The sequence below is a fragment of the Carcharhinus amblyrhynchos genome, chromosome 16 (assembly GCF_965287045.1).
Source record: "Carcharhinus amblyrhynchos chromosome 16, sCarAmb.v2.hapA, whole genome shotgun sequence".
NCBI classification, from domain to species: domain Eukaryota; kingdom Metazoa; phylum Chordata; class Chondrichthyes; order Carcharhiniformes; family Carcharhinidae; genus Carcharhinus; species Carcharhinus amblyrhynchos.
The window spans coordinates 34647807-34719895 of NC_137339.1; the positions used below are offsets into that span (position 1 = coordinate 34647807).

Consider the following 72089-nt stretch of genomic DNA (forward strand, 5'->3'; position numbering starts at 1 on the left):
CCAATGTGTGAAGAGAGTTTCAAGTCGGGTCATACAATTTTTGAAACCCATGGGACAATGGGTCCTTAGTATCTTTAGAAATCCCTTTTAATTTGGCTTTCTTGACGAGGAATGTGGTTAGAATGAAGAGATGGTGATAAATCTATGAACATATCAGAAAAACGGCTCCTCTGTCCTTAACCTCCCAAATATGAAAGAAAAATATTACTTCACAGGGGTGGCACAGTGATTAGCACAGCACCAGAGTCCCGAGTTCAATTCCAGGTCACTGTCTGTGTGGAGTTTGCACATTCTCCCTGTGCCTGCGTGTGTTTCCTTCTGGTGCTCCAGTTTCCTCCCACAGTGCAAAGACATGTGGGTTAGGTTGATTGGCGATGTTAAATTAACCCTAGTGTCAGGGGGATTAGCAGGATAAGTATGAGGGGTTACGGGAATAGGGCCTGGGTGGGATTGTAGTTGGTGCACACTCAATGGCTGAATGGCCTCCTTCTATAGGGATTCTATAATTCTAATGCATGAAGTTCTGGCTTGAACAGAAAAAAAATACATGGAGTGACAGAGTTGTGTCATATGTTGAAAGCTGACATCCAACCATCTCTCTGACTGTAGATGTAAAGATTATTGTAAACCTTTTTGCCTTGGCGTCCATTCCAGGCAGTCACAGAAGACATGAACTATACAGTCAGTCAATCTGCAGTTCAAACATGTATAAATCAGGTGACTGAAATGATATATCAGAGCAAAAAATGTTGAAAGCAATTTCCCAGTGACTAATCAGAAATGGCAGAAAGGCCTTGATTTTGCCTTGGCAGCCCAGTTTTCATAGTTTGCACACACATGGACCTTCAAGAATAACAAGGACTTCTACTAAGTTAATACTAATAATAATAATCTTCACAGGATATTCAAATGAATGTTCTCTTTTCTGGTACCAGTCTTAGCACCTTTATGAGAATTGACTGTGCCTGCATTGCCTAATCCCAGAAAAAAGTAGCGAGTTGGCTCATTGGAAATCAAGCCACTCATGATAGGCCCAAGGCCACAACAGTTGTGCAAAATTCCAAAATCAGCAAAACACAAATATGGGTAAATTCATGTATTAACAAGAGGTTTTATCAAAAATACCACAGAAATGATGAAATGGAGACTTGGAGGGGGTTGCTACAGGTTAGCCAAGATGTCACGTATGATCCAGTACGTGGCAGATAATGATGACATTTTGTACATTTTAGAAGTCCCACAGTCAAGAAGGCCCTCAGACTGGAGAGTGCATATATTGTTGGTAACTCCATAATTGCCAGCTATCAGAGCTGTTTATTAGGAATTTATATTATTGTACCTTATATCCTTTGCACGAATGGTGACCTCACATCTTCTCTCAACCTTCAACAAGTTTGCCATCATCTACAAATGAAACAACTCACAAAAATACTTCACCTAAAATCCCTTTTTTAAAAAGGGCAACAGTGAAGTAACCCAATGTTTGGCCAGTGGAACAGAATGCAACCATTATGCAAGCAATGATCTAATAGCTCATAGGTTGAATTAGGATGATGTCAAATGGACTACTCTTACGTAACCATACCCCTTTCACAAAGGCCTGTAACCCTGAATGCACTGGTTCCATGTAACCCAAGGTGAAACTATTAATATATGCTTAATTTATATTGAAAGAAGTGAAATCATCATTGCAAATAATTCCAGTGAGATTAATGTGCTCTAGCATTCTTGAAACAAATCTAACTAAAGACCCATTTTAACACTTGGCAATTATATAGCCTTCCTCCAAATCTTTAAATTCTCCTCCAAAGATATGCAGGTTAGGTGGAATGGCCATGTTAAATTCCTCCTAGTGTCCAAAGTGTGTAGGTTAGAAGGATTAGCAGTGGTAAGCGTAGGGGTTACAGAGATAGAGTGGGGGAAAACGGCTAGATAAGATACTCTGTCAGAGTGTCGGCTCACACTTGATGGGCCGAATGGCCTCCTTCTGCATAGTAGGGATTCTATGAAATTTGGCTGCTTTCAGAAATTTATTATTATCCTCCACCTACTCAATTGTACATCATTTGAATTGGAAGGAGTAAACCATTTAGCACCTCAAGCCATTTAATGGTGGCTGATCTAATTGTGGCCTCAATTCTACATTCCTCTTGTTCCCCTATAGCCTTTGAATCATTCATCAAAAAAAAAGAAATGAAAGCTGTGATCCTTAGCACCACAAACCCCATCTCTCTGAAGATTGGGATCGAGCAACGTTGTGCCATTGCACCAACTCTCCTCATTTTCCTTGCTGCAATACTGCATCTCACCTCCAGCAAATTAACCACAGATAACCTACAGAACAGGTGGGAAACTTTTCAATCTAGACCACCATCAATCTAAAACCACTCCAACTGCAGTCGAAGAGCTTCAGCATGCAGATGACACTAGTGTGTGTGTTCACTCAGAAACTGACCTCCATTATTGACTCCTTCCCCAAAGTTTGAGAAAACTGACCTTTCACAAACACCCAAAAAAACTAAGGCTCTCTTCCGACCATCTTCCACATTGATCAAGATCCTACAAAATGTGGGCCATTTTCTATGTCATGGGAGCCTTGGGAAAGTAGATACAAGCGATGAAATTCATCTTCAGCCAACTGAACACCAGCATCTCAAACCCAAGGCTAAGGTTGTGGTTTACAGGGCAGTGATGATCCATACACTTCTATGTGCTTTGGAGACTTATGACAAATTACAACAGGCACTACAAAGCACTGGAGCGGAACATTTGCAAGATCGGGAGATAAGACAGGTGGTCAAACAGCACTATCCTCTCCCAAGCCAACTTGTCTAACATCGAGGCAATAATTACTCAAAACCAGCTCTGTGGGACAGAATGTCATTTTTTTTTATACACCTGACAGCAGACTCCCGTTGCAATTGCTTCACTAAAAGTTTAGTCACAGTAGGGAGATCCCCAAGAGCTCAATGGAAACAATTCAGGGATGCTTTGAGGACATTCTTAAAGAGATCAACCTGCCAACTCGTCAGAGTCCCTGGCTTGTGACCAATCCAAATGGAGGAGGCTCATTTGGGAACACATCAAAACACTATGTCAGAAACATGCATAGGCGAAGTTGAGATGAATTAAATGCAGAAACCTCCAAACAACTCGCCGAGCCAACCTCAAGCTCCACAGGTGGCAGAGTCTGCAGATCATGCATTTTATTTGTCAGCCATTTCAGAACCCATTAAACTGGAGAGGGAATAAGTCATCCTTAATCCCAGAGGACCACCTAAGAGTTGTGTTTTCCATAACTTTACATCCACAGCATATAGAAAAGTTCCCTGAGCAGTCTTCATCTTCTGCAGGCAGGAGCTTATGGTCTTTTGATAACAAAGAACAGTACAGCACAGGAACAGGCCCTTTGGCCCATAAAGTCTGTGGTGACACATGCTCTTTAATCTAATATTTTCTTGCCTCTATGTGGTCCATATCCCTCTATTCCCTACCTTTTCATATATCTATCCAGATGCCTCTTGAATGTTATAGAATCTGCCTCCACTACTCCCTCTACCATTGACCGTATACTTTCCTTCTGCAGGAGACTTTCCAAATCACATTACCTCACGTTTCTCCAGATTAAATTCCATCTGCCATCTTTTAGCCCAGGTCTCTAGCTGATTTATATCCTGTTGTATTCTCTCAACCTGGTCCTCCCCTAATTTTTGTATCATCTGCTAGTTTACCAGACTATCAACATTTTTGTCCAAATCATTTATATATAGCAGAGCCCCTGCAATGATCCTTGTGGGACACTGCCTTGTTACAGTTAGAAAAGCACCCTTTTACTGCTACTCTTTGCTTTCTATGCCCAAACAGGTTTTGTATCCATCTTACCAGTTCACCTCAGATCCCACATGACTTCCACTTCTGTATCAGCCTGCCATTAGTAAAGCCTTCGATAAGGTTCCTCAAGTCCATGTATACAGCATTCACTGCCCTGCCCTGGTCATTTTTCTTGTCATTTCCTCAAAGAACTCAATCAAGTTTGTGACACACAACCTCTCCTTCACAAAACCATGCTGCCTATCATGAAGAAACCTATTGTCTTCTAGATGTAAATATATATCTCTAAGAATGTTTTCCAATAATTTCCCCACTGCTTGTGTACAGCCTGTAATTTCTCAGATTGTTCCTCTGTTTAGGAAGGGCAGAAGAGACAATGTTAGCTACTATCCAATCCTCTGGTACCTAAAGAGGAAATAAAGATTTTGGCCAAGGCCTCAGCAATATCTTTCCTCACTTCTCTCAGTATTCTGGGATAGACCTGATCTGTCCCTTGGGTGGATTTCCCCACCTTAATGTTTTTCAAAACCTCCAATATCTCTTCACTTTTTATCTCAAGACTTCCTAGAATGTCAACATCCTTCTTTCCTAGAATGTCAACATCCTTCTGTCTGCACTCACCACCCATCACATCCTTCTTTATGAATGCTGATGCCAAGTACTTGTTGAGGATCTCACCCACCTCATCTGGCTCCCACACAGAATACCTCCACTGTCCTTGAGTGGACCTACCCCTTCCTTAGCTACCCTCTGCCTCATCATTTCCAATGTTAAGGGTGCTCAAGATGTTGCTAATCTCCAGTACCATCTTCTCTGCTGGGAAAACTGCTATAATCTCCAATGACTCTCCACCAGTCCTAGCTCTTTTATTGGCATTTTGCACACTCTTCTGCAAATAGATCAGAGTCACTATTGAGAAACATGCACATCTAACAAATGCAGCGCATATGGTGAAGGGATAAAATCAGGCTGGTGCATACGTGAGTGTTCACATTATTATCTGAGGGGTAAAATGCCTTTGTGGGTCATGACCTCAATGTCACTTCAGTACTTGTAATGAGAATGGGGTGGGGAGAGTGAATGATGTAGGTAGTATAGTTGCTGAGAGGAAGAAGGAGCTCAGAGTATGAAGAAAGTGAGGATGAGACAAGCTGCATCAAACTCATTAATGCTGATGAAAGCAATATGGAGATGAGGAATAGAGTGAGTGAGATGAACATATTAAGATTGTAGCGGCAATAGACACCTTCTAATCTTTCATAAGAACATAAGAAATAGGAGCAGGAGTAGGCCATCTAGCCCTTCGAGCCTGCCCCGCCATTCAATAAGATCATGGCTGATCTGTCGTGGCTCAGTTCCACTTTCCCGCCCTCTCCCCATAACTCTTAATCCCCTCTCTTATCAAAAACCCATCAACCCGCGTCTTAAAAATATTTAGCGAGGCAGCCTCCACCACTTCAATGGGCAGAGAATTCCAGAGATTCACCACCCTTTGAGTGAAGAAGTTCCTCCTCAACTCCGTTCTAAACCGCCCCCCTCTTTATCTTGAGGCTGTGCCCCCTAGTCCTACTGTCTTTTTTGAGCGGGAAGAGTCTCTCCACCTCTATCCTATCCATCCCATTCATCATCTTATACGTCTCAATGAGATCTCCCCTCATTCTTCTAAACTCTAACGAGTACAAGCCTAGTTTATTCAGCCTCTCCTCATAGCTCAACCCCCTCAACTCCGGCATCAGCCTAGTAAACCTCCTCTGCACTCCCTCCAAGGCCAAAATATCTTTGCGCAGGTGCGGCACCCAAAACTGCACACAGTACTCCAGCTGCGGCCTCCAGACCGGTCAAGTTATTGGATCAATCTGTAGCATCGAATTAACAAACTCATGATCACAATCTTGCAATTGATTTTTTTCCTGGCAGTTAAATCCACCCAGGCATTCTTTGGGTAGTTTTCTTTCTTCCACTACTAACAAAATAGCACACTTCTTTTGTCCCTGGCAGCACAAAACAGAAAATCAAGGGAAACATCTGTAAAACAAGGGCAATCCTCCCCTTTTTGTAGCCATCCCACATCTCTTCCCTTCTGATCATAATTTCCTTTGTGCACTGGCCCTTTAAATAGGTGCAGGCAAATTGCATCATACAGGTTGGCTTTCTGCTGACTAAGGCAGAGTGGAGGTCAATCCTGGAAGCAAAATTTAAAATAATATAATCTATTTGAGATTTAGGCCTCTATGCTCAGAATTAACTAAAACTGGGATGAAAGATATGAAAAGTATTAAAGGCTATTGGAACACTAGCTTTCATATAACTTCCATTGTAGGCTACAGTTGACTTCCAGCATATTGTACGCCATGGTTGAATAGAGTTCTTGTTAGACCATGTATGGAATAATATTTTCAGTTTTGGACATTATATCTCCGGAAGGACATAGTGCAGCATAATCACCAGAATTACTGACGCTCAGAAGAGTTAAATTATGAGCATGGGATGGCTTGTATTGCTTTGAATGATTTAATCGAGGCATTTTAAGATTATTAAATGTGTAGGGTAGGGTACATGGAGAGAAACTATTTTCTGTGCTGAGACAGTTCAGAACAAAGGGGGTATTGCTGTAGCTTCAAGGTTGATGTCTTCACATAACAGATTGTGGAATTTGCTCCCACAGAAAACTGCTGAGGTTAGATCAGTTGAAAATTTCAAAACCAAATGATGGATATTTGTTAAGGGTATTAAAGGATTTGGAACCAAGGCTGATAAATGAAGTGAAGATACAGATGAACTTTATTACAGGCGCAGGTAGCTGAATAGCTTACTCCTGTTCCCAATAACTGCTTTCCAGTTTATCTGAAACACACAACTGTGCGCATCAGTCACCATAAACTGCATAAAATATATGTTGGTGCATAGATTACTCACAACCCATGTATAAAATAATAAATTCCTGCAGAAAGGCACTGCTGCATACAGTTATAATAAATAAACTGCCAATCTCAAAATTTAAAGTATTCCTATTTGCTTCCTGAGTGTCTAATAAATCGTATACAAACATATGAATTAGTAGTAGGCCACTCAGCTCTTCAAACCTGTTCTGTATTCAAGTGTATATTGATTGATTTGACCAACCTCAATCCCACAAACACACCTGCCCGATAACTTTTCACCTCTTCATTACTATATTATGCCATACATAACAGTAGGCTTCAGGGTTTGATCTCAGGTCTGCAAAGAGTTGGTTGATCTCTGGTGAACAACAGGGGTGCTGTGGTCTCAGCAACTTCAGCTGGGTGAGGAGAGGAAATAAAAGTGAGAATAGTCATCCTAACTGTAATGCATTGATTGCAGTTGGAAGTTCACAATGGAAGAAAGGATCTAAACCAGCCAAACTGAAGAGTATCAAAACTCACAACTATGGTCACTTGAGTGAAGGAATAGCATCTGTGCAAGCAGCATGATTTAGTACAAAGAAAAATTACAGCACAGGAACAGGCCCTTCAGCCCTCCAAACCTGCACCAACCATGGTACTGTAAAAAAAATGATGAGAGAGTAGGGAATGTTTTAGAACTGCATCTCATATTTACCTTAATGTTAGGAAACAGATAAGTGATAAAGATAGTTGCTCATAAATTGACATGGACAATCTAGAAGAGAAGTTGCAAAAGTTATAGTTAAAATATTTGTTTGCAGATTGTGCCAGCAAAAAATTGATTACATCAATTTTAAAGGTGTGCACCATAAATTACATTATAGCCTATGGATAAAAGGAGGGACTCAGACCTCAGTTCGGGAGAGTCAAAAATTAAACAAGTGTATTCAGTTTGGTAAACCCTGAATAACTCAGAATGAAGATGGTAGCCAGGGGTTCAGACACAATATAAATTATTGGCTTAAAAAAACAAATCAGAATTTGGCATTGCCAGTAACACAGTTTTATTCATACAAGCAATCATAAAATTATTTAACAGTCTCCAAAAAAATGCATGGATAAGCCAAGGGATGCCAGAATAGGATCAAGGTTCCCATCAGAAAACACATACTTGCCCACCTATTGTAAGTATAAAGTAATTATGAAACACTATCACATTAGAAAATGGCAAGAAAAATTGCACATCAATAACAAGGCTCATGATATAAACATCTGACAGTTTTACATTAAGTATTGCAGGCTGTTGTCTCCCAATCATTTCCAATAACAAAATATTTGTCTGTTTCAGATTCTAAACCATTAGTCACTTTCTGCAACATTACCATGAATTTTTAAATCAAAGCAGCTTTAATGTACATACATCAGCCCTTGAAAAATATAGCAGCAAATTAAATATCTTAAGGTACATATTGTAGTACAAGAGATCACAGTGTGCATTTATATTTCAACAATATTCATTCTACAATCTAACCATTTTCAAAATATTCTCAGCATAGATTTTTCCAGGGCTGATCATGCATTGTTATTCCAGATTGAATAACTCATCTGTACAGGGAATACATTTTGCCAGATTTATAATTGAGCTGGCTGTTTGGGTAAAAATTGTGCATTTTATTCTTGTTGCATAAATCTTGATGATAAACAGCCTTACAATCATCACAGGAGACCTTAGAACAGTTCATACAAGTGAACTTTGCGCCAGGTTTGTCACAAAATCCACAGCGCAATGTGCTGGTGCTCTTGAAACTGGGTAAACGCTCCTGATACTGGGATGTGATCGAAAATGCACATTTCTCTTTTGGAGCAGAACTCACAGAAAGATCATTCTGAACAGATGATGAGCGTGATAAGATACCCACCATCCTTGGATATTCATGTCTACTAGAGACAAGTGAACACTCTCCGATGTCTCGATGGCACTGGTTACAAAGGGCCTTGTCACACTTTTGGCAAGTTATAGTCCCACTGGACATTCCACACATTTGGCACTTCAACACAACTGTGTTAGATACACTTTCTTTGGTAAAATGTGAAGTTTCATGGTGCACACCTCTTAGGTCATTATTTTTTATCAATCTTGTACTATGACTAGTTGAGTCTGTCCATCTTGGTGTTAAAGTGCATTTAGGATCTTCAGCTGTGTAAAGATCCAAATTATCAAATGCCTGGAAGGACATGTTAAAATTATTTTCTGCTCTCCAGTTTTCATTGGGAGAGTGCAAGTATTCATCTGATTCTAAACGAGGGGAACTTGACATAGTAAGAAGAGAAGGTGTAGGACGATAAATCTCATCAGTCATATCCTCAAAAGAAGCGCCATAAGCAGTCTCCTTTTTGTGATGTACAGGCGTCAGACTAACTTTACTTAACTGCTTTGCCACTTGATTTTCATCGTTGTCTATGTGTGATGAAGGCTTATACATGAAATGTTTCATGTAACTGTTTGTTAACCGTTCACTGTCCAATCTTCGTGTTACTGGTGCTTGCAAGTCTTCCAGTCTTCGCTGTCTTTTCATTACATCAATGCATCCTCTCACGTCTTCTGCGCTGTTCTTTCGTTCTTCAACTACATTAAGCTCTGAATAGCCCTTACCTTTCATTTGTGAACAGATTTCAAGTAAATTCTCACATTCAATTCCAGCCAAGAAGAGCTCAAAAGACATCAATTTCACACGGTTAGCGTTAACTTTGTTTTTCAGTTCAAATGCTTCTTTCTCATGCTGGTACCCTATATGATATAGGATATTCCAAATATCATCTTCACACAATGCAGATTTGATATAGTAGACAAAGTGGCCCGTAAAGGTCTAGAACAGAAAGAAAAGTTAAATGAGTCACATTCTTAGCATTTCTTGCAATGCTGACTTTCCCTACATGCAGCTTCTTTTAACAGTTGATAACATGTATACTCTAATATTAAGACAGCCATTAATTCAAACTCGGATTTAGTTGTGAACTTGAGGGCTCAGTAAAAGCGCAGCAATGTTGGTAATTCAATTATTTTATTCCACACAGACAAAAACAGTAAAGATTTTAAAATAAATTGGAGGATATCACCAAGCTCTGATCTCCAAACAGAAAATATCCATACCAAACAGAATCTCAAAACATTTTACTCTGCAAAATCAGTGTGTTTAAACAACAAGTGCCAATGAGAAGAGTCTTTGGAAGTTACAATCCCAGAAATTATTTGGGCAACAGGGTTGAGTCATTCGACTCTTGGAACTTCAAAAACAAAATTGCTCTATTTTAGCTTTTGTATTTCTTTTTTTTTAGAAAAATCCCAACCAGTAAAGTATTTTAAAAGCATCTGTGTTGGTTTAAATCACATTCTGTGAAATAAAGATTGTGGATTACATATAAACCAGAAAGCATTCCATTCAATTTTAACCAGCTTTTCTGATGAAGCTGCTTTGAAGTGGAACTCATTAGAACGTAAGCAGCAACGTTTTGAAGAACAGAAAAAAGTCAGTAGCCCAGAGTACAAGGATGACAGAAACAGAAGGGCCAAGAAACAATAAGGTGCATTTATACACCACTTTTTTAATGTACAGGAAAATTCCAAGGTACTTCACTGACAAAGAAATAGACAAATGGAGACCTCTGTGGGAACGAGAGGGACAGGTGATTTATTTTGAAGAGGGGCAGTTGAGAGGGATTTTAAAAGGTAAAAGAGGTAAAGACACAAAAAATAGCAAAGGAGACTGACAGAAAATTGTACCAAGACAGTCAAAAAGCTCTGACACTATTGGTGAGACAGAGATGCATAGAAGGGGAAATAGAGTTGTAGAAAGCTGCAAAGACACTGTGGTCTCAGGTTACAGAGAAATATCAGAGAATCGTATAATGCAGGAGGCCATTTGGCCCATAGAGCCAGAGCTGACAACAATCCCTCCCTATCCCTATCCCCGTAACCCCATGTATTTACCTGCTAATCCCTGAAGCAAAGGGGCAATTTAGTATTGCCAATCCACTTAACCCACACCTCCTTAGACTGTAGGAGGAAACCACAGTGCCTGGAAGAAACCCACGCAGACACAGGGAGACTGTGCAAATGCTACACAGTCACCCAAGGCCAGAATTGAACCTGGGTCCCTGGTGGTCTGAGGCAGCAGTACTAACCACTGTGCTACCGTGCTGCCCTCATTAATATAAAGGAGTTCAAGGAATTAAAATTAGTTTGATATTAGGAGTTAGAGAGACAATGTAGGTAAAGAAGAATTGGGTGGTCAGGGAGGAGAACAAGTGATAGCGAGAATTTTCAATGATTTGGAATGACAAGGAGAAATTAGAGAAAAGGCAAGTCTAAATATGGTGAAGTAGTGGATAGGAATTTTTGTAATAGTATGAGATTCAGGGATGGAATTGGGCAACAATGCTAACATGCAAATAAGCAGCCTTGGTGATAGATAGTATTTAAAAGATCAGTTCAAGTTGAATCAAGAGCCATTTATGGCAGGAAGTTGCCATTTGGCCCATCAAGTTTGTGTTGGCTCTCCGAGGAACAATCCAATCAGTCCCATTCCCCTGCTAATTCTGCAAGTTCATTTCCTTCCAATTTCCTTTTGAAATTGCCTGTTGGGCACAAACTTCCAGGTCATCATCACTTCACACAGCTGGTCATAATGAACTGGAACACACTGGAGGGTTGTGGAAGCAGAGATGATCAGGATTGCAAATCTGTGCATTACATAAATGATACCAAAAAAGCTTAGTTTATAGAAATGGCCAAAATGATAGCTGTGGTCTTCTTGGTGTTCAACTGCAAGAAATTCTTGATCTCAAACAGATTTTTTTTTTATTATTTGCTGGAAATCTTCTGATCACTTGTGTCTGTGTCAAACCGGGTCCTCTCAAGAATTAATTTTTTCAGTTTTGTAAACTGTGTTCACCTCATCACTAGTGGCAAAGCATTCCTCTTTTGATAAATTACCCCCTTTATATGCCTAGTTCATATATTAAGATTATAGCCTCTTGTTTTCCACATACCTATATGAAATGTACCCATTTGGAATCATGGAATCCCTACAGTGCAGAGGGAGGCCATTCAACCCATCGAGCCTGCACCAACAATCCCACCCAGGCCCTATCCCCGTGATCCCACGTATTTACCCTGCTAATCCCCAAATTCCTTTGATCATTTTTGAACAGCTGCATCAAATCACCCTCAGCACGAGAGCATATAGCCCTCATTGGGCTGCAGTTTTTCCTTATTGCTCATAATTTAGCTCTTTATTCCCTGGTACTATCCAGGTAAACCAGTGATGTTGCAACTTTTCTCCAGGGCATTAGAAGCCCAAAATTATTAAGATATGCAACACCAGGCCTGGCATTTTGTAAGAATCAATTCCTTGATGTATATTTAAAAATACTGTGGATACTGAAAATCCTGAAATAAGCACAGCATGCTTGAAATACTCCGTAGCATTATGGTGAGAGTAGATATTTCAATTTGATTTTCCAGTAAAAGTGAAATGTCACTGGCTAGAAACATCAACTCAATTTCTCTCTCCGCAGATGTTGCTTGATCTTTTTACATAAATCCTGCTTGCCTTAAATGGATTTCCCCTTCAATCCTGATTATCTTTTTTAAATGGATTGATGCATTTACAACCTTAAATCCTCTTTTACTGCATTAATTTATTGTGTATATCCATGTTTTCACTGGTGCCCAGAGCGCAGCTTTCATATTTTATCCACTTCCACAGCCTGGACGTGCTGCATCCGCCTTTATTCTTCTTGACTGTTTGTTATTCCTCTCTACTTTGCGATTTCTCTATGTATTTTTTAATTTTAAATGACTGAAACAATAGTAAGATCAACGCAGTACCTTCTCCAAAAAGGAAATGTGAATGAAATTGGTTTTTACCCCAACATTGGCTGTTTAGAAAGTAAAACTGTCATGGGTTGTTGCAAATAGGTGGAAAATCTGGACCACACAGAACAGTTATATGGCAAGGTACTGTACAGTGGGGTAGGGTTGTAACACGTGCGTGGGGCAGGGGAGGAGGACATCAAATCATTAATCTGCAGAATGCTGGAGTTATATTTTGTACTTTGAAAGAAATTGCAGGTTTCATTATGTTCCAACTATACTAATTCGGACCTCACAACAGCAATAGTATTGGTTCTGGGGGTTGATGGGGGGCGGGGGAGGGGGGGGGCAGAAGAAGAAGAATGGTTGAAAGATAAGATTGGAGGAAGTGACTGTTCTGGTGGTAGGAATTGTAATGATACAAATCCATTCATCTTGGAGAAGCAGATGTGTACATATCCGGTCCTACTGATCATGTTATTTGCATCACTTAACTTTTTGATGGTGGTAATAAATTTAACAGTTCAATGACTGAAGTTAAAAGATATGCTGCCTCAGCCAAATCCATGCAGATTCTCTGTGAGAAAGAAAAACAACTCCACCTTTCAATATCTATTCTATAAAAAAGTATTTTCAAAAGCTTAGTTAACAGTTCTTTTTAAACCTGGTCAATGGTCTTAATTAATAGTAAAACAGAAATAGGAGCAAGAATGTTTCAGGTAGCTTCTCGAAACATTGGCAAATATTATGCCTTAGTTTAAAAAGGGCTGCAGGGAAAAGCCTGGGAACTACAGGCCAGAGAGCTTCACATCTGTGGTGGGTAAAATGTTGGAAGGTATTTTGAGAGACAGGATCTACAGGCATTTAGAGATGCAAGGACTGATTAGGGACAGTCAGCATGCTTTGTGAGTGGAAAATCATGTCTCACAAATTTAATTCAGTTTTTTGAAGGGGTAACCAAGAAGGTAGATGAGGGCAGTGCAGTTGATGTTGTCTACACGGATTTTAGCAAGGCCTTTGACAAGATACCACATGGTAGGTTGTTGCATAAAGTTAAATCTCACAGGATTCAGGGTGAGGTATCCGAATGGATACAAAATAGGCTACTTGACAGAAACCAAAGGGTGGTTGTAGAGAGTTGTTTTTCAAACTGGAGGCCTGTGACCAGCAGTGTGCCTCAGGGATCAGTGCCGGGCCCATTGTTATTTGTCATTTATATGAATGATTTGGATGAGAATATAGGAGGCATGGTTAGTAAGCTTGCAGATGACACCAAGTTTTTTGGCGTAGTGGACAGTGAAGAAAGTTATCTCCAATTCCAGCAGGATCTTGATCAATTGGGCCAGTGGGCTGACGAATGGCAGATGGAGCTTAATTTAGGCAAATGCAAAGTGATGCATTTTGATAGATCGAACCAGGGTAGGACAGTTAATGGTAGGGCGTTGTGGAGAGTTACAGGACAAAAGAGATCTAGGGGTACATGTTCATAGCTCTTTGAAAGTAGAGTCACAGGTGGACAGAGTGGTGAAGAAGACAGCATGCTTGGTTTCATCAGTCAGAACACCGAATACAGGAATTGGGGTGTCTTGTTGAAGCTGTACAAGACATTGGTAAGGCCACACTCGGAATACTGTGTGGAATTCTCACCCTATTATAGAAAGGATATTATTAAACTAGAAAGAGTGCAGAAAAGATTTACTAGAATGCTACCAGGACTTGATGGATTGAGTTATAGGGAGAGGCTGAATAGACTGGGATTTTTTTCTCTGGAGCATAGGAGGCTGAGGGGTGACCTTATAGAGGTCTATAAAATAATGAGGGGCACAGATCATCTAGATAGTCAATATCTTTTCCCAAAGGTCGGAGAGTCTAAAACTAGAGGGCATAGGTTTAAGGTGAGAGGAGAGAGATACAAAAGTGTCTAGAGGGGCAATTTTTTCAAACAGACGGTGGTGAGTGTCTGGAACAAGTTGTCAGAGGTAGCAAGAGAGGCAGGTACAATTTTATCTTTTAAAAAGCATTTAGATAGTTACATGGGTACAATGGGTATAGAGGGATATGGGCCAAATGTGGGCAATTGGGATTAGCTTAGGGGCATTTAAAAAAAAGGGTGGCGTGGACAAGATGGGCCAAAGGGCCTGTTTCCCTACTAGAACCTCTATGACTCTATTGACTTTTGTTTTTCCCCTCCACAGGTCCCCTTACCTTGGAGTATTTTCTGCATTTATGGGGTTTTTTTTTGTCTCTCCCCCTGAAATTCTAGCATCTGCACTATTTTGTTTTCTGTGATAGCCTTCATTAACCCTTCTGGATTGCCACCTTAAAAGCTTTGGTTTGTAATCAATAATACATGCAACACAACTTATTCACATCAGTTATGAAATAGTAAAGTGATACTGGACATAATCAAACATATGAGGTTGCTGTTTTGTAAGCAACAGGCAGTTGAGGTAAAACATTATAACCTTCAAAGACACTGAAGTAAATAATGGAGATAAATACAGTGTGTAATTGCAATGTCATTGCTGACTTCCCTATCAACATATCCTGCAGATCACCATTGATCAGAAACACAACTGGACTAACCATATAAATACTCTGCAGAATTGCCAGTGAGTGAGTATCTCATCTCCCCAGAGTCTGTCCACCATCTAGAAGGCACAAGACATGTTGGTGATGCACTACCCTCCATCTGCCAGGATGAGTGCCACTCCAACAACACTTTAAAGGATACCATCCAGGAAAATGCAGCCCATTTAATTGGCACCCTGTATGGTGCCTTAAAACATTAACTCTTCCATCACAAACAAAGTGGTAGCAGCATGTACCATTTACAAGATGCACTACAGCAACTTACCAAGCCTCCTTTGACAGCACTTCCAAAACCACAATGTCTATCACATAGAAGAACCAGGGCAGCAAGCGATGTGACCACCACCAGCTATAAGTTCCCTCTAAGTCATACACCATCCTAATTTGGGATTATAATCGCTATTCCTTCACGGACACTGGGAAAAATCCTGGAACACCTCTCCTACCAGCACTGTGGTGTATCTCAAGGAGGCAGTTCATCACCACCCTTTACAAAGAAATAAGGAATAGAGAAATAAAAAAAATAGGCAATAAACGCTGGCTTTTCCAATGAACCAACATCCCATGACATCACATGCAAGAAAGTTATATAGATGTTAAATTTTCTGAATTAGCACAGTCATGGAAGGAGGCTACATTAATCTATGTTTCCTATGCAACTGATGCTGCTATTAAAAGGCAAGCTACATGATTGACCATGAAATAGCTAATCATCTAAATAATTTCATACAAGGGAAAAATGTTCAAGTCTGCTGAACGTGGCCCATGTCAAATGCCAGAATATTAGATCAGGTCAAGAACAGAAAATGAGGTTGACAACCCTACTTCAGAGAGAATGCAAGTAAAAGTAACAAGAACGAACACATATTTTAATTAGTCCTATTCTTTTTATAAAAACGTAAATTCATCCAAGATGTGAATATGCAATGATATGTCAATTGTGAGAAAGAGAGCATATTTTCACTTGCTAAAGGTCAGGTGCAGAAGCCATCCTACCTCTTTATAATTAGTGGCTTAAGTCCAAAATCAGAATCCTGTGTGAATTTTTTCTAATTTCCTACTCATTTTTATAACCAAAATGCCAACGTGCACACAACTACAGGCAACATTATTTGCAAACCTGTAACCATTAGATAATTAGGACACTTATCGAGTAGAGATGGGACCAAAAGCCATTCACTCAAAAGCTCATTCCTTTTCAACTCTCCAGGTGTCTGTCAGATTACAAAAATCACCACCTTTTGTGAGAAGTTTTTCATAAAATTTGATTTTTAAAATTTACTTTTCACCAACTTTAATTTATGTCTTCTTGTTCCAAATCATTCTAAATTAACAGTCTGAGGAGATTAACAGCTGACAGAGACTTTCAAATCCAGATTCGGAGGTAGGTCCTGACCAAACTAAAAATAAAAGACTCGGATGCCATTCCATTACATCACATTGGCATATTCCTTACGTAGTTACTTATACATGATAGAACAGTGGTGGATGGCTTCTTCCAAAAAAAACTGTGATATTCTAATAAGAACAAAGAAAATTACAGCACAGGAACAAGCCCTTCGGTCCTCCAAGCCTGCACCGACCACGCTACCTAAATTAACTAAACCCCCCAGGAAATATATCCCTCTATTCCCATCTCATTCATGTACTTGTCAAGACGCCTCTTAAAAGTCACTACCGTATCCCCTTCCACTACCTCTCCCAGCAACGAGTTCCAGGCACCCACCACTCTCTGTGTAAAACATCTGCCTCATACACCTCTTAAAACTTGCCCCTCGCACCTTAAACATACGCCCCCTAGTAACTGACTCTTCCACCCTGGGAAAAAGCTTCAATTATCCACTCTGTCCATGCCTCTCATAATCTTGTAGACTTCTATCAGGTCGTCCCTCAACCTCTGTCGCTCCAGTGAGAACAAAGGGCAAATAATGTTTCACTCATTTGAGTTTTTTAAATAAAGGTAACAAAGGATGAGGAGAATGTAGTCTTTCAAAAAGCATTTGATAAAGTGCCACATAATAGGTTTGTCAGAAAGGTTGAAGCTCAGAATAAAAGCTACGTGGATACAAAGTTGGTAGAGTGACAAGAAACAAAGCAGTGGTGAATAGTTGTTTCTTGGATTGGAGGATGGTATTTAGTGAAGTTCCCTCAGGGGTTGATATTAGGATCACTGTTTCTTGATCTATATTAATGACCTAGACATGGCACAACTTCAAAAATTGCAGCTGACAAAATCTGAATGTATTGTGAATTGAGAAAGATAGTGAGTGAAAAGATTTGGATAGATTTTAGTAGTGTGAAGTGATACATTTTGGTTGAAAGAACAAAGCAAGATTCTATGAAGTAAAAGGAAACAATTTTAAAGGGAGTGCAGGAGCAGAGGGAGCATATGTGCACAAATTATTAAACATGGCAGGATAAGTTCAAAAGCAGTTAATAAGGTATACAGATGGGATCCTGGGCTTTATAAATAGAGGTATGGAACACAAAATCAACAAGATATTGTGAAGCTTTTATAAAACATTGGTGTAGTTAAGTATTGGGTTCAATTTCAGGCACTACACTGAAGAAAAGATATAAAGGCATTGGAGTGCAAAAAACATTTATGAAAATTGTGCCAAGGATGAGGGACTTCAAGTTACAAGAACAGGTTGGACAAACTGGGATGTTTCTGCTCAGGGAAGATTTGATGGAGATGTTTAAAATTATCAGGAATCTGAACAGAACAGATAAACTGTTTCCATTGACAGAAGGGTCAAGAACTGGAGAACACCAATTTCAAAAGGGATTGAAGAACCAACCAGAGGTAACACGAACATTAAAAAAGTGAGTGGTTGGCATCTGGAATACACAAGTACCTTAAAATAAGAGTTGTAGAGGGATAGAATTTCAGAGTATAGGATCTAGCTATCAATGACAAAGCTATTAAAAATAAGAATGCTGAAGAGGTCAGAATTTGATGAGCACAGATACCTCAAGAGGGTTGACTGACTGGAGGAACTTAGAGATAGGCTGGGGAAAGGCCATGGTAGGATTTGAGAACAAGGATGACAATTTTTTTAAAAAAAGCAGAGAACTGTGTGCCTGGGAGTCAACTAGGTCAGCAAAGAGAAGGTGAATGGGACTTGACACATGCAAAAGCAGCAGGGATTTGGTAGACCTCAAGTTTAGAGGTAGAATATGGGTGGTTATAGAAATAAGAAATAGTAAAACCAAAGATTTGCAATTAAGATTAACTTGAACAGTGGACCACGAATAAAAAAGAACTCTTCACATCCCCAGAAAATAGGTTTTGTGGTGTGCAAGTTGTAAATGAATCATAATCTGTGCTGAACCAGCTAATGCTCAGTCTGACCAGCACTCAGGCCACTGTTTGTGCTTGGGAAAACCACTGATGCTTCCACTTCTGATTTTTATCCTGTGCTCCCGACGTGTTACACAGAAACAGGAGCAAGCTTTATTATGATACCTCCATGGTCAAATAGACAGATCACGCAGCCACTTGACTGTGGCACTCCAAAGCCAATGGCAGCAATGAAAATGCATGCCGGTGGTTTAGACTTTGAGGAAATCAGACTACACATGATTTAAACAATTCTCAAATTCATTGATCTCAAATATGGCTCTTCTTTTAATAAACTATTTTACTCTGAAATGTTTACACGCCATTTGAGGGAAGTGCTAACAATGGTGTCCCTCATTGTTAAAACACATGACATGCAGCTCAAATACACTATCATCTGAGCAGATAGATATTGATTAGCATCCATTCTTCAGCTAATCCTGACAACCTATAAGCTTCATTTGTGTTCTTAATCTGTATTGGTGCAATGCTTTATAATAGATGAAGCTGAAATGATACTTGGTGACCATTCTCGTGGGGAAAATGATTCCAATATATGGGGCTGATAATTACAGAATCATTGATTATGAGGTTCCTGACTTTGATTCCTGGAACGAAGAAGGGGTTATCTTGGGAGGTAAATGTTGAACAAATTGGGCCTGTATCATCTGGAGTTTAGAAGAATGAGGATCCTGAGAGGAATCGACAGGGTGCATGCTGACAAGATTCTCCTTGCGAGAGAAACTAGAACTAGGGGACACTGTTTAAAAATAAGAATTGACGGTTGTTAGTCTGTGGAATTCTCTTCTCCAGAGAGCAGTGGAGGCAGGGTCATTGAATATTTTTCAGGCTAAGTTATATAGATTCTTGACTGACAAGAAAGTTAAAGGGTGTAGTGGGTAGAGAGGAAAGCAGAGTTGATGCTACAATCAGATCAGTCACGGTGTTATCAAATGGCTGAGCAGGCTGAAAGGGCCAAATGGCCTTCTTCAAGTTTGTATATTAATTCACAGGATGTGGGTGTGACTGACAAGGCAAACATTTATTAGCCATCCCCAATTATCTTCAAGTGCTGTTAGGTAGGGAGTTCCAGGATTTTAACCCATTTAATTTTAAATGAAGGAATGGCGATATATTTCTAAGTCAGGGTGGTATGTAACTTGGAGGTGGTGCTGTTTGTATGCACCTGCTGTCATTGCCCTTTTAGGCAGTAAAGGTCACAGGTTTGGCAAGCACTGATGAAGAAGTCTTGGCAAGTCACTTGTTAGTATGTGTTGTAGATTGTATTCACTGCAGACACCGAGCAGCTGGTGATGGGGGGGGAATGAATCAATGTTTACTGTGGTGCCAATCAAGCTTTGTTCTGGATGGTCTTGTTTTGTGACGGTTGTTGGGGTTGCACATATCAAGACAATTGCAGAATATTTAATCATACTCCTGGCTTATGCTTTTAGATGATGGAAAGGATTTTTAGAATTAGGTGGTGATTCACACATCTCAAAACACCCAGCCTCCGACCAACTCTTGTACTCACTGATCCAGATGGGCTTCTGGCCAATAATTATCAACAATGGGAAGTGTGTGGTTCAGAATAGAAGTTATTATTGGAGAAAATCTGGTTATCTTTGCTTAGGCGAGACTGAAACCAATGGAGGGCAGTTTAACTCAAAAAGAAAGGAATGTTCCACACTTAATAGGGTGGCATGTGACTAGACTGAAGCCATTTCAGTGATGTGCTCAGGTGAAAACCTGATTGACGAATTTCAAATATAAAAGTTGCAGAAGATAGCAGGAATACAGGAGGTAACAAATGCAAGGAGTGGAATTCGCCCAAAAAAATTCTAAGTGTTGAATTTGTGTGAAAACTGGAGTAATTCATGCTGTTTTTTTCAGTGGGAGTTCAGAGAAGAATCTCCCACACTCTGCACTGCAGAGGTCATCAGTGTGAATATCATTGAATTTCAGGGGGCAGGGCCTATTCCCACTGGAGAGGCTGTAATCAGTACACTGAGCAGGCCATTGCACATGCGCTGATCTATCAGTGCTGAGAGCAGTGCATGCACAGTGCCCCCACACTGATGGCCTCCTGATTGTTGGCTAGTCCCACAACGCCAGCTCTCCACTCTTTCCAACCCCCATGGCCTGCCCATAGCCCCTCCCACCCAGCCCCAATCTCCAGCTCCCCTCCTGATGTAGGTGTCCTCAGGCATTGACACTTTGCTCTTGGGCAGTGCCAGGGGGCATCACCCCCTGCCACTTGATCCTCCAGCACCCCACTCCTCTGATTGCCCCCCTTCACTCCAGTGGGGCCAGGCCACTAGTTCCCTGAAAGTGGGGAGCTACTCTAAACCCTTTTGGAATGAACTACGCTAACAAGAGGGAGATGCTAGCAGGCCTGTTAATAGCATTTTAGGTTAAAATGAGCATTTAAATACCAGTGCAAAGTAGATGCTGCCGGAAATCCGGTGCTGGGAGGCACCATTACGATGGGAATGCATGCATGAATCCTGTGCAGTGCCCACCACAAAATTCTCTTCACCCGTTGCACTAAAAGATCAACCCCATGGATTTGTAAGCACAGATTAACAACAGAGTCTATTCACCATCTGAATCTTAACATGCACAGTTAAACAATGAAAATCAGACAGTTGTCCAATATACTCAATAACTTCCGAAGTCTAATTGTAGTAAGGGCATTAAATGGTCACATTTAGCAATAAAGCTACCAGAAAAATACATTTGGGTTTGTGCATTCAGGTGAGAGTAGACCTTTAGCTACATGATAACGCTAAGCCAAACAATCTCTCCAACACTGAAAATGTAATGCCGGCTGGGGATCTGAAAAAAACCTTTTATCTTCCTCTCAACCCTATCTTTAATTATTTTGTTTTCTGTACATGATCTGACAATGAACTATTTGAATTTATACTTCCTGGCTTAGACTTTGCAATGGTGAAACTGGTCAACAATAGCAATGCAATACAGTTTCCTAGTGAATGGACAGCTGATTGTTCACTGTGTCCGATCATCTTTCTACCAAATTCACAGACTGACAGTTCATACCCTTTGGAGACTTATTTCCTAGTCCCACTACCACTTAAATTTCATTTGAAATTTTGAAACTTGGCAATATTTTCCAGGTCAATGGAAAATTTATTGGTGAAATATATAACATGCTGTTCGCTAAATTATCAGACTGCTTAATATCCAGTACTGGGTGAGCAGAAATTTCCTCCAATTAAATATTGGGAAGACAAAAGACATTGTTTTGAGTCCCCAGCAATCTAGTCAATCTACCTCTCTCCCTCCCTTCCAAGTTTTCAGTCCCCTGCACTCTAGCTGACTCCATCTCTCTCCTTGGCAAATGCCCGATACTAAACAAATTTACTCATAAAATGGCTCAAAGATGAGTTTCCAACCAGATATTTGTGCCATCACCAAGACATCACTGCTACATTGCCTGGCCTCACTTCATCACAACTTATTTGTTGCCAAACCCCTCATGCATGCCTTTATTACCTCGAGACTCAAGTACTTCAATATATCCCTGGCTAGTCTCCCACATTCTAATCTCCCTAAGTTTGAGGTACTCCAAAGCTGTGCTGCTATCACAGCAAATCCTGTTTCCCCAACCGTCCTGTATTCACTGACCTACATTACTCCCAGTCAATAATTTAAAATTCTTATCCTGGTTTTCAATCCTTGCATGCCCTCGTTCCTCCCCATCTTTGGAACCTCCTCCAGCCCCCACAATCCTCTAAACATCTGCAGTCCTCTACTTCTGGCATACGTGATTTTAACTGGTGCACCATCAGTTGACTAAATCCTACGCTCTGGAATTCCTTCCCTAATTCACTTTCCTCCTTTGAAACACTCCTTGCATCTGACCAAATACCTCCTTATATGGTTAGTGTTAAAATGCTTCTGAAAGTATTTTGGGATGTTTTCATAATGCTAAGACACTATATAAATAGAAGTTGCCTTCTCACAAAGCCCAGGATGCCAATGGCAACTGAACTCAATAGGAATCAAAAGAAACACCGATCATAGTCCCACCAGATTCCTATATCCTCACCTCAGTTCGAAGCATCAAAAAGGTTAGTAGCTCAAAAGTTCATTTTAAAGTGGTTGTAATTAATGGATTTTATTCCATTTTGAAGCTGTGTGTTGTATTACAGATTTCACTGCAAACTGAGATTGGAATGACTCAGTTAAGCATTTCAGTTCAATGGGGAAATCATCTCCCCTTGGTGTTCTCTTTCAAAAAGGCAAAAACTGAAGTTAGCAACAGTTCAACGCTGGGATAATTATTTCATATCCTAGCCCGAAGCTGATATTCCCCCTTAGTAGCATAAGAACACCAAGGTCAACTATAGTCCGTGCACCACTTAAAATCAGGTTATACAGCACAAGACAAATACTCCATACTCCACAATGACTCTGTTACATTTACACAACAAACCCCAGGTCTGGTGCTTTTAAATTAATAGTCAGATCTGTTTCTACTGAACGCAGCAATCAGATTGTAAAAAAATTGTATTACATTCAAACCATTAGCAATGCTAATGGATTATGATAGATTTAATTGAAAATGCTGCAATTTATGTATCATCAACACTTCAAATCTAAACGTCACATTGACATCAGTTTCTTCTGTGTAGCCCGATCATCTTAAAAATCAATAGAAAGTTAGAAAATTAAGGAATTTTCTTAAAAACACTAGCTGTTTAAGACTGTCCCTTTGATGCAAACGATAAATGTTTTCTTTCCAGATAATGATAACTGAAAACAAAAAACACCCAATAGCAAAATACCGCAAGTGCTGGAAGTTTACAGTTAATGAAAAATGTTCAAAATATTAAGAAGCCTGACTGCATCTGTAGAAAGAGAAACAAAAGTAATGTTTCAAGTTATAATCAGATTAAATGTTAACTCTGTTTCTCTCCCCACGGATGCTGCAGACCTGCTGATATTTCCAGCATTCTTTGTTTTTATTGTAAAGATCCTACAACATACATACACAAAGCAAGCTGTAATTACCAAATAAAAAAGGTCCATACTGCAACTATTGCTTTTGTTATTAGAAAAGATTCTTGAAGAATCTAGCACCATTTATTTGTAAACAATTTACCAGTAAATCCATTGGTATTTAGTGTTTAATTTGTAACCTACCTTCTAAGCTAGCTCAAACGTATAAAATAGTCTACTCTACCTTTATTGTTTTAAATTCTTTTTTCCAGGGATATAGAAACAGGTTAGTGCAGAAGGTTTCCAGTATTCCAAAGGCAGTGAGAAGCGCGCTTAAACTTGACGTTCTGAGCATCCTCAAGGCATTCTCCACCATATCATAAAATTTAAACATTTTAAATCTTTCACTGGACTCCTGTCGATATAAATCAAGTAAGGATGTAGCCGTCTTCTTAAGGCTTGCATCATCAACTAGGTGATCCTTCTCACTTAATTTTAATTCACAAATCTGTACATACTTTCGAAACAAAGTGTCTCTGATTTTATTTGTATCCATTAGGAGATTGTGCAGGGAACAGTTCACCACAACATGTCCATGGTTTTCCTGTTCTCAGACTGGAAGTAACTTTGAGATTACAATCACTGATGCCAGGAAAAGTGATGCAGATAACTGTAAACAAAAGGAAGACAAAATAAGTTAGAAATTAAACAAAGAATCTATGTCACATGAACACAAATCACTACTTTGACATCAAATTTATTTAAGGAAAAGAAAATAGTAACTAACAGTTAGGCTACATTTTAATCCATCAAATTACTCGATCTTTATCCTAAAGCTATGAAATAAGAATCCAATCTCAAAAGGAAATTGCAAAAATCTAACTCATCAGTCAATATGTAGTTAAAATTTTATAATATAAAACTAACCAAAGCAGATCAAAATGAGTCATTAGCAGCTGCAAAAGATGCCAACATGCAAAACTGGAATGCAAATACTTAAAGCCAATTTTTTTTTTTGCAACACACTACAATAGAGTTTCCAGAATATTAAGAACAGAAAAGTGTTCAATAAATTTTCGAAAGTAAAGTCAGTTAGGTTTAAAGATGACTCAGGTTTAAGGCTGGTATGCATCTGCAAACCTATCGGCCTTTTCCATCTGACTTGATGGAATACCCAATCCTATAGTGCTAGCATGTTTTCTTGGGAGGTGTATGTGTGGTTTTCTCCAAACAAAAAATGTGAAGAACACCTTTAAAATGATGCAGGACACATTTGAGATTTCAGTTCAGTTAAATGGGAGTACAAATATTCCAATATGTTTTAAACCAAAAACCTAACTCCTGATCAAGTTTATTTCTTACTGAAATCATTAAAAAAAACTTGTTACGTAATGGACACAGGTCTTTAAAGGAATGCAAAAAAAAAATGGTAAGTATATCCCACTTAAATGTGTCGCTGGAAAAATTTTAAACAGATTTACTTGAAATTGTAGATGCAATTCAGAAAAGTACAGACCAAAGCTACCTTAGCCCCCATCACAACACCAAATGTTGCCATTTAATATTTGTCATTCAAAACTGGTGCAAAAAGATTTACCCAACAGTCTGAATTTTATCCTTAATTATACATTTCAGTACAAATCAGTGAACTACAAACAATTACTGTTCATATACAAAATATTATTCTTCTTTGCCAAGCTTTGTGACTGTATAGTTTCAAATTTCTATCAATTAGATTAGTGTTTTTATATTTCTGTGAGACAAGACTTGAGCCAGGTTTTTTAAGGAACAAAAAGCATTGTTACTGCATAACAACACTACATCGGTCATAACTAAAATGCTAGCTCGTCCCACACTGGGCGTGAACTGCATGATTAGTGGGAGCTTTATTTTTCAAATTCCACTTCAGCAATCTTTGCTCCTGAGCTTCAATATTTGAATTACCCAACACAACTTGGTGTTAGAAAGAAAACCAAACACTAAAAGAATAAGAAATAAGAACTGACAAGAGATAGCCTCTTTATCTCTTATGCAAGAATTAAATGTATATTACATCTCAGGTGAGCTTTGCACTAATGCAAAAAAAGGGGAATTTTCAGATATCACAATCTATTTATAACGCAAGTGCGTACAATTTCTCTTCCATGTCAATATTGATTTTGGATTTTATTTTTAACCCTGAAAGTAGGTAAGCCCAAAGCACGTTGTGAAATGCATGGAGGCCAATATCTGTTAAGTAAACAGTGTGTGGAGCTTTCAGCTGAACTATCTATGTACAACTGTAGCCAATGCATCCAAGTTGCAACAGGCAAATACATTAGAAAAATGCCAACTAAGGACATTTTGTGAACCCAGAGCAAAACCTGACAGAGACCAAGTGGGATATGTGGTGGTTGATCACTTCACTGACTCTGTACAAGAGAAGGGCTCTTGGAGCATGTAAACAATGCTACAATCTGGGAACCACCATTACAGAAGGACAATCCTGAGCTCTGAGCTTATAGAGAAGAATGACCATAGTAGAAAGAATATCCTGAACTCGGAGTTCAGAGATGACGACCATAGAATCATAGAGTTTTACAGCACAGAAAGAGACCTTCAGTCCATCATGACCACACCGATCATCAAACACACTGAAGCCTGGCTATCTCTGTCACTAGTGTGAGTAATACTTAGATCTCAGTAGCGAGTCTGAGTCATCCCTGTACCATATTCTCAGAAATCACGATTAAGCTAGCTCTTCTGAATGAAGTAGAGTTGCACAAAATTTAGATGTCTTTATTGTGCCTACCTAAGCAGGGTCTCGATCAACATTTTGGCACCCCGGGTGGCTTTGATTAAAGTGGTTGCATTAAAGCCAAAGTTGAGCTGGAACCCCCAAAAGCTTGTAGACACAATGGGAATGAGGTTCTTCGGTAGTATCTACAGGGAAAATGGCTGGACTACACAAAGTTTCCTGAACTCTCTCTAGAGGGCCTGAGATCCACTGGGAATCAGTTATGAGAGGAACTATGAAACAACTAGGCAAGAAGGCCAGTAAGGTTGAAAAGCCTTTGATAATTGTTTGTCGGCCAGATCACTTCATGAGACTGAAAAGGAAAATTATGCCCTCCAGAAAGATGCCCTTGAAGGGGGAGTTCCTGAATTAGAAAAATGATTGAACGAAGACGACAGGTGAGGAATATGTGACACACATGGCTCAGTTCCAAAGTCAGTGTGAAAGAATTTACCAAGAACAAGCAGCAAGAGCAAAAGGTGTGGTGGAATCAGAAGCTTGCCAGATAACCCATGAAAACATGGATCATAAAGGAACAGTAAAAGTCCTACATCAGAATAATCAGGATCGCTGCCCAGTGATAGCCCACCACAATATGCTGCAGAGAAATAGAAAGGGTGAAATTGCATCTATCACAGTCGATGATGATGACCGTTTAGCGGAAGAGGCATCGAATACAGACAATGAGATGCCTAGTCCTAAAGGGAGCCATGATGTGGCAATGCTGGCGTTGGACTGGGGTGGGCACAGTAAGAAGTCTCACAACACCAGGTTAAAGTCCAACAGGTTTATTTGGAAGCACGAGCTTTTGGAACGCTGCTTCATCATCAGGCGAGTAGACCTGCATGCACTTGTTGTGAGACTTCTTACTGATCTAAAGGGGACCACCACCTCCCTTTCCCATAATCTCAGAGCCTACAGCAATCACCTCCCCACCCCCACCCAGACAGAAACCATCCCCATCAAACCAGAGGCGGGTCAATCATCAGGCAATAGATCGGGCAGGATCTTAGTCAAAATGGAACACAAAAACAGTACTGGAGTCTGCACACTTTTTTTAAAGTTAATCAAAATTCCATAATCTTACAGCAATTAGTTAAGATCAAGGGAATGGTACAGATTAAATATTTTCTCTAAAGGGAAAGTGTAATCTCCTTTGCATCTATTGTTACCATCTATGGAATACACTGAATTTCAAAATCCTGTCTTAAGTACAATTTAATTCAGTTCATTGATAAAACACTTTTCCAATACTAAATAGTTAATATCAGTCATTGAAGCTGCTGCCAACAAATTAGAAATGCATGCAAGAAGTCTCACCTAACATTCTCTTATACATCAAAATATATACATATAAACTAACAGTAACCATATGATTTTATGATGTTGGTTTTGCATAACTATCTAGTCCTTGGATTGTATCTATTTTGAGATGGAGATGCCGATGTTGGAACGGAATGGACAAGTTTACTTGGAATCACAAGCTTTCAGAGTGCTGCTCCTTCATCAGATGAGTGACGATGCTCCTTCACCTGATGAAGGAGCAGCGTTCCAAAAGCTCACTACTTCAAATAAACCTGTTGGACTTTAATCTGGTTTTGTGAGGCTTCTTATTGTACCAATTGTGGACCACATTCACACAGGATGTGTTTGACATTTTAACAACTAAACAACACAAATTTCTTCAGACCACCTTGTGAATGGTACAACGAGTTTGGTTACCACATTTTGTGCTACACAAATTACATCTCAAATCTACATACTGTAGCACTATTGGCACTAACCCATCTGGAAACGCTGAACACCGAAACCTGGTTCTGCGACTTCAAATTCAACAGGTTTGGAACTACGTTCTGAGCTATGTTCAGAAGGTAGGAATCGCTTGTCCAACGCATAATAATTGCCCCCATCACCGAGTAACCATCGTAGTTTCGAAATCATCAAGATTTCAATTTGAACTACGCACTGATCCTTCATTACACTTGTGCATCAACTTCCTGACTGCTCAGTTTGGTGCTGCGTTTGACGGATGTTTGCTTTAAAATTAAAACTCTGACAAGAGGTTACAGAGGGCATGGCCTTTTCTCCCGCTCAAGCAATAAAACTACAATCCAGCTACTGGAACACAGAAAAGATCACACGCAGTTCCAACAATAATATGTAGGCCCACGTCCACTTGACTGGCACTCTAATATGACGCCGCCATCTTTAGCCCATCAAGCATCACTTGCAGCTCAATTAGAGACATTTGCCACTCGGTTGTGTCTTCCTCGCCATAGTCCCGAGTCTGGCTGCGTTATAACCGTCCTGATCCAGGATGCAGGACACAATGATGGACAATGAGAGATGCTGAATAAACACACTCACCTTCCTCCACCTCCCACAGCACCAAGCCCGGCACCTACCCACCCACCCGCCCTCTGATTGGCTCGCGCCAGTTTCCGGGTCCGTGAGCTCCATAGACCTTTGAACCCTGGGAGTCGGCACGCCTGCGCGCTGATTACTGGCAGGAGCCAGCGCGCCTGCGCGTTTCTACTTGGCAGGGACCAACGTATTTCCATACCAATAATTGCAAGAACCAGTGCGCCTGCGCGCTTCTACTTGGCAGGCGCTAGCGCGCCTGTACTTCAGGAGCCGTTGCGCTTGCGCGTTGGATTGATTGGGTTGAGGTCGGTGTAGAGTTGACAGCAGCTTCAGGTAAGTTTCTGATTTAACCAACTGATAATGTCTTCAGCGTGTATTTAATTTTAATTCGCCGTAAAATGTATTTATACATCACAAGCAAGTGGCTGTGAGGCAACTTCTTTGAAGATGAGGGAGCAAGGCGGTCCTTTATCGAATGTTCCTGGAAATATAAAGTCACAACATTGAGTCCAACCACTCGGTCCAACTATCTATGAGCGCTTTACACCAGCAAATCATTAATGTCCCTTATATTCCTCTTAAATCAGTTTTTTTTTTACAAGTTTAGAGATGCTTTAGATTTTTCCTGAGTTAGAGCGATGCTGGTGGCTCTGATGAGTGGTTGGTGGTTGGGGAGGTGGGGGTTTGTGTTTAAACCTGTGTGCCTAATATCTAACTAGACATTGCAGCATAACCCGTAAGGGTCTGACTAATTATTTACGTCACAATAGTGAGTACATTTCAAAAGTATTTCATTAGCTGTAAAGCAGTTTGGGACATCCTAGGATCGCGAAAGTATAGAAATGCTAGTCATTTATTTCCTTTCTATCTGTGTCTTCCCTACATAATGTGATGTGCACCACGCCAGTGTCTTTCTCCTGGGATTTCTTCCTGCACAGGGTATGCCATCCTTCTTATCACCCCTCCCTCTCCAATACTGCCAGGGCGACATGGTAGCACATTTGTTAGCACTGCTGCCTCACTGTGACAGGGACCTAGGTTCAATTCTGTCCTCGGTAACTGTATGTGTGGAGTTTGCACCCCCCCCCCCCCATTCCAGGTGCTTTCCCGCCCCATGTCGGTTTCCTCCGGGTGCTCCGGTTTCCTTCCACAATCCAAAGATGTGTTGGTTACGTTGCTTGGCCGTGCTAAATTGACCCTTGTGTCAGAGAGGGTAAATGTGTGGGGTTATAGGAATAGGGCCTGGGTGGGATTGTAGTTGGTACAGACCAAATGGGCCAAATAACCTCCTTCTGTACAGAAGGGATTCTGTGCCAGTACTTCAATTGGCTGCTGGTCTCTGGTCCCCAGGCTTCATCCATGACAGTCCTCCTTGGTCTGTCTTTACCTTGCCCCGGCCAACTCCAAGTTCCTTTCTTAGTGAGCAGAAGGCTTTAGGTATATCCCCAACATTAATGAATTCCTGATGCTCTAGATCATAAAACTATCCCCCAGTGTGTTTGAGTATCTTTTTTCAATGATCCCAGAGCTTTGAGGTGATCCCTTAAAATAGTGTCAGAACATGAAATGCCTTCATCAGCAGTGAGAAATGTTGGATGTCCCTTCCCTATGCTGTTAAATCAAATAATAATTGACATAATCAAGAGCTATTTGATACCATCCTTAAATAGAATTATTACAGGCAACAGGTAGAGATTTCCTAGCATATAGTCGCAATGGAGGCACTGTGTCTGGATGTCGGAGAATCACTTTGTATTTGGATCATAAGAATACAGGGGGCACATGTCAGCATGTTCAGTTGAAAGTTTGACTTCAGGCAGAAACTTACAACCTTGAATAGGTATCTTCCTTAACTTGAGGGACAGCTGACAATGATGCTTACTGAGCAAAGGAAGTTCACTTGCTTTTGCAGGCCTCCAAGTCTTGTAGCTACTCGAGGCAGTGAACACTGAGGAAAGGGAACAGTGTGCTTGCTGTATATTTTCTGGGTCTGGAATCTAGTGTTACTTACTGTGACTTTGTTATTTTTTTGACATTGTTAGTCTACATGACCACCAACAACAACTTAATGTGCTAACATTTGCTGCTGTGTTTTGGGGTTTGCAGTTCATTTCTGGTAAGCACCAATGATAGACACAAGGCTGTTTGTTTTGGTGACAAGACCCTTGATTTTGCAAGAAGTGGAGGAGAGGATATAGGGGCTTTTCATTTCCTTTTTACAGCTTCAGGACACTGAAAGATCAACAGTGGATGATAACTTTTCTAAGTATTTGGTTTTACTTACTTTAAAGCACAGCTGAATTATAGGGAGTTATATTAAGGTCATAAGCAATTATTATCATTTTTTCTACTTCTAATGGCTGAGTAATTAATTCTTTGTTGACATCCTTCTTTATTCTCTGCTTCTAGTCTCTTCTTGAATATATCAAAATGGCTGCTTCTATATCATTCATCCTTGCTGATTCAAAATGGTTTGCTAATAATATTTATGCATTAGTATTCTAAAATCTAATCTAGAAGCCGTCTATATCTCTAACCTTGTCCTTACCTCTGTGAATGGACATTGATTCTTGAGTACAGTGGTTATTATGATTTGTTTCACTCACCATGTAGGCTGGAAATCTATGTTTTAGTGTTCACTAGCCTGTAATTTTCCACCTCTTATAGTGGATGGATTGTGCAAAATTACACGGTAGCAAATACAGAAGTAGAAAACCCACTTCTTCTCAGGAGGTATTGATCTGAGAAGTGAATGAGGTGGATGGTCTGCAGCAACAGTTAATTGACCTCCACATGCACCAAGGAGCGAGGACCAAAATGAGATGTATAAGCTATGGGAAACATGCTCCAGTTATTTAATGGAAAAGAAATGAGATCATTTGTGCTCTCAGCCTTGTGAAGTGAATGGGTCCTTAGGGAAGATAGAAGTTGTGTCCAGGAATTTTGGTTAAAAAAAATCACAAGTATAATAGAACCTTAATGACTGGGTTATTTCTGAGTTAAGATAAAAGAAAGGCATCAGTGGTGTACTCCTGATATTTGTCACATTTTGTCCAAGAATTGAAATATCCACTAATTACACTTGAATTACTGAAGAATTCAAATTAATGTTTTGTTGTCAGGACACGATAGTGCCCCAAATGCGCCATTGGCTGGCCCCCTGTGGCAGAGAAGTGTTGTATGTAGAACTGCAGCATAGGGCTGAAGAACAAGGCCGCTGGCAGTAATAGTCCAACCTAGTAAGCATCAGGTTGTGTGTGATAGAGCAAACTCTGAAGAAGATGTTTTCAGTCCCTGGTGCATATCAATTTAATTAATTTCTTCCCTTTAATCTTACATTTGCTTCTAGATTGTTGCATTCCAGAGGGGGAAACCAGACTGCATTTTGGCAATTGTCCAATTTCTTGGGTGTTGGTAAAAAGCGATGAGGAATGTGGTCAACATATAAAAACACAAAGAGGGAGCTCGGGAGTTCTCTTGTGAGTTTAGATTGAGGGAAGACTGCTCCGGAAGTGTTTTGTGCCGCTAAAAGCGATAGAAAGAAAGCGGCTGCCGTCCTCCTGTGAGAGAGGCGGCACTGCCTCCTTTAGGCTGTTTAATTCTGATTCTACAACATTGCTGCTTTACAGGGTTACCGCCTCCACCTGACGTGAGTTATCCACTTGCGGAAGAGGACAGTAGAAATGGCGATGAACTATAAAGAGGACGCGTCACGTCGCAAAGAAACATCTGGAGGTGGCGAAGAAGCTTTAACTTGCCCTGTCTGCCTCGAAATTTATGAAAATCCCATGCTACTCGAATGCAACCATGTGTAAGGCGGAATTTTGCTGCGTTCTCGTTTGTTTGTCTTTTTTAAATCGCATCAGAATTAGCCCAAGTTTGTCCTTTTTAACACTCGTCGGACTATATCTGGTTTTTATTATACAGCGGCGCTGAAATTGCAAAACGTCTGTTTTGTTGAATAACCGGAGTATTTTTCCGAATGGGTTATGACACATGAAATCGGTCGTAGTGAGTCTGCATCATACTCTCGGTTTCGTTTCTGTGATATACTGGTTCGCGCTGAATCCAGGGATCTATAGTGCTTGGGTTCCCGCTCTCATTCATAACATTGCGAATATTACAAAACTGGAAAAAATAATAACTGCGCTGCAACCGGATGCAAGTAAAAGGTTTATATCTATGATTAAGTGCATTGTACTCTAAACATACAAAAAGTGTTTTACTGTACTCTTCTTAAAGATCAACAAATTTCTTAATCTGCCCTTTATATTTGATTGCTTATAAGGTCCCAGTGTGGCCCTGGAAGCTCGTGACTTTGACTATATGTTATAGTGTCTGGACGAATTTTCCTCAGTCAAGAAAATTGCATTGTCATGTTTGATTTTTTTTTCACAGACGCTGTGCTCGATCCCAGAGTCTGTTTATCGTCCATAATTCTTTTGTAAGGAGTTGTTTTAAGACTAACCTTGATTGAGAGTTTTCATTTTACTCTTTTTCCTCCTGCTTTGGTATCTTTTTCTATCTTTATAAAGATGCAATGTTTATTGTTCTTCAACTGTTGCATCATAAACATACAAGTCACAGCCAATAATTCCATCAACATGAACCTGATCTGCCTTGTGGGTAATATGTTTGTCTGTGATGTCAGAACACACCATGGTGCAATGTTGTTTCTGCTATATGTTGTATGTGTACATTAGCAAAAATACTATGGCAGTTTCTGAAGTAACTTTCATTTTACTGCCATACCCCTTCTTGTTTGCAAAATGTCCAATCCCTTTTGGATTCTCTTATAAGAACATAAGGGGGCTGGCATGCGTTATAGACCCCCTCAATCACATTTTGATTTAATGTTTTAAGTTTCCTTTGGACTTTGGTTTCTGTTTGGGCCGTCCCCCCCGCTTCCTTTTTGGGGGGCTGCCCCTCTTAATTTGTCCCTAAGTTAATTTGAGTTAGTTTTGCTCGTTTGGCTAACAAGAGCTACCTGATACTGAAAAGAAGTAAGAAACAGGAGCAGGAGTAGGCCATCTAGCCCCTCGAGCCTGCCCCGCCATTCAATAAGATCATGGCTGATCTGTCGTGTCTCAGTTCCACATTCCCGCCCTCTTCCCATAACCCTTAATCCCCTGGCCTATCAAAAACCTATCAACCCGTGTCTTAAATATATTTAGCGAGGCAGCCTCCACCACTTCAACTGGCAGAGAATTCCAGAGATTCACCACCCTTTGAGTGAAGAAGTTCCTCCTCAACTCCGTTCTCTTTTTTCCCCTCATTCGCTACTTAGCAATTATTCACTTTCAAAGCCTCTCTCCACCTCCTTGGCTGCAACATGGGTGCTCTCTCTGCTTCCCCTTCATCCACTGCACTATCTTACCTGCCTTCTAGCACCTCCAACACATTTCCTGCTCTTCCTCACCTGCTTTTTGCTTTTCTTCTCTTTTCCACCTGTGCGCATGCACCCACTTGTCTGTTCTTTCTACTTCTACTCTCCATCCCAACACTCCCATGTATTACTGCTGCCTTTCCCAACTCTTCTCTCCCTCTATTTTCCCTCAACATTTCATGATCATTTTTAATGTGCAATTCTAAACAACAGCTCATAGCTATGAAGAACAGATCACACACCAAGACACCCCTTGAGTTTTTTAAGGACACTTGTTGTGTCACCAAAAACTATTTCTAAACCACACCTTACAATAGGGAAAAGTTGCCTAGGCTCCCTTGCCTTTTGAAGCGATCTCATCTGTGCTTCAGTTATCCTGTTTAAACCAGCAGGCAAAACTAGTGACAAAGCTATTTGCAGTTCTTGCCACTGTTATGGAAAACATTTATAATTTGGTGCTCAGCAGATTGGGTCTGAAAAGTATCAGTACTTCCCTTATTCAATTTGTGCAACCCATGCTCCTTTTAAATTGCTGATTTGAAGATAATTTTAGATGTTTGGAATACTAATATTGTTAACCATAATTTTAAAATATGAAATTATTAAAATGTTTTTTATTTGCATAATTATTTTTTAATGGCAGTGTTGATTCTGCCACCTTTTTGTATCTACTATTTGAGCTCAATAATTTCTAACATTGTTTTTAATTAGATTTTGCAACAATTGCCTGTTCGCGTTACAGAAGCCAAAAAAGCCCGTTTGTGCAGTGTGTCGTTCTCCCCTGAAAGGTGCAACTAGAGCTATAGAAATTGAGAGGAAACTAGAAGAAACTCCAGCAAGCTGCAGTGGTTGTGGGACTCAGGTAAGTCATACTTGGGTTGATAAGAGAAACGTTGGATGATTTGACTTGTCTCTAGTTCACTTTATCAACTTTGTATCTAATCTTTTTGAAGTGAATTATATTCCAATCAGATACAGGGTGATTTTCTTCTACTTTTAAGCCCAGGCTAGGATGCATAAAGCAGGAGCAGGATTGAAGAATTTATTTTCCATAGTGGTGCCTGCAGAGATAATTAATCTTTCTCCTTTTTCTCCAAATTGATTACACCAGAGTATCTAAGAGAATCGGGATAAAGTACTGGCATCAGTTTAAAAAGTAGATGTCTTTTTAGCAACTCCTTAGTTGCTAATTTTGGACAACAGACAAAATCTTAGGCTTATGCAAAAGACCTGAATTTAGAAATACAAATGGCCATAAGAAAGGTGAAGAACATTTCAGCTGTGCTCTATCTAATTTGTCCTATTATTTAGATAGCTTCCAGCATCTACAGTAAAATAGCACTTTCTTCTGTGTTTACTTTGGTAAACAATTGAAACTTATAAAATGAAAACCTGTGACCAAGATATCATTTTACTGTAACTGTAATGCTGGAGAACACTGAAACAAGTAATATTCAAGACAAGGGTATCCTTGGTTTCCCAGATAAAAAGTAATCTTCCATGAAGATAGTGCACCACATGTCTGTAATATGAGGGATTTTGTTTTTAAATAATTTTGATTAAAATGCATATTTGTAGATCATTTTTCACATCGTTAGGATGTCCACATTACAGACAATATGATGATGAAACCAATAATACATCTGCTTGTATTTACTGGAAGTCTCAACTTAGTTTTAAAAGCTCAAACAAAAAGGTCATACACAGTAGGAAATGTCAGGTGTGATGAGGAAAAATGGGGAGGCAAGGATGTAGTGACGTGGTTTAGTGGTATGTTACTGGACTAATAATCCAAAGGGACCCAGGCTATTGCCCTGGGGGCACAAGTTCCATCGCAGCATCTGATGAAACTTAAATTCAATTAATAAAAGCCTGGAATGTAAAACCAATCTCCAGTAATTGTTGCAAATACCTATTTGGTCCATTAATGTGCTTTGGGGAAGGAAATCTGCGATCCTTACCTGGTCTGGAATCTAAACCCACAATAATATGCTTGATGTTAAACTGCCCAAGTGGCTTGGTTCAAAGGTGTGGTAATTAGGATGGGCAACAAATGCTGGCCTTGCTAGGGATACTCTAATCCCTTGAAAGAATAAAAGGAAAACAATGGGAAGTACAAGGTTCACACTGGAAACTGTTGCTGAGAGCATGCAGTTTTATTCTGTTTTGCCTTTTTATACCCACTAACTTTTTCAAGTTATTTAAATCTAGGTTTATATGAAAAAGTTGCGTTCCCATATTGCAACATGTGCAAAATACCAGGAATTTATTTCTGAAGGTGTGAAAGCATCCATGAAGGATCAGCATCCCAGCCTTAGGTGACTATATTTCAAATATTTTTCATTACTCATCAGTAAGTTGCAGCTATTGAACTGCATTGTTTGTTTTTTTTTGCCAAAGATGATTCTTTGATGAAGCCTGGCTCATGTGAATTCACTGCTTTTTAGATTGTGTTTTGCATTTGTCGTTTGGATGTTGGGCAGATAGTCTTTTATTTGTCATAGGTGCCTGCTGTTGTCCCTTTTTATTACAGAACAAACATTTGGTTTGAGTCATTGAATCATTTTTAGTGGCTTGACTCGAAATAAGTATTTGAGTTGAGTTCATGTTTTAATTAATGACCTTCCATCAAAACTGAAAAATGTTCAAGAAGCAATAGATTTTAAACAAATACAAAGATGGGGAAAGGTAGTGGGGGGAATAAAAAGGAAAATTTGTGATGGCTGAAGGTAAGAGGAATTTAGATAATAATAAATGTAATGGGACAAGTAAAGAAACAAATAGCTGGAAATAACAGAACCGTTACTAAAAACTGCCGTCTGAAGAAACGGGAAGTGTGGTTATAAACTGAAATTCTTGAACTCAGTGTAGATGGTTGATAAGTGCCTAATCAAAAAGCTTGGGGAACTGTACCTCATCTTTTGGTTAGACGCTTTATAACCTCAGTCTCAAAACTGAATTGAACACAGAAGAAGGCCACTTCATTCACTGTATCAATGACACTTCTATTAAGCTATCACTTACCAATTTCCCAGTATACTTTTTCTATTTAAGCTGTGGTCTTTGCATGCTATCCATTTTCTGATAACACTCCATTTCCATGTTCATTGCGTCTGCCTGTTACTTGTATCAGTGCCTGTGACACCTAGAAATGATGCTTAATAAGAGTTTTCACATTTGGAGCACTCGCACTCTACTTTGTTTTTCAGTCGCTACAGTCTGTGGACTAGGACGATAGTGGGAACAGATGAAAGTGAATCGGCATTCCATTTTTCAATCCCACCAAACTTTATTTCCATTGACTTACCATTGCACAAAGTTGAGATTTACCCTTGGGCCTGCAGTTGCACATTTTTAAGAGTATCTTCATGCATACTTTCTTTTTACCCATTGGGGGAATGGTGGATAGATTCCCAAGCTGTTTATCAGCATGTTTGAATTGTGTTATGAATGCTGCTTCCATGGCCAACAAGTCCTGACGTTTGACTCAAACCTGGAGCTTCTGGCCCTGCAGAACGGGTGCTGCCACAAAGCCTCCCAGTTGCTCATTAAAAACATTTTAAGTCTGCATGTTATCCAATGTTTTGGCCACTGAGTGCTGCTGTGAATCAAAGATTTCTTGGAGGTGGTGATCTAATGGCATTATTGCTAGACTATTAATCCAAAAACTCAGCTAATGTTATGGGGACATGGGTCAAATCCCACCATGGCGGATGGTTATGGGGAGAGGGCGGGAAAGTGGAACTGAGCAGCGACAGATCAGCCATGATCTTATTGAATGGCGGGGCAGGCTCGAAGGGCTGGATGGCCTACTCCTGCTCCTATTTCTTATGTTCTTATGGTGGAATTTGAATTTGGTAATACAAATCTGGAATTAAGAATTTATTGAAGACCATGAAACCATTGTCAATTTTCAGAAAAACCCATCTGGTTTACTAATGTCCTTTTAGGGAAGGAAATCTGCTGGTCTTACCTGGTCTGGCCTACATGTGATTCCAGAGCCACAGCAATGTGGTTGACTCTCAGCTGCCCTCCGGCAACTAGGGATGGGCAATAAATGCTGGCCAGCCAGTGACCCCCATGACCCACAAATGAATTAAATTCTGAGCTTTTTCTTCACTTTTTAGATGCTGTCTTTGTTTTAAAACTGGCCAGCCAGGAAAATTAAATCACACTTTTTTTTTCATTCTTAAAAATGTTATCAGATTTATTTTAAATGTTCCTTTTCCCTAGCTCTTTTGAATTGAATAAGATTCTGCTATGCTGCACCTTCCATTTTCCTAAAACATTGCTGAACATTCCACTCCTCTTGGGCTTCCATTTTTTTTTTCTGTGCAATGTCTGTTTACCCCAGCTTCTTTATCTCTCTTTGCTTCACTACTTGTCTTCCTCCAGCTTGCCCTACTTCCATTTTGCATGTGCACTATTGACTTTTTGCTCTCTGGATCCAGCACTGCATCCTCCATCACCCTGATCAAATTATTTCCATCCATTAACTGTTCCCTGAGGTGTGTACAGGCCATGCTGCCTGCTAACTGGAATGGTCTAAATGAGCTTGTTGACTTAGCCTTGAGAACAGCAAAGCCTGGATGAGGGAAAAATTATGGAGAGCTTTGTGAATTAACTGATTTTTCTGTGTGTTAATCACGTGATTTTTTTTTCACGCAGTGGGTTAGTGAAGACTTGTCATTAATTAATGACACCGCTTTTAAATAGAAAACCTGACTCGTACAGTATTACTTATCCATCTCTGAAGGGACATAAGGCTGACTCGTACCATTTATAGTGTCCTAAATATGAACCTAAATGAGTTCAACAGGTTCTTTTGAAGGTTGGACAGAGGGCAATTGCAGCCAAATCTGGTAGGGATTGAGAGCAGTTAAGGGTTTTACAGACTGGTTACACCACCCCCTCCAATCCCATCACTAATTGAGAGCATGGAGACAATTGTAGGGTTCCAGCTGTCACCAATCATGGTCTCTCCAGAATTAGTTGATCTCGAGTACTTTGGCTCTCTTTTTACTGTTGTTTCTTTTTCTTTTGCAATGTTTTTCTTTTAATGCAGCTTTCAATTATATAATTAGTACAAAGACATACTCCTGAGGGTCATATTATGCTTTCATTATTTTTCAGCAGTGTCCCCAATCGCTTTACTTTTACCTGCCCATTCTGCAATGCAAAGAACTTGGACCAAGATAGCCTGGTTGAACATTGCATTACAAGCCATACAGGAGAATATGGAAGAATGGTAAGATTTACAAGGATTGCTATATATTATGTAGAGGAGGTCAATCTAAGTACTTTAATTGTGTCAGTAATCCATGTTCCCCATGTTACCAATTTAGTTCCAAATCTGGTAAATAGCCTTTTAATAAGGAATGGTTTGGGCATTGTAACACTGTATTGACAGATGTAACTACCAGTCCTTTCCTTACAGTCTCTCCCGATATCACTGTTGTTAAGATAGGGAAGGCCTAGCCTTGCATTAGTTTCACCCACCTGAAAGAAACACTGAGACCAACTGCAATGTCACTACCACTTCCTCAGCTGAGATCAGCTAACGCTGCATAGACCAAAGATCAAACATGAGAGAGCATCCTGGTATTGTGCTATAATATTTTTAGCAATGTATTTAATGTCTAAGCCATCAGAATATGACCCCAAAATCTAGGGATAGTGTTAACAAGTAAATTCTGATTTTGCTAAAACTTGCAGAGTTCAAGACCATAGAATTTGCATCTTGAGTCTAGTTATTTAGGAGCTTCTCTCATGAGGTTATTAATTCTAAGGATAAATTTAGTTAATATTTGGCCAAATTCTTGGAATGAGTGAATATCTGCTGTTACTTGTTCAGACTATAACTTTTGTTTTCTGTGCACAAAGTAATTGCCCAACTATGCAGTTAGATCTCATCTTTGTCTTTTTAAGCAGATAGCTGCTGAGTCTGATCATGATAGCAGCAATAATGTATGTTCTAAAGATGTGGCGGTTAGGTGGATTGACCATGCTAAATTGTCCCTAGGTGTCTGGGGTGGGGAGGGAGTTAGCAGGGTAAATAGGTGGGGTTAAGGGGAGAAGACCTGGGTGGGATTGTTGTTGGTGCAGGTTCAATGGGCTGAATAGCCTGTTGCATTGCAGAGATTCTATGATTCTAATATTTGTATGATCAAAATTGGCAATCTGATCTGCACAATAAAAGTGACTAAGACGTAATCACATACTGACATGAATGATCTTTCTTTGTTCTTTCTCCCAAAAACCAGGTCACACATGTTGTTACATTTTAGTTTAAGAAATACACCTTAAAACCCAGCTGCAGCTGACATCCTGGTGTAGTAAGAACTTTTCTTTTTACATAGTAACCATCTATATGTTGCTTTAATTTCTGATAGAAATAAGCAAAATACCTGGTTATTTTGGTCAAAGAAGAAATTTAAATTAACATTAAAACACAAAATTCAAAGTATATGTATAATCCCACCGTTGGCAAAGTTTTCAGACAGGTTTCTGCTACAGTTGCTGGAACTGGGTCCACAGCAGAATCCAGTCGACACAAGGTACCATGCAGCTGTTGCACAGAGTTCTTAAAGAAAAAACATCAAAACTAAAAGCTCTACAGTTAAATCGGAGAGATTGCAGAGCTCTGAAGTCTGGGTGCCCTGGCACACAAGACTAGCATGCAGGTGCAGCACGTAATTAGGAAACATAATAGAATGTTGTAGTTTGGAAATTGATTACAAAAGTGGGAAGGTTATGCTTCAGTCATAAGGTAAGACCACACCTGGAGAACTGCGCAGTAATGTGTACATCTTTTTATGGATGTCAAAGACAAGACCATTTTTCAACATTTAAGTAAAAATGGTCATTTGAAATGGCATCACAAGACAATGCATGGAGAACTTCAAGAAAATTTCCCTTTTAATCAGCACTATTTGGACAAAGGAGCATTAAAAGGAATATTGCAAACTCAACAGTTACTTTTCAAAGCTGTGGCTAAAGTCAAGGCTAGCAAAAAAAGTGTTTTTTCACATTAGCCATCTGCTAGCAGTACATAATTTCACCAAGGAAGCTGTAATGGTTGCTCTTGACACCTTATTCAAAAACTTAAAACAAAACTGAACTTACGACAGCCATCAGGAGCATGTCCCTTGGTGCTTTAACAGTAGGGCGGAATTGTTGTCCGAGACTGTGCCTCAGCAAATATACCAAGACTTAGGCTGTGAATGTTTCTCACTGCAGTTTGATGAATCAGTAGACATGATGAATATGGCCCAGCTGATTGTTTTCGCTTACATGGTATTCAAAGATGGAACAACAAAAGAGGACTTCCTCACTCTCTGTTTTGTGACTGTGAGAGAACAAGAGACGAGGATGTCTACCAATGAATTTAAATGGTATGTCACAACTGAGGAAAAATATTCCGGTCAAGAAACTGGTTTCAATCACAACTGATGGTGCACTGTCAATGCAGGCTTTGCACTTCGCAGAAATGATCATGAATTCCCCTCTTTTGTCAGTTACCACTGTTAGCCACCAACAAACACTAGTGAGCAAGGTTATTGACTTTTCTCAAGTAATGACAGCTGTTCATAGAAATCATAGAATCTCTACAATGCAGAAGAAGGCCATTTGGCCAATTGAGTCTGCACTGACAACGATCCCACCCAGGCCCTATCCCTGCCCAGGTTAGAGGGATTAGCAGGGTAATTAGCACGTCCTGGGACACCTAAGGGTTAATTTTGTGTGTCTAGTCAACCTAACCCACACACCTTTGGACTGTGGGAGGAATCCAGAGCACCCAGAGGAAACCCACATAGACATGGGGAGAATGTGCTAACTCCATACAGTGACCCAAGCTGGAATCGAACCCAGGTCCCTGATGCTGTGAGGCAGTAGTGCTAACCACTGTGCTGTTGTTGTCAAGATAATCAACTCAACTCATGCCAGAGCTCTGCAACATTGTTCAAATCGTTACTCAATGAGCTTGATGTCAACTATGGTGAGTTGGCTAATTTGAGGAAAAGTCCTCCAGAAATTTCTTCAATCTGCTCTCTGAAAGTGTCACCTTGGATCAAGACATGAGGTGTACAGTGAGCTGTCAGACAATGTGTTGCTGCACTTGGCATTTCTTATGGACATAAGTACAAAATTGAATAGTTGTGACCAGTGCTTTTTTTTTTGATATAATGGCCTGAATTTGGGTATACAGAGCATAATTTTAAAGTTTGCAAATTACATGAAACTGGAAATGTTGATAGCGACACACTAATGAAACAGGCAGGATGTGGTAAATGAAATGTACATCAAAAGGTGTGAAGAGATTTATTTGGGGAAAGGAGAGGCAATCTAACCTAAATGTGACTGTTTTAAAACAGATGCAGAAACAGCACTATGTTCCTGCACAAATCTTTCAAAGGATTGCTTAAAAAGGCATCAGATCTTCAGCTTCATAAAAAGCAGCAAACAGGATTTTAAAAAGTTGCGCTAAATCTTTATAGAACACTGGTCGGGACATAGTTCTTCAAATTATGTCCACTTTTGGATATCATGTTTCTCAGAAGAATGTCAAGGCCTTAAGAGTGCAGAGAGTATGTGTTAGAATGGTACCAGAGATGAAAGACTTTTGTCGTTTGGCTAGGTGAGAGAAACTGGGGTTGTTGGTGACTAGTGGAGTGCCCCAGGGGTCGGTGCTGGGGCCTCAGCTATTTACCATTTATATAGATGATCTGGAGGAGGAAACTGAGTGTATGGTGTCAATTTGCTGATGACACCAAGATTGGTGGAACGGCAAATTGCGCGGGGGGGTGTGGAGAGTCTGCAGAAGGATCTACATAGGCTGGGCGAATGGGCCAGGAACTGGCAAATGGAATTTAATGTTGGCGAGTGCGAGGTGGTCCACTTTGGTAGGAAGGACTATTACTTACGTGGCGAAAAACTGCAGCAGGCGACGGTGCAAAGGGACCTCGGGGTCCTTGTGCATGAGTCGCAAAAACCCAGCCTGCAGGTGCAGCAGGTGGTCAGGAAGGCGAATGGGATGCTGGCCTTCATAGCGAGGGGGATTGAATATAAAAGCAGGGAGGTCTTGCTGCAGCTGTATAGGGCATTGGTGAGGCCGCAGCTGGAGTACTGTATGCAGCTTTGGTCGCCGCACTTATGCAAGGATATTTTGGCCTTGGAGGGAGTGCAGAGGAGGTTTACTAGGCTGATACCGGAGTTGAGGGAGTTGAGTTATGAGGAGAGGCTGAATAAACTAGGCTTGTACTCGTTAGAGTTTAGAATGAGGGGAGATCTCATTGAGACATATAAGATGATGAATGGGATGGATAGGATAGAGGTGGAGAGACTCTTCCTGCTCAGAAAGGACAGTAGGACTAGGGGGCACAGCCTCAAGATAAAGGGGGGGTGGTTTAGAATGGAGTTGAGGAGGAACTTCTTCACTCAAAGGGTGGTGAATCTCTGGAATTCTCTGCCCATTGAAGTGGTGGAGGCTGCCTCGCTAAATATTTTTAAGACGCGGGTTGATGGGTTTTTGATAAGCGAGGGGATTAAGGGTTATGGGGAGAGGGTGGGAATGTGGAACTGAGTCACGACAGATCAGCCATGATCTTATTGAATGGCGGGGCAGGCTCGAAGGGCTAGATGGCCTACTCCTGCTCCTATTTCTTATGTTATCCTTACAGCAGTGAAGTTTAAGGGGAGATTTGACAAAGGTGTTAAAATCATTGAATGATAACAATAAATAAGGAGAAATGATTTCTAGCAACAGGAAAGACAGAATGAAGGCAATTTAAAGAACTAGAAGTGAAAGGAAAAATATCCAAGCAACAAGTTATCTGAATGTACTGCCTGGAAGGATGGTGAAGATGCATGCAAAAGGCGATTGGATAATTATTTGAAAGTTTTGCAGGACTATGGGGATAGAGCAAGGTATGGTACTAATTAACTAGCTCTTTCAAGGTGCTGGCAGTGGTAATGATTGTTTCCCTCCTATGATGATTTGCATCTCATTCACATACGACTTCATGTTTCAGTTGGAATTTGTCTTTCTGTACTAGAATACTGTTTCCATTTGTAATATTGAAGTGTTCCTTTCAAAGTTAAAGATTAAGATTGTGCAATTTGAATATCCTTTTAGTCAATTGATGCTAATCCAACTCCGGATTATTTAATTTAGGCATTCAAAATGGCAAGTTTGTTCCTCTTGCTATGCTCATTACTCTTCTTGACCTCCTACAATCTCTGCATTGAAATCTAATGCTTGTGTCATCCTTTTGTGTATCTATGATTAATAGGAGTCACCAAGTTGTTGGACCATGTAAGAAATTAATGTGTGACTTGCAAGGAATTGTTGTAAATATGACATCTTCAATAAATTGCCGTATAACTGGCTTGACAGCAAAGGTAAAACCATTGGAATAAAAGGCACAGTGGCAGCGTAGCTGAGTGACTGGAAGCAAAAGCGGTGAATAGATTGGTTTTCAGAGTAGGGAACGTATTTGGTGCAGCTTCCCAGGGGTTGGTACAAGAACCTTGATATTTTCTTGATATTGACTAATAGTCTGGACTTTGCCTGCAGGACACAAATTCAAAAGTTTCAGGTGACAAGTTTTTGGAAGTATTGTGGACTCCGTGGAGGAGAGTGATAAATCTTAAGAGGGCATAGACATTGTGGAATGGGCAGGCATGAGACAAATGAATCCAGAAAAGTATGAGGTGATACATTTTGGTAGGAAGAATGGGGAGAGGCAATATAAATTCAAGGATACAATTCTAGAGGGAGGGTGAAGAAACAGAGGAACAAGGGTATTATATGAATCCAAACTGTTGAAGGTGGCAGAATAAAACAGCCACAAAGGATTCTTGGCTTTATAATGGAGGTAGAAGAGTGCAAAAGTTACGGTGAACCTTTACTCAAATTGGTTCAGTCTCAACTGTAATTGTATTGTTTCCAATTCCAATTCTGGAGATCACCTTCAAGAAGGAAGCCAAGGGATTAGAGGGGGTGCAGGAAAAAAAACACTTTGTTTGTTTGTTTCAGGGCTGAGAGACCCCAGTTGCGTGAAGAAGCTGAGGCCATTCTCCTTTAAAGATGAGATTTGATAGAGGTGTTCAGAATGATATGGTGTTTGGACAGAGTAGAAAGCAACTGTTCCATTGGCGTACATGTGTGGAGAACCTGGGAAGAGCAGTTTATAGTAAATGACAATAGGAAACTATGGCAGCATGAAGACCTTTTTTTTTCACAGCATGTATTTAGAATCTGGAAGGCACGGCCTGAGAGGCTGAGTCAACATAAAACAGTGGGGCTGTACCTACACCATAAGGACTGCTGTGGTTCAAGAAGATAACTCACCATCATATTCTCAACAGCAATGACAGATGGGCAATTAGAATCATAGAATCCCTACGGTGCAGAAAGAGACCATTTGACCCATAGAGTCTGCACCAACAACAATCCCACTCAGGCCCTATCCCCGTAACCCCACGTATTTACCCCGTTAATCCCCCTGACACTAAGAGGCAATTTACCATGGCTAATCAACCTAACCCACCCACCTTTGGACTATGGGAGGGAACCAGAGTGCAAGAAGGAAACCCATGCAGGCCCAGGGAGAACGTGCAAACTCCGCAGTGTCACACAAGGCTGGAACTGAACCCACTGGTGCTGTGAGGCAGAAGTGCTAACCACTACATCTGTACTGCTCATAAATGTTGGCCTTACAGCAACACCCCAACCTCAAGAATAAATTTTTAAAAATGGTGACCTTCAAAATAAATTGGATAATATATCTGAAGAGAAAAATGCAGCAGCACCACCGAGAAAAGGTGAGGAGTGACACGAGCTGTGATGCTGTTGCAGAAAGCTGGAATGGGCATGACGCCCTCCTTCAGTGGTGTAACCGTTCTAGGATTCAAATATTTTGGTATATTGTTTGCAAGCTATGTTAAAGGCTATAAGTAATTCAATTAATCCTAATTTTGAAGCTAATAGTCTTACTGACTTGTATATTTTATATCTAATAGAATAAACTGTTTGTGATGAGCTGATGTTTCTAAAACTTCTAAACCTGCAGTGAGTTTAGATAAATCTCTCTGACCTTGGTGAAATCCTCATACTATTTTAGTGCATGCTGTGAAATAGCTTGCCTGACTCAACTTACAAGGTTTTAAGTACATCGCCCAGTTCATAGTCCTGCTTCTTCTCAGGAGACCTCTCCACCTCCATTCAGTGATTGCACTGGATCTCTTTCATCCATCTGCTGGAGAGTTTCTGAAGTCAAAGTTCTCTTTACTTTGAGCTTCAAATCCAGTCTTATAACAGCAGCTGGTGTGCAGAGTTAGTAGAGGTGTACTGAGCTTCATGGGCCAGTTTTATATCTGGTTCCCTGCCCACTTGCCTTGGGAAATTTTACTATCACTGGGGGTTCATTAAAATAAAACCATGGGCATGAGACCTATTAGATAGGAAGCAGAGATTCATCATAGCTGTTACCGACTGCTACGTTCTAGTGAGGCATTTTCCTCACTGAATCGACAAACTGTCTCTGATGGTTGGGTAGATCAGGGCTACAGGGCATGTGCCTAGTTCTAATTTTTAAGACTTTCAGGAACCACTTTTACACACAGGGTCATAAAAGCTTTGAAATCTCTTCCACAAATGACAATTGATGCCAGATCAATTGTTAATTTTAAATCTGAGATTGAATTTTTGTTAACCAAATAGAGCAATATCAGGTATTTTGGACTTAAATTGTATGTCAGCTGTGATCTCATTGGGTGTCCTTGGGCTGGCATGGACAGGGTGGGTCAAAATGGCCTCCTATGCAGTAATATTTCTGTGGTTCTAATGGTAGAATAAAGTTGAGGGAATAAATGGCTTGCTCCTGTTCCTATGCACCTGTACCAATTGGATTAATAATATGAAGAATTTTGAAACCTTTCAAGGGGGTGTGCGTGAGGGTGCATGATTGTTACAACAGCATTTTCCTGAGTGCCAGTATTTCAGCTGGTGTTGTCTTCAATTCTAATTTCATTCCAGATTGTCTATCTTCAGAATATTAAAACAATTTATTCTTGCACTAATTGCACACTTTGTCATGGATCATTTTAAAGGATGATGGGAAGAATTATTATTTGTTATAATACTATTCAGTTTAGTTCTATGCAATTCCTGACTCAATGTTTTTGAATTCCTTTTGCATTCCATTTTGTTTCTTCCCAGGTTTGCCCAATTTGTTCCTCAATGCCATGGGGCGACCCAAACTTCAGAAGTGCAGACTTGATACAACACTTGAAAATTCGTCATAAGTTTTCATATGATACTTTTGTGGTAGGTACTTGTCAATTTCAGTAAACCCGAGCGTAATCCCACTTGCAGTGGAATGATGCCTGCAAAAACTTCAATCCCTAACCTCTGACTGTCTTAGGCCAGGAATCTTAAGGCTGTATGATACTTGTGCCACTTATAACAGATCTAGGAGAGGTTCACCTGAGGGCTGGCGAATGTTTGTTCCAACTCTCTATTTTTGTCCCTGATACACTGGGTGCTCACCTTTTTGAGGAATCTAGGCTACCAGCTGGACTTACATCTGCCAGGAATGTTGGACAACAATGTTTCATCAAGTCTGAGATCCGTATTGTGGGAATTCCTAACAGATATTTCTCCCTAATGAATGGTCTTGCGTAAGAAACATGAGCAGGAATAGACAATTCTGCCCCTTGAATCTGCTCCATCATTCAATCTGATTGTGGCTGATCTTGTCTCAGCCTTATCTTTGCTTTCCTACACTCTCCCCAGAGCCCTCATTAATTAATACTAATTAAAAACCTATCTATCTCTTCAAATGTGTTTGGTGTTCCAGCATCTATTACATTCTGTGGTGCAGAATTACGGATTCACAACCCTCTAAATGATGTAATTCCTCCTCATTTCTGTTTAAATGATACAAAATTGTGTGGCACCTTTTATCAAATTCCTTCAAAGTCCAGATATAGTACATCTACATCCCCACTTTGCTTGTTGCATCTTTGAAATTAACAAAACATGACTTATCCCTTCATAAAACCATGCTGACTCTGGATTGCATTTTGACTTTCCAAATATCCTATTACTACTTTATTATGGATTCCAACCATTTCCCATGTGAGATATTAAACTAGCTGGCCTATAGTTTCCTACTTCCTGCCTTTTTCTTCATTTTTGAACAGGGACATCACGTTAGCATTTTTGCAATCCACTGCTATCTTTTCAGAATCCCAGAAATTTCAGAATATTATAACCAATGCCTCCACTATCTCTGCTGTCACTTCCTTTAAGACCCTGGGATGTAGGCCCCTGGGCCCTGGAGATTTGTCTGCCTTTAATCCCAGTACTTTGCTCAGTACTATTTCCCTAGTGGTGGTGGTTGTTTTAAGTTCTTCCTTTCCAACAACATTATCTGTTACTATTGAAATGGTTCTAGTGTCTCTGCCATTTCTGTATTCCCCATTTTTACTCCCCAGTCTCGTCCTTTAAGTGACCAACGTTGACTTTAGCTACCCTCTTATAGAATCTTTTGCTATCCATTTTGATATTTTGCACAAGATTTGTTTCTTAATTTGTATTGAGTGAAAAATTGAGAGTTTGATTTCCATTGATGAAACCTGAGCACGTAATCCAGGCTGCTGCTGCTTTGTAGACTAAGAGAGTGATGCACTGGTACAGCTACAGTCTTTCAGGACATTAGTGTTCCTGTGAAGTATCATTTTACTGTGTTAATGGTGCTATATAAATTCAGGTCGTGATTTGTTTATTTGCGTGGTTGATTTTGAGGCTTACTTAATGTCAGTCTCGTGAAGCTGAGTCTGGCTTGCAGCAATATAACCTTTCCTTCCAACAGATTTCCAAAATTAAAACCACCTGCTCCAATTGCATGATTTTTAAATCACAACGACAATCACTGCTATCAAGTTGCTTTACAAATGATTATGTATAAATTTGCACTTTTTTATTTTGCAGGATTATAATGTGGATGAGGATGAAATGCTGCAGGAAGCCATTGAACTTTCTCTGCAGGACAGAAATATGAGATTGTAGACCAAGTACCTGCTTTTCCATCCAACCGGAGACCAGAAGCTCAATTTTATGATTACTGCTATGTAGCAGTTTAGTATGTCCATGAACTTATCCTGTGCACTTTTTTTGATTCTTTAGTTAAAACACTTGTATTGGGGATGATAATACAATTCTTCCTATCATAAGCCTATCATTATCATTAGTACAATACTCCAGGATGCAATTAGGTTAGGTAACTGTAAGTTATACTAAAAACCGTATTGCAGTTGCATCTTATCAAATAGGATCTCTTCAGTCTGAGGATTATTATGGCACTTTAATCATGTTTAAAAGTGGATATATTTGCTTTTTGATTAAAATCCCGTCATACTGCCCTGTAATGTAATTTGTTCCCTGTTAGCTTTTGGAAAGATTAATAAAACAATAATTGGATTACGGGTATATTGTCTGTCTAGTACACTTTTTTTTTGTTATTGCTAACAATCATATTGGCCTGAAGTGCATGGTTAGTGGCAAAGCAACAACACTTGCTGCTGGTATTGAAGAAAGCTGCTCAGCAAAGGTCTAACTATCTCTGTGGTGGGCATTTCACATTTCTCCAGCAAAACTTCAATTCTGTTATCAACTCAAAGGGTGTCCAGGGAATATTCATATCATTTGAATGGGCTAAGCAGCCAATCAAAACCTCATAGACAGTGAACCCATTGACTATTGCTGCCCTCTTCCTGGGTTGTAGTGGGTTTCAAAAGTGCTGTCAAAGGAGCTTTGGGTAAGTTGCTGCTCTGCATCTTGTGGACAGTGCACACTGCAGTTAAGATGGAGGGAGTGAATGTTTAAGGTGTTGGAAGGGGTGCCAATCAAATGGGCTGCTTTGTCCTGGATGGTTTTAAGCTTGTAGGTTATGGGAACTGCTCATCCAGGCAACTGGAGAGTATTTCATTAAACTCCTGACTTGTGCCTTTTAGATGGTGAACAGACATGGGGTGTCAGGAAGTGAAGTATTCACTACAGAGCATTTATAGTGACAGTATTTGTAGGGTTTCGGTCATTGGGCGGCACAGTAGTTAGCACTGCTGCCTCACAGCACTAGGGATTCCAGGTTTGATCCCTGGCTTGGGAAGTTTGCACATTCTCCCCATGTCCACGTGGGTTTGCTCCAAGTGCTCCGTCTTCTTCCCACAGTCTGAAAGACGTGCTGGTTAGGTGCATTGGCTGTACTAAATTCTTCCTCTCTGTACCTGAGTGTAACTCAGATTTTCACACTAACTTCATTGCAGTGTTAATGTAAGCCTACTTGTGACTAATAAGAAGTAAACTCTTAAATAACTGGTAATCCCAAAGGTGTAAATGGTGGGAATTCAAAGATGGTAATGCTGTTGAATGTCGAGGGGAAAAATGGTTAGATTTTCTCCTGTTGGAGATGGAATTGCTTGGCACTTGTGTGGTACAAATACTTGTCATTTACCGACCTGTGATTAATACTGTCCAGTCTTGCACGTACACCCAACTATTTCATATATTGAGTGTTACGAATGGAACTGAACACTGCAAGCACCTCCATCCCACTTCTTATCTTGAGGGGAAAGTCATTGAAGCATCTGAAAATAGTTAGGTTTAGGCCACTACCATAAGATTCTTGCAGTGATGATCTGGGTGTGAGATTAATTAGTCTCAATTAAAACCATCCTTTGTGCCAAGTACGACTCCAACCATTGGAGCGTTTCCCTTCCGCTGATTCCAATTACCTTAACTTTGCTAGGGGCTCCTTTATGACACACTGGGTCAAATGATATTTAGTGTCAAGGGCAGTCACCATCTCATTCCCGGAATTCAGCTCTTTTATCCATGTTTGGACAAGGCTGTAATGATGTCTGGAGCTGAGTGGTCCTGGCAGAGCCTAAGCGTGTCGGTGAGCAGGTTACTTGTGCTCAAGTGCTGTTGACAACACTTTTGAATACACCTTCCATGACTTGTTGATGATGGAGAATAAATTGATTGGGCGAATTAGCTTTTGTGCAGTTTACATTTGTTGGGTAAAGGCCAGTAATGTAACTATACTGGAATAGCTGTACTAATTCTGAAGCAAATTCTTCAGTCGTGCACCTGGAACTTTTCCCAAAAGCTTTTGCATTATGCAGTAGCTTAAGCATTTTGATATCAGGTGGACTGAATTGAATTGGCTGCAGACTGGCATCTGTGATTCTAGTGATTTCAGGAGGAGACCAAGATGGATAATCCACTTGACGCTTCTGGCTAAGGATGATTGCAAATGTTTCAGCCTTGTCTTTAACATTGACACGTTGTCCAATACTGGATGTGACAGGATTGCAGAGTTTTGATCTGATTTGTTGATTACAGAATTGCTTATCTGTCTGTTCTATGCTGATTTGATTTATTATTGTCACGTGTATTAGCTTCCAGTGAAAAGAATTGTTTCTTGCGCGCTGTACAGACAAAGCATACCATTCATAGCGAAGGAAACAAGAGTGCAGAATGCAGTGTTACAGTCATAGCTGGGGTGCAGAGAAAGATCAACTTAGTGCAAGGTAGGTCCATTCAAAAGTCTGATGACAGCAGGGAAGAAGCTGCTGTTGAATTGGTTGGTACATGACCTTTGATTTTTGTATCTTTTCCCAACGGAAGAAAGTGGAAGAGACAATGGGGTGTGTACGTGCTGCTGCTCCTCGTTAACATGCATGTGGTCCTGTGTTGTGCCTTCAAGTTGGCAAATCCTTTTTAGATGTGCCTGGTGATGCTCCTGGCAAGATCTTATATACTTATTGAAACTGAGCCCCCTGGCTTAATGGTAGAGTGATATGCTGGGCCATGAGGTTACAGATTGCGATTGAATACAGTTTTGACATTGGCCCACATTGCAATATGGACCCCATTTTATGAGCTGCTAGAACTCTTATACTTATGAGTAGCTATTGCTTTTCAGGTCTATATATGGAAGCCAGGATAAAAGAAGTACTAGACGAAGTACAGAAAGGTGTCAAAGTAGGTAGGTGATTGCTGAAAATGGTTAGATTTACAGCCAAGCAGGCCCTAGTGGCTAGCAGAGCAAAAAAATCTACAGATACTAATGGATAAAAATAAATGAGGTGCTGAAAACTTATGGAATGAAAATATTCAACAGGTTAAGTAATGCTATTTATTGCTTGTGCGTATTTCAGTTCCCTTTGCCTCTTGAGAATCTGTTGGGTATAATGATCCAACTTGTGGCAATTGCAGTGGAAATATGGCATCAAGATAATACATCACTAAAAGCAATGTCTGCATTTCCATGGGAAATTTTTGTTTTCAACTCAGATGTTGCAGCAGTTATAGATTACTAATGAAGCTATTTGTAGCATTGTGCATGGGCTAGGGTACTTTTATAGTGAATTTTTACTTGATAATGCATTCATTTTATAGTTTATTTCTGTTAGCAATGCCATGGCAAATTAAGAACTTGTAATTATTGATACATTACAAATAGGGGCCAGTAACACTCTTTGTAAAGAAGATTCAACTTGAAATCCCTGTTACTAGGAGAATAAAACTACAAGATTCCACAGTTGTGAAAAAACCAAAGATTTTCATTGCTAAGAGTCAAAAAAGTAAAATCAATACCATCTTGTCCTGTACACTAATATCTAGAATTGACATGAACTAAATGACAAAGATAATTAAACATAAATCATAAGTGCATGCTAAATGGCAGATGAAACCAAGACAGATCCAATGAATTGTCACAACAGGCAACCCATACATCAGTGATCACTGAGTCACAAAAATCCTGTGAACTCTATCTCCCTCATGAGGGATTTCAGCTCCTTTGAGGATTTAGCATCTAATTTCCCTTTGACCACAGCTCAAACACAGCCAGGAAAAAGGATTCCAGCTCAAATTGCCCCAACAACTGTTCACTTTGCAGCTTTTCAATCTCTTCTCCCATGGATATGTCCCACCAGGTTTATAAAGCTGCACCCCAGCATCTAATAATCGGTACAATACCCAGGTCTCTGGCTGTGCTGAGCAGACAATCGCTGCTCATGGACCTATTCTTTGAGCCAACTCCCAGCTTCACGGATCAGGTGCCTCTTCAACTTCGCTGAGCTGACAACTACTTCCCACGGGCTTGCTCATCTCATGCCCCTCCAGCTGCTTTGAGCTGACACTTTTTCAGCTTCACTGAACTGGCACAGCAGCACAGAGCTCTCAACATCTCCCAGGCCCCAGATGAATAGAACCAATGACAACATTTCAGCTGCACGTAGCTAACCCTCTTCTTCTGCTCCCAACTAATCCTGTCATGTGGGCTTGTCTTTATGCCTGAAGCCCTGACCACTTGAGCAGCTTACTCGCCATTTTTCCAGATCCCATGTCACCCTTTCTATGCCATCTCTGAGCAGCTGTTAAAGGAAACTCGAAATCGAACATGCACACCCATCCTCTGCTGTCCTTTCGCTAGAGTTCCAAGCTTGCTGGGAGATATAGTCTGCCGACCAGCTTCCATCCTAAAAACACAAAGAATCCAGAACTACATCTGCTTCATTACCTCCCTAATTCTCCTTGTGTCACAGTTTGTTTGAATCTTCTGCTACTTTTATCACTATTTTTCTGTTGCTTAAGTGTGGATACACTTGGTGGGTCAAGACAGACTTAGAATGATTTGGGATGTGATGAAGAAAAGAGCATGAGATGTTTGATGATTCAAATCATTGCAGGGAGCATGTTGGCCTAAGGCACTTTAGGGAGTGTGTCAAGCTGGCTGAGTCAGGCTATCAAATGGAATATAACTTGCCATATGGGCAAGTACAAGGCCATCAATGAAATAAAAACATATAAGACAGCCCAATACAATAAGTCAAGAACCAACCAAGTACTCCTAATTCAGATATAAGCTCCAACAAGGAGAGAGGTCTCTGCAGGAAAAATATTTTCCATTGTACAATAATGGAATCTTGAGAAATAAGGAAGTTTTATTTTGAGTTGTTTTTTCTCTTTCTTTTGTTTTATCTATTTCAAGGGTATTTCCAGGGGCTGGCTGCAAAATCAAAACAATAGCTCAAACACAGTTAATAAAGTTAGTCTAGCAATTGGTATCCATCAGCTTTTGTTATTTGCCAGCTTTGAATTAATAGATTTGAAAAGAAAAATTGAACTATTTGATTGTTGAGTTTTCTTGGTGTTATTTGTACTTACTTGTTAAATTGTGATACTTTTGTTTCTGTTAAATTAGTAATATTTATTTCTAGCAAGATCTGAGGTGGCTATTGGTCGAAATGATCTGTAAAGTTACCGGACGCTATTTTATGCTTTATATGTTTCTAATACTTCTGAGGCGTGATGCTCTGAGGTGTAATTTTTTTTTGATATCCAACACCACAGGATTCACCTTTTCTAGAGTAATGCCTTTGAAAGGTGTGGCATGAAGGACATGCTAAATGTAAGACTTCTAATGAAATGATGTGACCAACAGTATATGGTGATTTCATAACTTTCAGTGGGTTGAGTTTATAATTGTGCTGAACTGATCTTGACACATACATTGTTGAATATGAAGCTTTCAGTTCTACAATAGCCTGGCGTAATTTCAGAAAGTCGAGGCACAACTTATTGCACTGTAGCATATGACAGCCACCATTACGGTGCTGCAATTATATCCAGTCACCCTATTTCATTAGTGCGCTGCATATAAATGGTTCTATTTGCAACAGAAGACAGTGAGTTATGTTCTTTTCAGTTATATATCAACAGCCAATTCCATTTGTATAGATTCTATAATACCCCAAGGTGTACACATCTCTTGAGGCAAAAACTGTTCTGGACAATGATGGAAGAGCTTGGAATGATGGATTCCAAATTCCATTCATGATGTCAGGTTGCAAGGGGATGGACACAGGTAACACAGATGTTGCCTGCACCACCCCACACCCCCACCACCCCACTCTCCACCAGAAAACTCCAGAACTTTACAAAGATCCAGCTTAACTTGATCCCTTTACAAATTCCACTGCCACCAATACTGATTATTTCCTAAAACCAACATAAAACTTCACGCAGTTTCACAATCAATATCTTTAAATTGGATGTATTTGCCTGAAACAACACACTAGAGGGAGCTTTGGAACTGGAGTTAGAATGTAGATGTTTGTAATTACAATTTAGCTCCCTCGAAGAATTAGACACATTATTTTTAACACAATGAACCCTGCTTATAACAAACACCTGATTTTAACGATCTCAGAACTCAACCTCACAAAGAACACTTGAAATTATGTAGACTAACAAAGGAAATATCAAGCTTGTATTGTTGAAGAAAACTGATCCAGAGTAAACAAATTCGTAATGTGACTCTTAAGAACTTGAAGTCTGTAGCTGATTTAAAACAGTCAGAGAGAGAAAGAGTGATTGATTTTGTTGTGTTGAGCTGGGAGAGGAAAATATCATGAAAGTCCCAGAAATAGTTATCCTTTTGCTGGTTGAGTTTAGAAAGACATTACCTGGCACCAAGAATCTTTGTCCATTGGTTAACAAAATAGCGAAAAGCACCAATGATATGAAGCAGTGAACACTGACTAGTTTTTGCTAAAATTGAAAACCGACGTTTAATTCAAATTGGTCATTTATTTATCTTTCAGATGTGGAAAATTGCCAAAAACTACCCCAATGGACACTGTCAAAACCATGCAGGTTCAGTGGGGCAGCAGAATGGTTAGCACTGCTGCACCACAGTGCCATGGAAATGGGTTTGATTCTGCCCTTGGGTGACTGTCTGTGTGGAGATTGCATGTCCTCCCTGTGTCTCTGTGGGTTTCCTCCCAGACTCCAAAGATGTGCAGGTTAGTTTGATAGTCCCCCAGACATTAAGGGGCAATTAAGCATGCACAATCAGGGTAAATACTGGGTTACTGAGATAGGGCCTGGGTGGGATTGTTGTCGGTGCAGACTTGATGGGCCCAATGGTTGTCTTTTCCTACAGCACAGGAACAGGCCCTTTGGCCCATGATGTTGTGCCAAACATGGTGCCAAATTAAACTAGTCTCTTCTGCCTGCCCTTGGTCCATATCCCTCCATTCTTGCGTATTCATGTGCTTATCTAAAAGCCCCTTAAATACCCCATCATATCTGCCTCCACTAGCACCCCTGGCGGTATGTTCCAGACATCTACCACTCTCTCTGTACCAACAAGCTTGCTCCTCACATCTCCTTCAAACTTCTCCCCCTGACCTTAAATGCATGCCTCCTAGTATTTGACATTTCAACTCTGGGGGAAAAAATTCTACTGTCAACCCTATCTATGCCTCTCATAATTTTACAAACTTCTATCAGGTCTCCCCTCCAGAGAAAACAACCCTAGTTTGTCCAGCGTTTCCTTATAGCTCATAGCCTCTAATCCAGGTAGCATCCTGGTAAACCTTTTCTGCATCCTCTCTAAAGCTTCCATATTCTTCCTATAATGTGACAATCAGAATTGTGGCCAAATTAAAGTTTTATAAAGCTGCAACATGACGCTGGGACTTTTGTACTCAATGCCCCAACCAATTAAGACAAGCCTTCTTTACCACCCTATCTACTTGTGTGGCTACTTTCAGGGAGCTGTGAACTTGAACTCCAAGATACTTCTGCACATCAATGCAGTTTAGGGGTCTTTCATTGAGTTTAAATTCCACTTGTTGCCGCAGTGGGATTGGAATCCATGTCCTCAGAGCATAAAGCTTGGCCTCTGAACTACTCGTCCTGTGACATTGCCATCACACTGCTGTTTTCCCTTGTCTTATAGGTTTATTTTGCTTAAGAGTATGTCATAGAAGCGTAACATAAATTAAAATAGAAAATGCTGGAAAATCTCAGCTGATCTGGCAGCATCTGTGGAGAGGCAAACATAGTTAATGTTTCGAGTCTGCATGACTTCTTCAGAGCCATCCGAGTCATAAAGACTCGAAACGTTAACTTGTTTTCACTCTCCACAGATGCTTGCCAGAACTGCTGAGAATTATTGACATTGTGCCAAATTTCCAGCAACTGCAACATTTTGCTTTTATTGCAGAAGTCTAAGGTGATTTTCCACATTTTATAATGTCCTGCGTCTAAAATTAGTATGCGAGAGAGTTACTGTTAAGAACATTATGTGCAGGTTTCATGATTATTGCTAATCATTTTAAGAGTATCGGCCGGGATGCACTATACCAAAAGTAACCTGTAGATGTCAGTATTGGCAGCATCTGTAAACCCACGGTAAAGTATATACAATATGAAATGAACAAAATGTGAAATAATCGCAGCTAAGATCTAATTTTGTTGCCAGAGCAAACAATCTATCAAATGGTTCATTCTTTGAATTTTCCAACGTTTACAAAATTGATTTTAAAACGTCCCCCGTTGTGCAAATCAGTTATTAAACCGAAGTTGTTGGACCTAAAGAGATATGGCAAATAAATGTTGCGTTAAACGCTACTGTGATTCCATCTTATTAACGTAAAACGCTTATTCTTCATAAACGTAACTGGCTAAAATGTGTGCATTTACTGGCATAAGCACTTCCTTTATGTATGGTACCTTGATCTTAAATGATCTTACTTAGTATGAATGCTACTTTTGAATTCAGCCTTGGATTTATCATAGTGAAAATAAATACTGGACCATAATTGGATTATTTCGATATCCCGACAATATTTAAACATTTTGATCAGTTTGGCATGCACACAAACCCAAGACGATGCTTAATAGTTTTCAAAACAAGCTATTGAGAAATCAGCACAATAAAGTTTCTGTTGCTTGATATGGAATGCTCATTTCCCTTGTAAGTACATACTCGACGTGCCTAAGGCCAGGTTAATATAGACACCAGTTGTCAAGAACTGAGGTTTGCAGACCCCAGAATGACCACAGGAGTAATGAGCTGGTGTTTAACTAGCTAGAACCATGCAGCTCAGCAGCACAAAGCACTGCTTGTCCACTTATGACCTGCTGAGGCACTGGGATGTAATGGGCCCCATCCATGAGCCAGGCCACTAGTCAATCATCAGTGACCCCATAACTTACCACAGACCTGTCAGGCCTTCAAGTAATGGTTGACCAAACCTGTCACAGAGCATTAAAGGAGAATGTCTTAATCTTCCATCACCGTCAACCATTTTGATCCCAAAGAAACCCTACTCGCCAATGCCTCAGCAACAGTCCAGTGAGGCCCCCATCTCTCTCTCTCTCTCTCACACACACACACACACACACACACGCACACAAAGGATTATTTACATTTGGGCTTTAGAATCTGAAAATTGTGAAGCTGAGGCAGGCAGGAAGAATTGGGGTTGTCTGATCATTAAGAATATGAGTGCATTGTTCTCACCCTGCTCATTGTAGAATGATGAACACTATGACAATGTACTTGCGAAGAGTCTGTACTCTAACCCCGCCTCCCAGTCTATCCATCCATGGAAAAAGCAACTGGAGTGAACTAGAATCCCCACGAGTTTATAAACAACTGGATTCTTACAGAAATGCCTGAAAACTATCTTCTGATGCTATCCAACTCACTGATGAAGTCATTGAGCGATATGGTGGCACAGTGGTTAGCACTGCTGCTTCACAGCACCAGCAACCCAGGTTCAATTCCAGCCTTGGGCAATTGTCTATGTTCACATTCTCTCTGTGTGTGCATGGGTTTCCTCCAGGTGCTCTGGCTTCCTCCCACAGTCCAAAGATGTGCAGGTCGGGTGGATTGACCATGCTAAATTGTCCCTCAGTGTACAAAAATGTGTACGTTAAAGGCTTGTACTCATTAGAGTTTAGAAGAATGAGAGGAGATCTCATTGAGACATATAAGATGATGAATGGGATGGATAGGATAGAGGTGGAGAGACTCTTCCCGCTCAGAAAGGACAGTAGGACAAGGGGGCACAGCCTCAAGATAAAGGGGGAGCGGTTTAGAACGGAGTTGAGGAGGAAGTTCTTCACTCAAAGGGTGGTGAATCTCTGGAATTCTCTGCCTGTTGAGGTGGTGGAGGTTGCCTCGCTAAATATTTTTAAGACGCGGGTTGATGGGTTTTTGATAAGCGAGGGGATTAAGGGTTATGGGGAGAGGGCGGGAATGTGGAACTGAGCCACGACAGATCAGCCATGATCTTATTGAATGGTGGGGCAGGCTCGAAGGGCTAGATGGCCTACTCCTGTTCCTATTTCTTATGTTCTTATGTATTAGAAGGATATATATGCGGGAGTTACCGGGATAGGGCCTGGGTGGGATATTCTGCTGAGAAACGGTGCAAGCGTAATGGTCCGAATAGCCTCCTTCTGTACTGCATTTGATTTGATCTATTATTGTCACATGCATCCAGATATAGTGAAAAGTATTGTTTCTTGTGCACTGTACAGACACAACGTGCCATTCATAGAGTACATAGAGAGAAGGAAAAGATACAGTGCGGAATGCATAGCGGAATTTTCTGACGCCCCACAACAGGAAAGTCCCGCCTGAGGTCAGCGGACCTTTGCATAGTCCATCGCCGCTAGCCCCCACCACCCTTCTCAACTACCATTGCCCTGATGGGCAGGATGGGAAAACTCTAATTTAGTATGATTGTGTTGCATTACAGATAGAGTGAAGAGAAAAATCATTTTAGGGCCATTCAAAAGTCTGTTGGCAGAAAAGAAGCTGTTCTTGAGTCGGTCGGTACGTGTTTTCGGACTTTTTTGTAGGGCTTGGATGATAGGCAATGTGCGAACTTTCCGCAGACAATCTGCAACCTAACCAGCCCGTGAGCAAAACGGGATCCAGTCCCCTGCTTCATAGCGGCTGGCTGGCCACCACTTAGCATTTCTAAATATTGCCTGCATATGAGCGGTGCCAAATAATGGATAACCCAAACTGTGATGAAACTGCGGCACGCGTCACTGTCGTGTTTACATTGTTCTGGCCCGTTTCAGGAAGGCAATCGAAGTTTCTTCACAGTGTGTTTTTATTAAGGTTCTGCTGGGGAACAATCACATCATTGGCGCGTTAATGAGGATCTGAATTCGTTAAAAGTGTCTGCCTTTAATGGTTACATTCTCTTTGGTCTTTGCACCATCCGGTGTGAGGAAAAAGCTTATGTTCACACTACAATTATTTAATCGTTTTTCTAATTTATCATTTTAAAAAGTTTTTTTTCGATGCTACTTTAACAGTTTAAGATTAAGTTAAGCTTAAGTTTCTTTATTAATGTCACAAGTGGGCTTCCAGTAACTCTGCAATGAAGTTACTGTGAAAATCCCCTCGTCGCCACACTCCGGCACCAGGTATCCTACCCGGGGTCCTGAAATGGAGCAAGTGCTGGTGGAAATGTTCACTTGCATTTGCTTCATGCTTTAATTGTCTCAAGCTCTGTAATGATATGAACGAGGGGGGGGGGAGGGAACAGCAAAGGATACCTTTAATAAAGCTGGGGCTATGTGGAGCTGTGTTATTTCACAGGGTATTTGGTTTCAAAGGGTGAATATGGAACCACCTGGACCTCCCGATCTAAAGCAGGGGGGAGGTGGTTCCGCAGGTTGTGGTCTCCTGCCCAAGTGGCCGGCATCCGAATACCTTTCCCCATCTGCACCTGTCCTCCAGCGCCTGTCTTATCTGTCCTCACACCTGGGTGAGTTCAGCAGCACAGGGCTACTAGGCAGGTGCATCCTGTCCCGACACGTGGCTCCAGCCTGGGGCGGGGGACGGGGGTGGAGGGGTGGATGTCTCTAGAGGAAATTTGAGTCGCAAACCCATGTTATGCTTGCCTGAATGGAATTCTGTACGTGCCAACCACTCCGAAGAAGACGCGCTTCCAGCAGGCAAGATGTGACTTGCTCGGCATCCCGTGAATTGTGCACTTTAGAGTCAGGCCAGTTTCTCCCGGATTGCGATGCACTGCCCGCGCCCCCAAGCATTGAGTCCGTGTCTGCAGAAGATCGCGTCTTTTGAACGTCCTGGGGCGATTTGAAAGCGATTCGTGTGAAAATTATTTGGCAAACAGGGAAGATTTTTCCAGCTGTAATGAATGTGTGACTTCAAATTGCAACATCGCACAAGTGTTGGGGCAGGCTCGGAGGGCTGAATTTGCCTACTTCTGCTCCTAATTCCTGTGTGTCTGAGATATATTCAGACACAGCTCATACATTGTTAAGTCAAAATAATCATTATCCGCTGATACTAAGTACAGCGCAGAGAGGGCAGTGCACAGTGATACATATCTGACCCCATTGTCTGCTGTGTATTTATACCTATCTAATATAAATGGCCTTCATTCAGATTTGTGACTGAATAGTTGCCAACTGCTTGAGTGGTGGAGTGCAGTTCTCCCCTGGTTTATCTGGGACGCTTTACGCGAGCAACTACACGTCTCAATTCAGGTTTTTTTTGTTCAGGGAATGTAACACATCAGTCACGAATCTCGAACTAAATAATTAATGTCCATCGCTTGGAAACGCTTGCGAAGCATTGCAATTTCGGGAGGTTGGGATGGAGGGATGGTGGTGAGTCCTGGCAGCGTTGAATAGGGAATTTGACAAATGGACAATTGATATTGGACTGGGATTTACCCTGAGTGACACTCGGTTCAGGCTGACTGGGGGAGACTGGACGAGGCTAAGTTATTGAGTTAATAAATAGAACAGAACACATTTCATGTTTTACATTAAAATGAGAGACTCGTCCGAAGTGTTGCAATTCTGGTTACTTGTTTTCAAGCTAACATTTATAACATTGGACCTGATGCATACTCAGCACGGTACTGCCTAACCTAATACAGAGTTGCGGTGCCAATTTCTTCTAAACTCCTTCTAAGGCTGGGCGGTTGTGAACTCTTGTTCCTCAGCTACAGACAATGAGCTTCGATCAGTAGCCCCCACCCCCCAGTGTCATTGGGCAGTGTGTGTATACAGGAGATCCTCAGCTTTGTACAGGCACCTGTTGGGAGCGGATCCCGACGCTGAAGCCCCTCCTTGTCTCTCGGCTTCCCCCTCCTGGTGCTTCCATCCCATTGGATGGCGAGGCGACAAATACAAGTCATTCCGCCTCCTCCAGCCGGCTCCTGGACCCGATATTTACAGCAGCAGAACGCTCACATTCTCCACAAGTGGGCTCGCTGCATTCAAAGGACGAAGTGGATTCACCCCCGAGGCGCTCGCTATTTGAAACAGGACTTTGGAGAACTTAGGCAACCTCCCTCCCCATTCTCACCCTCAAGATGCCCAGGTCCTTCCTTATTAAGAAACATTTCTCAACCACCAAGAAACCGAACTACAGTGAGCTGGACAGCCAGACAGGTGAGGGTAGCGGGTGATTTGATTTATTATTGTCATTTATTATTAGCATACAGTGAAAGAGTATCGTTTCTTGCACGCAAGAAACAAGACAAGTCGGTGGCATTTAACCTGTGTTTTTCTTTCGGAATGTTAACCATGAATAAGGTGTTTCAATTCATTCCTTTTTTCCACTCCAAAACCAGTGAAATTGCAATGTCTTTTTCCCTGTGTTATCAGAGGGAAAGGATGTGTTTTAGATTATGTCTTAAAGTGAGGATTAAACAAGGGAAGTCTTTGCCTAAGGCAATATCGACATGAACCTCACAGATTCCCATTTACTTTGCCAGTCTGAGGAAAGCAATCAACTCCAGTGTTATAACTCTGGGAGAGCGGGGGAGGTCAGAATTGTTCCTGGTCTGTTGTGTGCTGACAGATGTGAGCAGCTGGAATACTGATACTCATGCCTGCTTGTTTCTTCCAGTGATCATTTCCCCGTTCCTCTATGAGAAGTACCCGATCCCAGTCATCCCCCAGCCTGAAATCCTCACCTCGGCAGCTTACTACCCCACTATCGTGTGGGACACGGGGCTCATCTCCAGCCTCTGCTCTGCCGAGCTCGAAGCCAACCTCGCCGCTCAGAAGAGCTCCGAGCCCCCTCCGGCGGACAGCTCCAAGCGGCGCAAGCCGCACGACCTGGCATCGTTGTCGAGCGAGGAAGAGGACGGCAAGACCTCGGACCCTCCCAGCCCGGACTCCTCGGCCACGGAAGCGGAGAAGTTTCAGTGCGCCCACTGCAGCAAGTCCTACTCCACTTTCGCCGGACTCTCCAAACACAAGCAGCTGCACTGCGAGCCCCAGGCCAGGAAATCCTTTAACTGCAAGTACTGTGAGAAGGAGTACGTGAGTCTGGGAGCTCTGAAGATGCACATCAGAAGCCACACTCTGCCCTGCGTCTGCAAAATCTGTGGCAAAGCCTTCTCCAGACCCTGGCTGCTTCAAGGACACATTCGCACACACACTGGTGAGTACTGCACCCTTTGCAAATCAAACACCCTTCCATGGCGTGCCACACAGAATCATAGAATCTACAGTGCAGAAGGAGGCCATTTGGCCCATCGAGTCTGCACCGAGAACAATCCCACCCAGGTCCCATCCCCATAACTTCACATATTTATAGTCCTAATCCCCCTGACACTAAAAAGCAATTTATCGTGGCCAATCCCGCACATTTGGGTCTAACTTTCCAATCCAGGGATTTTACGGCCAATCTTAACCCTTTTCCATTTTACAGTAAATTGAAAAGTGAATGGCACGAATGTTTGGTTTGCAGTAGCTCGCCTTAGTTTAGGTTAGAATTACAATTACACTGACCCCTGCAATTTCTCCCCTCACCCCCACTCAACCTTCATCCGAAATGCAACTCCACTGTACTGAGAGATGTGAACGTACAGATACGCATCTCTGGATCCGAATCTGTGAAACCTTCCACTGAAGTTGCCCCAATTGCTTCGTTTGCATTCAATTTTCTTTTGCCCCGCAAAGCCACTCTCAATGACCCGCACCTCACAATCGATTTGAATTTTTACATGCTTCATGTATTCCGCATACTGGTGTATAACTCACTCCTCTTTGAGTCGGTACAAAAGACGCACATGGTGCAATAAAACCACCTTTCAAACCCCACCCCCTCTACCCCCCGCAAAAAAACATTGTTGGTGGCTTTCCAGATTGCGTTTTTGTCTCCGACAATTGTGTGCAGCAGCTAAAGGAGGATGTTCTTAGGGGAAAACAACAACAACAAAAAAAGCCTGGTGTGATTTTCTGTGTCACCACTGTTGCATTTAATTCTTTCTGAGTGCTGGTGTTCTCCTGCCGGAGGAGCGTGCATGTGAATGGTTTGACAGACATGGGGCAGGTGCATTGATGTAGCAGTGCAGTTTGTACAGTGCACCTGTTACAGTACACTGCAGGCACAGCTATAGACTCCAGCTGTCACCTATAGGGGCCATCCGTTTTAAATACAAGAATTATCACTTTTCACAATGCAGCCTCTCCAGACCTATTTATCAGCCTCTGGCATGGGTTAATTCCCACTTTGTTGTTGATTTCACACCTTCTTAAGTAACAGCAAATGCCCTCAAAGGAATTCGTTAAAGAGAACTTTTTCTTCATTTTGCCTTGTAAATCGACCCTTAATCGCAGTTTCTTTGAAGATGCAATTCTTAAGTTTGGGTTCCGACCTCACAACACCAGCCCCCCCCCCCCCCCCCCCCCCATTTTAGGGACAGATGGTTTGCTTGTTTCATATTCTGTTAAAGATGTAATATTAAGCCTTATTTTATTGCTAATTCGCCAATGCACTAATGATACAATATATTAAATATATATTATATTTAGGACATATTGAGAAAATGGTTCTGTTTTTAGTTTCTAATTTGTGATTATTGTTTCCATTGTTAATATAATCCAGTACCACTATTTTATATCTTAAATATGTTTGACTGCATTACCCTCATCACCATTTCAGAGATTAAATTATTTGATTTAACCTTTTTCAATTTCCACCCTTTGTCCTTGCCAAAAATGTTCTTTAATTTTTATGGATTTTATTTTACATTGGGGCACAAATGGACCTGAGAAAACAGTTATTTCCACGAGTTTTGTAATAAGAATGCCCAAAGGAATCAATTAGCCTCCGAAAATTCACAGCGTTGCTTATGTTGTTCTGTGCTTTCCTCTAGGAGAGAAACCTTTTTCCTGCCCTCATTGCAACAGAGCGTTTGCAGATCGGTCCAACCTCAGAGCCCACCTGCAGACTCACTCAGATGTCAAAAAATACCAGTGCAAAAACTGCTCCAAGACTTTCTCCAGAATGTCTCTCCTTCACAAACACGAAGAAACAGGGTGCTGTGCAGCCCGCTGAAATAAAAAGATCTTCCACAGCAAGAACTGCAGTATGCATTTCAGCCCCATTGCATATTGATAATAAGACTGAATCTCTTATGCCGGTCCACAGCGATTTTTATTTATTGTTATCAATATTAACAATCTGTTTTTGTATATCAACACTCCCACCTTCTTGGGGGAGGGGTGGGGTGGGGGGTATAGGAAAGGCTGGCTCCCTTAGGGAATCCTTAAGGGATTTCAGGAACATTCAGTATTTGATTCATTATAACCCACCAGATAAAGGGCTTGTCTCTGATGGTGTAACTATGCAATAAAATGTCTTTTTTTCTGAGGGCTGCTGGCATAAAGGTTTCTCAATGGAACAATGGAGCCCTGCAATGTGTAAAGATTTGTGCAATGGGTTTAACAGACATCACTTGCTATCTGAAACAAAATTCCTGTTTATGGGCAAGCTGAAACACCTGTTAATATGATCCTTAACAACTGTTTTTCAGTTGACGAGTAACTAATGGCAAGCAGTTGTCACGTGTAACAATGCAGGGCTTAGATAAATGCCTGACTATTGACAGGTGCGTGCCAAAAGACTTTTTATGGCCATTGACAGATGCTTGGTGAATGCATCTTTTTTTCTATACAGTGTTTGTACACAATTGTCACAATATATATTTGTTTACATTACAAGGGTACACTGGTATTTCTTTGTATACTGTAATTTTTTACGTGACAGTTTTGTATTGCTGAGACTTTTAACAGGTACATTATGTAAAGGATATGTAATAAAATTTTTACATTTAACAGAATGTGAAGTATTTCATGGAGATTTTATAAGTATCAGTGAACACTACAATTTGCAACATGTACGATAATCAAACCAAAAGCCTGAATCTAATATTTCAGAATATATCAAAGGAGCAAGTATAGTTGTACTGTATATGCTTGTTTGATCATTTAAATCCCACTATTAGATGTCAGAGAAGGGTAAGATGCAACCAAAAGAGAAAATGCTGGAAAATCTCAGCATGTCTGGCAGTATCTATAAGGAGAGAAAAGAGCTGATGTTTGGAGTCCAGATCACCCTTTGTCAAAGGTTTAACAAAGGATCATCTGGACTCGAAACATCAGCTCTTTTCTCTCCTTGCAGATGCTGCCAGACCTCCTGAGATTTTCCAGCATTTTCTCTTTTGGTTTCAGATTCCAGCATCCACATAATTTGCTTTTATCAAGAGTAAGATGCAACCTTGTGCTGTCAATATGAAAGAAATTTCAGCTTCTCTTACATGGATCAATAATTGATTCAGAAAAATCTTTGCTAAATTGCACTTCCATAAACAGAAATTAAATAATGCGCATTTCTGCAACCTGGTACAATATTATCCAGGACAGATTTCCTATTTCATCAACTGAAACTGGTTAGTCTCCTTCCCAAACATTAGGCTTGGATAGGTTATGCTTAACTGGTACCCAGTGAACTGTTGGCAAAATCTACAGTAAACTTTATACCTCCTATTTCAGCCCTAAGCTTCCTGGTTGAATAAAAGTGCACATTATTCAACTTTTAGCAATCAATGGCATTGTGATCTTTCACACTGCTGTGAAACTGAACTTAGTACATAATTGGTTAAATTAAATTACTGACACAAGCAACCTCGCAGCTGGAAGCCATCAATAGCTCCTTGGGAAATTATGATGATTGATCACAATTGTTCTGACTGGAAGAGAGTTAAGAGTTTACAAAAATAAAATATGTATTATTGGATCAGCGCTTGTGCTATCAGATTTGATTTACTCCTCCTGACCATTGTTCTCAGTGAGCTATACTGGCTCCTGGTAACTCAATGCTTCAGATTTAAAGCTCTCTTATGTGTCAATGTCCTTTCATGGGCTCACTCCCCACTACCTCCATCTCCTGTCTCACAAACTCTCAGTGACTCTGACTCTGCCTTCTTGTGCATCATCCTCCCTTTGAATTCTCTGGAAATTTCTCCTTAGATCCTCCAGTCTTTCCATCTAACTCTCCCACTTGAAGACTCTTTAAAACAAAATTCTTTCCCCAGCTTTTAGTCAATCCCCCTAATCTTTCCCTCAGCATCTCCTTCCCTCTTACCTCTACAATTTGTCTTGGAACAACAAGGCAACTTCATCAACACAAGTTTTTTTTAATGAAAGTTGCTTATTTGTGCCACAAAATACAATACATTTCTTAGTAAAATTCATTTGTTTAGCTAATTTGCCTAGTTAATAAAAAATAGTGTAATGATTGGCTAATATCCTAAATGCTGATCATTTTTACAGTGGTTTGAACTTTTCAGTCAGCAGTGTAGAATGATGCTCACTCTGATGACAAATGTCCCTAAAGTTGTGGCAGCTCTAGAACATAGATGTTTTTTATGCGGGAGTCACTTTGAATTTGGAACCATTTATCAGTAACCTGAGGAACCCAGTAGTGGGGCAGACAGCAGGAGGACTTATCAATCAACAAGATTAAAGAATGCTCTCAGACAACAAAAGAAAACTCAGAAAAATATAACTCACATTTTAATCATTGGATAACAAGACAAAATAAAAATTGGGGCATGTGCATATGGTTAAGGGGGGAACTAAATATGAAAAAAAGTATTACAAAACAACTTTATGATTTTGAAAAACACTAATTTTAAATGCCTTGATGGAATCAGACTCCACACTTATAAAATTAGTTTAGGATCAAAGAGATGACTGTGTCTAGGAAGTGTTCAATAATGCACCGTATGGAGTAACAAAGTTTTACTGACAGCTTCTGGATTTCCAGTTACCTGCACATGGGCAAACACCAGATGTTGTTGTCAGCTTTAAGTAATACTGACGATGAACGCTGATAGCTGTGTTGTCATTACAACTGGACCTACATTAGGTCAGAATACATTTGCACATACTGCTTGAATATTTTTGATGTATTCCTAATTGCAATACAAAGAAAAACCCATCCTAAATATTGAAAACTTGTCATACTTAAAAGTCTCAGAAACATGGAAAAGTTAAGTGCAAATGATCATTGTATTGAAAACAAAATGATATGAAGGAAATAACTGCTACATCGGTGTTCTGGTAAAATATAGAAAACAATCCACTCCAATAGTGCAAGAATGCAACAATACACCTGAAAGCTGGAAAGATAGAACAGGGAAACTTAAACATTTATATACCTTGTTTCATGAGCTCAGGATGTCCCAAAGCAATTCACAGTCAATGACATAATCTTAAAATGTAACAATTGATGTAATATATGGAAATACATCTAACAATTTTCCCCAAAACACGAATGAGATAAAGTCAGCATGGATAACAAAAGGGAAATCATACTTGACGAATCTATTGAAATTTTTTGAAGGTGTAACTAGTAGAATTGACTGAGGAGAACCAGTCGATATGGTTTATTTAGCATGGGACTTCAGGTAATGTCTTGAGATAGATAGAAAGCTGGTTAAAAGATGGGAAGTAAAGAGTTGGCATAAACTGATCTTTTTCTGATTGGCAATCAGTGACTGGTGGGGTTCTGCAGTGATTTGTGCTAGGACCCCAACTGTTCATATTATATATATATTAATGATTTGAAGAGGCTACTGAATGCATTATCTCCAAATTTGCAGATGATACAAGGTTGGGTGGGAGGATGAGCTGTGAGGAGGATGTAGAGATGCTTCAGCATGATTTGGACAGACTGTGTGTGTGGGTATCTGATGGCAGATGTAGTATAATGTGGATAAATGTGAGGTTATCCACTTTAGTAGCAATAATAGGAAGACAAATTATTGTTTGAATGCATGTAAATTGAAAGCGTTGGTACTCTGCAAGACCTTAGAGTCCTGGTGCATCAGTTGCTGAAAGCAAGCACGCAGGTACAGCAGGCAGTAAAGAAAGCAAATGGTATGTTGGCCTTCATAGCAAGAGGATTTGAATATAGGGATAGGGATGTTTTACTGCACTTATATAAAGCGTTGTTCAGGTCACACTTGGAGTTTTGTGTGCAGTTTTGGTGACCTTATCTGAGGAATTTTGTCCTTGCAGTAGGAAGAGTGCAGCAAACGTTTATCAAGCTGATTCCTGGGATGGCAGGTCTGTCATATGAGGAGAGATTAAGTCGGTTAGAATTATATTCACTGGAATTTAGAGGAGTGAAAGAGGATCTCATAGAAACTGATAAAATTCTAACAGGATTAGACAAGGTAGATTCAGAAAGAACGTTCCCAATGTGGGGGGGCCCAGAACTAGGGGACATAGTTTGAGCATAAGGGGTAAACCTTTTAGAACTGAGGTGATGAGAAATTTCTTCACTCAGGGGGTGGCGAATGTATGGAAATCATTACCACAGAAAGTAGTTGGGATCAAAGTGTTGTCTGATTTCAAGAAGAAATTAAATATAGCTCTTGCGGCTAATGGGACGAAGGGATATGGGAAGAACAGGGGATCAGGATATTGAATTTAATGGTCAGCCATGAAATAAAATGAATGACGGAGCAGTCTCGAAGAGCCGAATGGCGTACTCCTGCTTCTAGTTTCTATGTTCCTGTGACCAAGGATTGTTCAAGGATTAATGTTGGTTAGGACATTAGAAAAACACTGATAGTCTTCAGAAAATGCCATGAGATGTGAGAGGGCAGGTGTGTAATGGTTTAACATTTCATTTGAAAGAGATGATGCATGTTTCTATAAGATGGCACTACTTGTTCAGATGACCTGATGCTCACAAAATGGTGGATTGTTTGCAATCAGAGGGCAGGCTACCCCAGATGGCAATCTTCATAATACTTTTGGGGTTTCAATGTCTCTTCTTGCAGTTTGTGACCAGAATGAGGTGCAGGATTCAAAATGTTGGCTGACTAGAGCATTTACAATTGTATCATTATCCACCAGGCTAATACTTTATTATTAGAATATATAGCACAACACCCTATTGTTCCAATGTCTTTGTTTATTGTCACTCTATATTAGCTTACAATACTTCATGTGGAATCTGACTAAGGCTCATAAGTTTTGATTTGATTTAATTTATTATTGCCACATGTATTAGTATAGAGTGAAAAGTATTGCTTCTTGCGCACTATACAGACAAAACATACTATACATAGAGAAGGGAAGGAGAAAATGCAGAATGTAGTGTTACAGGCATAGAGTGTAGAGAAAGATCAAGTTAATATGAGGTAGGTCCATTCAAAGTCTGATGGCAGCAGGGAAGAAGCTGTTCTTCAGTCGATTGGTACGTGACCTCAGACTTCTGTATCATTTTCCTGATGGAAGAATGTGGAAAAGAGTATGTTCTGGGTGTGTGGGATCTTTGATCATGCTGGGTGCTTTCCGAGGCAGAGGGAAGTGTAGACAGAGTCAATGGGCGGGAGGCTGGTTTGCATGATGGATTGGCTTCATTCATGACCCTTTGTAGTTTCTTGCAGTCTTGGCAGAGCATAAGTCATACCAAGCTGTGATACAACCAAAAAGAATACTTTCTATGGGACATTGGTAAAAATTTATCAGAGTCATAGTGGACATGCCAAATTTTCTTAGCGCCCTGAGGAAGTAGATGCATTGGTGGGCTTTCTTAACTATAGTATCGGTGTGGAGGGACCAGGACAGGTTGTTTGTGATCTGGACACCTAGAAACCTGAAGCACTCGGCCATTTCCACTTTATCCTCATTGATGTAGACAGGGGTATGTCTACATTTTCTAAAGTCGATGACAATCTCCCTTTGCTGACATTGAGGGAGAGATTATTGTCGTTGCACCAGTTCACCAGATTGTCTATCTCTTTCCTGTACTATGCCTCATCATTGTTTGAGATCCAACCCACTATGGTAGTGTCATCAACAAACTTGAAAATCGAGTTGGGGGGGAATTTGGCTACGCAGTCATAAGTGTATAAGGAGTAGTAAGGGGCTGAGGACACAGTCTTGTGGGGTACCAGTGTTGAGAATGATCATGGGGGAGGTGTTGTTGCCTACCCTTACAGATTGTGGCCTGTGGGCTAGGAACTCTAGGATCTAGTTGCCTACAGCCAAGCCCTAGGCCATGGAGTTAGGAGATGAATTTTGTATGAATAATGGTGTTGGACGCTGAGCTGTAGTCAATAAATAGGAGCCTGACATAGGTGTCTTTGTTATGTAGGTGTTCCAGGGAGCTGGCATCTGCTGTGGACCTGTTGGGGTGGTAGGCGAATTGTAGTGGATCCAGGCAGTCAGGAAGGCTGGCATTGATTCGTGCCATGACTAACCTTTCAAAGCACTTCATAATGGTGAATGTCAGAGCCATCGGACGATAGTCATTAAGGCACGCTGCCTAGCTTTTCTTTGGTACAAAGATGATGGTCATCTTTTTGAAATAGATAGGGATCTTAGATTGGTGTAAAGAGAGGTTAAAGATGTCTGCAATTACCCCGCGCCAGCTGCTCTGCACAGGATCTGAGTGCTCACCCGGGTACTCCATCCAAGCCAGTCCCTTTCCGTGGATTGACTTTTGAGTAGGCTGATCTGACGTTTGTGATGGTGACCTTGGATACCAGTTCGGCCGAAGCTTCTGGGGTCTTGTACAGCTTTATGCAGTGTCTGTACATTCTCCCTGGGCCTGTGTGGCTTTCCTCCACAGTCCAAAAGACGTGCTGGTTGGGTGCATAGCCATACTAAATTTCCCCTCAGTGTACCTAAATAAGGCCTGGAGTGTGGCGACTAGGGGATTTTCACAGTAACTTCATTTTAATGTAAGCCTACTTGTGACATAAATAAACTTCAGTTTATTTTACTATTCATGAAATACATCTTGTTCTTGTTACCTCCTGCATTTAACACTTTACATTTAAAACTGGTGATATCCCTTCATTTCTAACAGAGAAACTATGGGATATTGTGA

The 72089-nt window shown here is 40.6% G+C and overlaps 3 protein-coding genes across 5 annotated transcripts; 2 read left to right on the plus strand and 1 right to left on the minus strand.

Annotated features, from left to right (window-relative positions):
• Positions 1–7743: 7743 nt before the first annotated feature.
• spata2 (spermatogenesis associated 2) lies at positions 7744–28653 on the minus strand. 2 transcript variants are annotated; one of them, XM_080204436.1, is made up of 3 exons: positions 28617–28653; positions 23718–24143; positions 7744–9562 (listed from the first exon to the last, which is right to left on the minus strand). In XM_080204436.1, exons 2-3 carry the CDS (start codon positions 24027–24029, stop codon positions 8297–8299), a joined length of 1578 nt encoding a protein of 525 aa, XP_080060562.1. In that variant the 5' UTR covers positions 24030–24143; positions 28617–28653; the 3' UTR covers positions 7744–8296. The 2 variants fall into 2 exon arrangements, with proteins under 2 accessions (XP_080060562.1, XP_080060563.1); XM_080204437.1 differs by lacking the exon at positions 28617–28653 and adding an exon at positions 28034–28054.
• Positions 28654–28867: 214 nt separating this feature from the next.
• rnf114 (ring finger protein 114) lies at positions 28868–49495 on the plus strand. Of its 2 annotated transcripts, none has more exons than XM_080204970.1 (7): positions 28868–28946; positions 32243–32424; positions 34711–34861; positions 36211–36317; positions 39133–39247; positions 47222–47329; positions 48998–49495. In XM_080204970.1, the coding sequence occupies exons 2-7, from the start codon at positions 32297–32299 to the stop codon at positions 49073–49075; spliced, it is 687 nt and encodes a 228-aa protein (XP_080061096.1). In that variant the 5' UTR covers positions 28868–28946; positions 32243–32296; the 3' UTR covers positions 49076–49495. The 2 variants fall into 2 exon arrangements, with proteins under 2 accessions (XP_080061096.1, XP_080061097.1); XM_080204971.1 differs by having other exon boundaries at positions 39136–39247.
• Positions 49496–62060: 12565 nt separating this feature from the next.
• Positions 62061–66015, plus strand: LOC145353670 (protein snail homolog Sna-like). Its single transcript, XM_080204438.1, has 3 exons — positions 62061–62329; positions 62790–63329; positions 65050–66015. The coding sequence occupies exons 1-3, from the start codon at positions 62251–62253 to the stop codon at positions 65229–65231; spliced, it is 801 nt and encodes a 266-aa protein (XP_080060564.1). The 5' UTR covers positions 62061–62250; the 3' UTR covers positions 65232–66015.
• The last annotated feature ends 6074 nt before the right edge of the window (positions 66016–72089 follow it).

What these genes read in the sequence shown, in the direction of transcription:
- LOC145353670 (XM_080204438.1), top strand. Translation starts at nt 62,251, where the DNA reads ATGCCCAGGTCCTTCCTTATTAAGAAACATTTCTCAACCACCAAGAAA. An exon ending in TGAGCTGGACAGCCAGACAG is followed by an intron (nt 62,330 to 62,789) that starts GTGAGGGTAGCG and finishes TGTTTCTTCCAG; the next exon opens with TGATCATTTCCCCGTTCCTC. An exon ending in ACACATTCGCACACACACTG is followed by an intron (nt 63,330 to 65,049) that starts GTGAGTACTGCA and finishes GCTTTCCTCTAG; the next exon opens with GAGAGAAACCTTTTTCCTGC.
- rnf114 (XM_080204970.1), top strand. Translation starts at nt 32,297, where the DNA reads ATGGCGATGAACTATAAAGAGGACGCGTCACGTCGCAAAGAAACATCT. An exon ending in CAGGAGAATATGGAAGAATG is followed by an intron (nt 39,248 to 47,221) that starts GTAAGATTTACA and finishes GTTTCTTCCCAG; the next exon opens with GTTTGCCCAATTTGTTCCTC. An exon ending in TTTCATATGATACTTTTGTG is followed by an intron (nt 47,330 to 48,997) that starts GTAGGTACTTGT and finishes TTTATTTTGCAG; the next exon opens with GATTATAATGTGGATGAGGA.
- spata2 (XM_080204436.1), bottom strand. Translation starts at nt 24,029, where the DNA reads ATGGATACAAATAAAATCAGAGACACTTTGTTTCGAAAGTATGTACAG. An exon ending in AAGAATTTAAAACAATAAAG is followed by an intron (nt 9,563 to 23,717) that starts GTAGAGTAGACT and finishes TTTCTGTTCTAG; the next exon opens with ACCTTTACGGGCCACTTTGT.